The 72,089-nt window shown below is 36.2% G+C and overlaps 1 protein-coding gene and 1 long non-coding RNA gene across 2 annotated transcripts; both read right to left on the reverse strand.

The window, feature by feature from the left end:
* Positions 1–17,268: 17,268 nt before the first annotated feature.
* LOC113319154 lies at positions 17,269–20,137 on the reverse strand. The gene is made up of 3 exons (XR_003345172.1): positions 18,559–20,137; positions 17,973–18,052; positions 17,269–17,444 (listed from the first exon to the last, which is right to left on the reverse strand). It is a non-coding gene; the product is annotated as an uncharacterized LOC113319154 (long non-coding RNA).
* A 48,304-nt stretch (positions 20,138–68,441) lies between these two features.
* LOC113315668 lies at positions 68,442–69,851 on the reverse strand. The gene has a single exon (XM_026563928.1). The coding sequence runs from the start codon at positions 69,849–69,851 to the stop codon at positions 68,442–68,444; it is 1,410 nt and encodes a 469-aa protein (XP_026419713.1).
* Between the last annotated feature and the right edge of the window lie 2,238 nt (positions 69,852–72,089).

Raw genomic sequence — 72,089 nt, forward strand, 5'->3', positions numbered from 1 at the left:
GAACTAAGTCTGCGAACTTAAGTTGGTTATATCTAAAAACGATTGTTTGTGAAATTATTCATATTAACTAAGGAATGCTAAATGCAAACTGTGGCTACAAATTTCATGAACCGATTCGACTGAATCAAATCGTTTTTGCTTCGATTGTGTCTTGTGTAGTTACATAAGATTTCCTTGCAATTGGACAACTCTCTAACTGGTTCATTTGAGTCATTTGAACTTAGTTATGGTGAAGAAGAATATGGTTGATATGAAATTGCTCATATGGCCAACTATTTGGTTAACTATTGTTGAACCAACAAATGTACATGTTTGGGTATGGTTACACAAACCTAAAATCATGCATTTCATTTGTGTGTAACAAGCTAAGTTTTCGATCCAACGGTTGAAAGATATTAGCTTGAATCTAATCAGGTTTTCATCTAATGTTGAATATTGAATGCTTTGTTACCAAGCTAACATTGATTGTAAACCCTGATTTGAAAGACTATATAAAGGAGAACTCTAGAAATTGGGAAACCTAATCCCCACACCTCCTGTGTGATACTAGTTGTATTAGCTAGAGTCGATTCTCCTTTACCCTTAGGTTTCTTCTTGTAAACCAGGTTAACGACTTAAAGAGTTCATTGGGATTGTGAAGCCAGACCGATAATACTTTCTCGTAGTTGTGTGATCTGATCTTGAATCTTCTATCGTTTCGAGTACAATCGTAATGATTGGCTTGAGATTTATATCTCCGATAGGCAAGATATAAAAGTAATCACAAACATCTTCGTCTCATCGTTTGTGATTCCACAATATCTTCTTTTGCCACGTCGATTAAGATTATTGTGAGGTGATTGATAATACTAGGCTGTTCTTCGGGAATATAAGTCCGGTTTATCAATTGGTTCCTGTTCACCTTGATTTATCAAAAGACGGAACAAAAACTTGTAGGTATTTCTGTGGGAGACAAATTTATCTATTCCTCTAGACTTTTCCGTGTGATACATATTTGTTTATTAAAGTCTTCGACTTTGGGTCGTAGCAACTCTTAGTTGTGGGTGAGATCGGCTAAGGGAATCAAGTGCGTAGTATGCTGCTGGGATCAGAGACGTAGGAGCATAACTGTACCTTGGATCAGTGTAAGATTGATTGGGATTCAACTACAGTCCAGACTGATGTTAGTTTGTAGTAGGCTAGTGTCTGTAGTGGCTTAATACAGTGTGTGTTCAATCTGGACTAGGTCCCGGGGTTTTTCTGCATTTGCAGTTTCCTCGTTAACAAAATTCCGGTGTTTGTGTTATTTCTATTCCGCATTATATTTTGTTATATAATTGAAATATCACAGGTCATGCGTTTGAATCAATCAATTGTAAATCCGACCTTTGGTTGTTGATTTATATTGATTGATACTTGAACATTTGTCTTTGGTACCGTTCAAGTGATTTCTCATGTATTCAATTAGACTCGCAGATTTCTATTTGCTTGAGAAAGAATTGAATCAATAAAGAGAGATATAAATCTTTGATATACTTTATTAAGATTGAGTCTAGTTGATTCTCTTGAAAATATATTGGAGTTCGTCTATACAGATTGCTAAGCAAAATATTGGGTGTGGTTGTTGTACCCCCGCTTTTTCAATTGGTATCAGAGCAGGCAAACACATTTAAAGACCTTACAAGTCTGTGTTTGTGGCAATCTGAGTCTGACTACAAAATCTCTTCTCTAGCGTTTACGCATACCAAGATGTCTCCTAAAGCTTTTGATTATGCCAAGTGTCTTGGAAATACCTCAAAGGATTACTCCTTAGTTGATTCTTCCGAATCCCGAGGTAGAAAAGTTGTTTCATTAGATGTTGATATCTCTCCCTCCCATGAGGCATGTGACACTATGGCAAAAGCTGAAATGGAGCTCACCAGAATCTCAAAAAATTCCACTGAGGCTATTGATTTTCAGGATCATGCTGAGCTTATTGATGAATTTGAAAAATCTCTTGATCGAGAACGTGAACTCTATAACATCATTGTGTCCTTCTCTAACAATATTGAAAAACTTCTCCAAGAAACTACTCTACAGCGTGAAAAGATTAGTGTTCTTGAGGATATTGTCAAGGAAGACTCAATTAGAGAAAAACGGATGATCGAGACGCATTCATCATATTTAAACAAACTTCGTGTCGAAAAAGAGAAACTAGGTGCATCTCTTGTTCTAGCCCATGAACAATGTAGATCCTTGGAAAAGGAAAACTCTATCTTAAGGAGAAATTATTTTGTACCAACTGATTCTCATGAATTACAACGTATGAAGAAATGTTCTCCAGAAGAAGGTTGTGTCAAGAAGGACTCACGTGACTTAAATCCTCTCATTGGCTATGAATTTAAAATAGGTGCCAGTTATTGCTTCTCCTACACGAACCTGTACATTCTATGGGGAAAAGAATCACTATGCTATCCATTGCCTGGCCAGAAGGAAACAAATCTCGAATCTTCATAATTTGCTTCTTTCCACTATCAATGGAGTAAATAGTCTGTAGACTTCTGCAGTGAATCTCGTGCCCATAGAAAACCAGAAACCTTATAAAAATGATCTCTATTCTAGAAATCATCACAGGGAACAAGTTCATCTCAATGGTATAAACTCTCGTGCCACCAATGAACACATTCCTTGTGCCTATAAGGATGATTCTGGTAAATCTAAGTCTAGAAAATGGATTCCTCTCTATTCTGATCCTCTTGAACCAATTGCAAGAGGTCCTAGACTTAGTCCTCAGAGAAAGCATTCTGACGGATATGTTGAACAAGCTGTGTCTTACCATTTTGAGATGAGTGTCAACCGAAGAAAGGCAAAGAACACAAAGATCAAGCTGTCAGATGATGTGTACAACTCCTTTCTCAATAGTGAGATTATCTCTCACTCTACCACCTGATGTCAGGTACTCTTCTCCTTGTGTCTAGCTCGAGAGGTGCAGGGATAATGGTTGAGAAATGCTCAAGTATGTTGTATATTATTTTCTGTCTATGTTTTTTTTTGTCATGCTAACCGGTCCTCAAACGTTCGCGTCCTCTTCTTGAGTTCATAGGTTTTCCAAAACAAGAGTTTCCTTCTTTGTTTACACACACATATATACCTATATTGTGTCTTTCCATCCCTAACAAAAAATTATATGAAGAACTCTGCAAAATCTCAAGAGATTGTGCATCTTGATATGGAGGAAGACGCTCAAGGACGTGAATCAATTCAAGAGCTGGTTCTTAAGAAGATGCTTGAAAGAAAGGATCAGAACTCTTGGATTGATGATTCCGTCAAGGATTTATCTCGTTTTCAGAACGATTCAAAGGTCGAGTTTGCAAATCTTCAACTGCAAATAAACCAACTCCTAGATGGTCAGACCAGAATCCTTGGTAATCAGAATATTCTGATACGGAATCAAAAGAAGCTCATCATGGATTGTGTCAAAGCTAGACAGCTTGCTAGGGTTGTTGATCGTAAAGTTGGTGTTCTAACTCACGAACATGGTGTATCTATGGTCAAAAGGGTAAAGGAAACCAGTGACACCTTCTTTGATGGATGCATTGAATGATATGAGGTTCTCAATAAACTCTGATTTTCTTTTATATGCCTAGTAAATCTTCTATTTTTCTTGTTTTGATTAGAAGAATAACTAGAGTTTGGAATAGCCATTATTGTGATTACACATAGATATGTCCAACGTTTTCATCTTCATGTTTTAGGTTTATTGGTTTAAATTCTAAAATTGTTTGGAAGATGATTTTTGCAGTATTAATCTTTATGGTTGTATATATTGCAATTTGTTATGGGATATGTGTGTTTGCGTCCGTGAACTGTGATTGTCTCATACCTTGTCAAAAGTTAAGTCCTTTATATGTCGATATGCATGTGTTGATAAAAGAAGGAATGAACTTTTGACAAATACAAAAGTTAAGCCTATTATGTCAATTTTTGATGGAAAATAGGTTAAAATCTTTTGTTCACAAGGATTATGTCTATTGTATGTCATTGTGCAAATGGTGATGGAAAATAGAGTGAATCCTTGCTTATTCCACAGTATTTGGTCGACCTCCGGTCTATAATTTTTTTGCATATACTGTGTTGTTCCATAAAGTGTCTTATGTTGAACACAATCGAATGAGTTATTCTTAGTTGTTGATCCGTGAGGTATTTTATGTCGAGCATGTTTAACTAAATTAATCATCCTCGTTTGGTTATTTAGTTGTTGCTCCGTAAGTTTTCTTATGTCGAGCATGACCAATTAAATTGATTACTCTTTGTGGTTAATTTGGTTGTGTATTCCGATTAGATTAATTATGGGTTCTCTTGTGATTAATATAATTGAGTATTTTTGATTCTCCATAAGATCACTTATGTTGAGCATTTCTGATTAAATTAATCATGGGTTCTCTTGTGGTTAATTTAATTGAGTATTTTGGATTCAAATTCATACTTGTATGTGATTTGTTATGTCCAAATAAATCTTTCTTTTCTTTTGAAATTAAGGTCGCTCTTGTTGTTCTTTCGGGAATGACATATTATGGGGGAGAGTTCTTATTTGAACTTGTGCTTAATTGCCAAATCTTTGTAGGGAGTGCGGCTGTGGAATATTATAGGGGTTATCTTGTATCTTTATAAACTCCCTGATGAATGCATTTCGCTTAGGCTTTATGATTGCATCTAAACAAGTTGATATATGCTTTCTTTTGGTCATGAAAAGTCTCTTTTGGAAATTTCATTAGGATCCCGTTTTCGTACCTTTTCCAATTTTATTGACAAAAAGGGGGAGAATTAATATGTAGTTCACACTACAAATACATATGGTTTTCGGATCATTATGTAAGGGGGAGTGGTTTCCATGTGAGATGGAGTATTGACTATGGGGGAGTGATACATATCACCATAGTATTGTTGTCGAAGTTGTGATACAATTGAACTTTGATACTATGACACTGTATAACAATGATTGAGGACTCTTGTTTTTTCTCGTTGTTATAGCTACGGATTTTCAACAACGATGATGTTGATCTTACAACCTTTGGGATCATTGGAGTACTTGGAAGTGAAAAAAGATTTCGAGTAATGTTGAAGATTAGGCATGTGGAATAGGAGCTACAAAAGTTAATTCATTTATTTTTGTATTCCATATGTATTGATAGTTTTGTCACTAAAATTGACAAAGGGGGAGATTTTTAGAGAACTGCTCGGTCGAACTCGCATGCGTTGCTATCTCAAGCATGTTTGTCAATGTTAGTGATCAAAACTATAAGTCTTGATTTCTATTCTACTATAGCTAAGTCTCGGACTAGGATAGAAAGTGTAGTTGAGCTCAAGAACTCCATGGCAATCATCATACAAGACGAAGAACTACTCAAGGAACTGGTGGAACTTCATCGACTAAAAGGTATGTGGATACTTGAACTTATCTATCACTCAAAAGTCTATCTACTTTATCTCTTATTTGGATACAAAAGTCGTTTTGCTATATAGACTTTGATTATAATATTTGCTATTTCGAGCCGAGTTTATCTCGCCTATCTATTTCTCGAAATATGTGTTGGTAAGCTTTCACTTTGGCCAAGTTCATCTTTACCTAGTGACGAAAGTCATGATATGTTTCAATCACTTTGAAAATTTCTTTGACGAAAAATGGTATGTGAATAACAACTATATAACATCCTCTAAGAATGTTTCAATGATTGAAATGAGAGTTTAGATTATATAACCAATGTTGGATATAAGCATTGTGTGGCAACACATATATGTATAAGTTCTTTTTTCCTTGAACCGAAGTTTGCGAACTTTGTTGATCAAGAGAAGCGGAACAAGAGACGTGAACTCAGTTCGCAAACTCAGTCTGCGAACTGGCGGAAGTTCTCGACCCGAGAATATCTGCTGGAGCTTGAGAACTCCTTCCGGGAACTTAAGTCCGCGAACTAAGTCCGCAAACTTAAGTTGGTTATATCTAAAAACGATTGTTTGTGAACTTATTCATATTAACTAAGGAATGCTAAATGCAAACCGTGGCTACGAAGTTCATGAACCGATTCGAGTGAATCAAATCGTTTTTGCTTCGATTGTGTCTTGTGTAGTTACATAAGATTTCCTTGCAATTGAACAACTCTCTAACTAGTTCATTTGAGTCATTTGAACTAGTTTTGGTGAAGAAGAATATGGTTGATATGAAAGTGCTCATATGGCTAACCATTTGGTTAACTGTTGTTGAACCAACAAATGTACATGTTTGGGTACGGTTACACAAACCTAAAATCGTGCATTTCATTTGTGTGTAACAAGCTAAGTTTTCGATCCAGCAGTTGAAAGATATTAGCTTGAATCTAATCAGGTTTTCATCTGATGGTGAATATTGAATGCTTTGTTACGAAGCTAACATTGATTGCAAACCCTGATTTGAAAGACTATATAAGGGAGAACTCTAGCAACTGGGAAACCTAATCCCCACACCTCATGTGTGATACTAGTTGTATTATCTAGAGTCGATTCCCCTTTAACCTTAAGTTTCTTCTTGTAAACCAGGTTAACGACTTAAAGACTTCATTGGGATTGTGAAACCAGACCGATACTACTTTCTTGTAGTTGTGTGATCTGATCTTGCATCTTCTATCGTTTTGAGTACAATCGTAAAGATTGGATTGAGATTTATATCTCCGATAGGCAAGATATAAAAGTAATCACAAACATCTTCGTCTCATCGTTTGTGATTCCACAATATCTTCTTTCGCCGCGTCGATTAAGATTATTGTGAGGTGATTGATAATACTAGGTTTTTCTTCGGGAATATAAGTCTGGTTTATCAATTGGTTCCTGTTCACCTTGATTTATCAAAAGACGGAACAAAAACTTGTAGGTATTTCTATGGGAGACAGATTTATCTATTCCTTTAGACTTTTCTGTGTGATACAGATTTGTTTATTAAAGTCTTCGACTTTGGGTCGTAGCAACTCTTAGTTGTGGGTGAGATCAACTAAGGGAATCAAGTGTATAGTATCCTACTGGGATCAGAGACGTAGGAGCATAATGTACCTTGGATCAGTGTGAGATGATGCAAAATAATTATAAAATAAGGAATAAGGAGGTGTGGGACCGCCGAGGCCAAGGCATGGTCGGCCGGTCATGACCACGGTCCCGTGGTGCCATTTTCCTTAATTTTATAATATTTTTGATGATTTTATGAAGAATTTTCATGAATTTTAAGAAATTTGATGAATTTAGGGAGTTTCCATGAATTGAAGGAGTTTTCATGAGTTCAAGGAAGCAAAAAAATATTAAAATAATAAAAAAACGGACGTGTTGGACCGTGGGGGCGTGGCCGGCCGGCTAGGGGCCCGGTCCCACGAGTTTTCATAATTTTTTATATTTTTTTAAGTATTTTTCATGATTTGAGGGAATTTTTCCTAATTTGAGAGAAATACCATGAAATCAAGGAATTTGATAAATTCAAGGAAAAATAAAATAAAATAATAAAACAAGGGGTGTGTGGGACCGCCTAGGGCATGGCCGTCCGGCTAGTGGCCCGGTCCCACAAGTTTTAATTTTATTTATTATTTGATGATTTGTGCAAAATACCATGAAATCAAGGAGTTTTTTCATGAAATTAGAGAAATAATAATAATAATAATAATAATAAAATAATGAGGAACCGTGAGGTGTGGGGGCGGCTGGGATCAAGGCATGGTCGGTTGGCCAACGGTCACGCCCCACACTTATTTCCTTAATTTAATATTATTTTTTACGAATTTATGAAAATACCATGAAACCGAGGAGCTTCCTCGAGACGAAGGAGATTTGATAAAATGAGAGAATTTTCATCAAATCATGGAAAATAATAAAAATGCATTATAAATATAAAAATGGCGTGGGATTGACCACGACACGGTCGGTCGGTCGTGTGTCCGTGCTCCCAGCACCCTGGTCAATATTTTTAATTATTTATTATTTTCTTCCCTATTTTGCATAGGTTCATCGTTTCGTTGTATTTTGAAATACTCGTTCGTGCGGTGACTGTTAGTGTATCGTCGTTGAATACACTTTCACCATTTGAATCGAGACTTACTTAGAGGTAGCTCAGATGCCTGGTTGTTGATTATTTATTATTAATTGTGGAATTTAGTGGAGAATAATTCACAAAACTGAGTAATAAGATGTTTATTATTAATTCATAGGATCAGCTGAGGATTCGACTACGAATTCCGAATAATAAAGTGAGCATTACCATTCCATGGGATCGTAGATTCGACCATAGAATCAGAGTAATTAAGTTTTATCTGTTACCATTTATGAGACCAGTTGTGGATTCGATCATGAAATCAGAGTAATGAGATAATATAGTTATTGCTATTCTATGAGATCAAGTTGTGGATTCGATCATAGAATCAGAACAATTGTTTATTGTCATTCCATGGGACCAGTCGTGGATTCGACCATGGAATATGAGCAATTTTTATTGCCATTCCATGGGACCAGTCGTGGATTCGACCATGGAATAGGAGCAATAATAGATTATTCTGGGAATTCAGTAGTGAATGTCACGGAAGAATTAATCTTAATTAGGAATAATTAACTTTGTGGCTCTATACTAGCAAAGCAAGCTGTCTAGGAGAATTAATTATCCCGATATGAGCTTGTCGGTAAGGCATATCCTTTATATAGTCAGGGTAAACTCGTTGTTTGTTCCTGAAGACGTTATCACTCTATACTAGCAGAGCAAGCTGTCTAGGAGCCGTCCATCTCGTCATACTATATAGAAATAATAACTGAAAGTGTTCAGTATTCATGAGATATGCCGTTGTCCAGTCGTGAGACTACATATCTACATGTACTCTGAGAGAAAGTGATCTCCGTTGAGAATTCGATGAGAGACCCATGTCTCAATACTCACGTCTGATTGCTGGATCAGAGCTTCGTATAATTATGAGTTTACGATTTTAGCCCTTGTCGAAAATCCACCATCTACATAACCAATGTTGGATATAAGCATTGTGTGGCAACACATATTTGTATAAGTCCTTTTTTCCTTGAACCGAAGTTTGCGAACTTTGTTGATCAAGAGAACCGGAACAAGATCCGGGAACTCAGTCCGCAAACCCAGTCCGCGAACTGGCGGAAGTTCTCGACCCGAGAATATCTGCTGGAGTTTGAGAACTGCTTTTGGGAACTTAAGTCCGCGAACTAAGTCTGCGAACTTAAGTTGGTTATATCTAAAAACGATTGTTTGTGAAATTATTCATATTAACTAAGGAATGCTAAATGCAAACTGTCGCTACAAATTTCATGAACCGATTCGACTGAATCAAATCGTTTTTGCTTCGATTGTGACTTGTGTAGTTACATAAGATTTTCTTGCAATTGGACAACTCTCTAACTAGTTCATTTGAGTCATTTGAACTTAGTTATGGTGAAGAAGAATATGGTTGATATGAAATTGCTCATACGGCCAACCATTTTGTTAACTATTGTTGAACCAACAAATGTACATGTTTGGGTATGGTTACACAAACCTAAAATCATGCATTTCATTTGTGTGTAACAAGCTAAGTTTTCGATCCAACGGTTGAAAGATATTAGCTTGAATCTAATCAGGTTTTCATCTAATGTTGAATATTGAATGCTTTGTTACCAAGATAACATTGATTGCAAACCCTGATTTGAAAGACTATATAAGGGAGAACTCTAGAAATTGGGAAACCTAATCCCCACACCTCCTGTGTGATACTAGTTGTATTAGCTAGAGTCGATTCTCCTTTACCCTTAGGTTTCTTCTTGTAAACCAGGTTAACGACTTAAAGAGTTCATTGGGATTGTGAAGCCAGACCGATACTACTTTCTCGTAGTTGTGTGATCTGATCTTGCATCTTCTATCGTTTTGAGTACAATCGTAATGATTGGTTTGAGATTTATATCTCCGATAGGCAAGATATAAAAGTAATCACAAACATCTTCGTCTCATCGTTTGTGATTCCACAATATCTTCTTTCGCCACGTCGATTAAGATTATTGTGAGGTGATTGATAATACTAGGCTGTTCTTCGGGAATATAAGTCCGGTTTATCAATTGGTTCCGGTTCACCTTGATTTATCAAAAGACGGAACAAAAACTTGTAGGTATTTCTGTGGGAGACAAATTTATCTATTCCTCTAGACTTTTCCGTGTGATACATATTTGTTTATTAAAGTCTTCGACTTTGGGTCGTAGCAACTCTTAGTTGTGGGTGAGATCAGTTAAGGGAATCAAGTGCCTACTATGCTGCTGGGATCATAGACGTAGGAGCATAACTGTACCTTGGATCAGTGCAAGATTGATTGGGATTCAACTACAGTCCAGACCGAAGTTAGTTTGTAGTAGGCTAGTGTCTGTAGTGGCTTAATACAGTGTGTGTTCAATCTGGACTAGGTCCCGGGGTTTTTCTGCATTTGCGGTTTCCTCGTTAACAAAATTCTGGTGTCTGTGTTATTTTTATTCCGCATTATATTTTGTTATATAATTGAAATATCACAGGTTATGGTTTGAATCAATCAATTGGAAATCCGACCTTTGGTTGTTGATTGAAATTGATTGATACTTGAACATTGGTCTTTGGTATCGTTCAAGTGATTTCTCATGTATTCAATTAGACTCGCAGATTTCTATTTTCTTGAGAAAGAATTGAATCAAGAAAGAGAGATATAACTCTTTGATATACTTTATTAAGATTGAGTCTAGTTGATTCTCTTGAAAGTATATTGGAGTTTGTCCATACAGATTGCTAAGAGAAATATTGGGTGTGGTAGTTGTACCCCCGCTTTTTCAGGTTGGAGAAAATAATTTATATCCCCAATTAGTTTAAGTATCCCCAATCACGCGTTTTTTCCTAATTATACTTATTTTCTCTTTTTCTTTTTGTGTTTGGTTTTTTAAAACTTTCCAGAGAAAGCTTTTATTACATTTTTAGGATGTTCCTTTATATACCCTGGAAACACTAACGGCACCCATTTTTCAGCATACCCTCCTAACTAATTTTCCTACCCATCAAAAACATATATCTTGCATACCCCCATAAACCAAGGATATTTATTCGTTCAGAAACATTTTATGCATCTTCTAAACTGTGTCGCTATTTTGGAGCAGACTCGAGAGAATCATCTGTCAACATCACAAAAAATGACTAATTTGTTTTATGCATGGTATCACTAATTTCCAGTGTTGCGAAACAGTGATAGTCTTCTCAATCGCTAAAGAAAAAGGAAACCAACTTTTCCGCCGCCCATGCCGCATACCTCGGGAATCTTCAAGAAATGATTTTGTTGTTACACCCAAACTCAAAGGAGAACCTTTTACGATCAGCTCTGATTACTTTGAAAATCCCAAGATTTCAAAGGTTACCTTAAGGAGGTACTTCAACTGGCTTATTTGATAGAAAATTGTTATCGGAAGCTGTAGCAGGTTGGCTGAAGTTTGTTTTGGGAGAGGAGAACAAGCTGCGCTTACTACCACAGCTTAACGAACATTGTGCATGACTAGCTCACTCGGTTCATTTTTTTTTCTTTTTTTGGCATTTGTTTCCTTTTGACCAGGTTGCTAGATATTTTTGTGAATATGTTTGAATAAGGTTATTGAAAAGGCGAGGGTACCCAAATATACCTCAATCTAAAAAATTTCCTACCTATAAGTCCTTTCTCCAAAAGTGATTGTCTATGGACTGAGTCGAGACAATACAACTAATCGGTTCACACTTTGTGTGATTGTCTATGGATACGAGATTGAGACAATACAACAACGAAGTGTGTTTACTTGATACAAAGGTTCGGACTTAACCAAACACAATAGGATTGCTTATCAAGTAAATAGGAATTAACGTTTGTGTAGTTTACTTTAATTATAATAAAACAATTATAATGCGGAAAATAAAAGTAAATGACACATCAAGATTTTGTTAACGAGGAAATCGCAAATGCAGAAAAACCCCGGGACCTAGTCCATAATTGAATACTCTCATGATTAAGCCACTACACAAAATTACACCTAACTTCGTATAGTTGAGACCAAGTAACTAACCCTATAGTTCACTTAGTTTCGTATGTATTCTCATGCCTCCGACCTATGAATAAGTCACGTACTTTGAACAATCCCTTTGGTTTGTAGTGTAGCGTCACCTAAGCTAGCAGCTGACTAATCCAAGAGATTAACTAAATAAAGAGGCACTAAGAATCTAAAACATAAACATAAACATTTAATTAAGAATCAGTTATAAAAACTTAACCCAAACTAGCCCCGCTCAGAAATATATATACAAGAACTCCTCTCGATTGATACATATACAATAGTCATTTGGTTTATAGATACAATATACAATATAATAAACACAGCAGAAGTTAACTAATGAAGCTTTCGCCGCACAACTCTGATCTGTCTCTGAAACTGAAAGTGGAAAAGGGTGAGCACAGAGTGCCCAGTAGGAATAACATTTAACTTTAAAGAAATCATGAGTAAGATTTGAGAAACAATTAATGTTTTCCCAAACATCAAAGTGACTAAGTCAATGGAATGCACAAACATGTATATGGACAAACTCCTTCGTCAAACAATGTATAATATGGTTGTGCAATTCCGAACTCGCAAATCCACACCTAATCGTACATATGGATGTCGACAATTCCGAACTCGCAAACTGTCAGACCGATATAAGCATAAAAGCTGAATTCATGTATATATAAATGTGAAAAAGCGTATCCTATATACCACATGTGGAAATTCTCTTTTACCATAACAATTCATAATGACATACCTTACAAGTCCTTTCCATTTCATGGAAAGATTCAAAGAATCGACAGAATTATCATAATGCAGTTTATATAAAGCATGGAATGCATGAAAGACAATGTATGAGTTGATAAACATAAACTTTTGTAAAAGAAAACAACAATGGTTTCAAAAGAGTTAAAGTATTCCCACCTCTTTTGATGCCAAGCCACGCCCTCGAGATCCACGATCCACTGGTTCGTCCTTTGAATCGATCGTTGTTAATAGACTAACTGATAACCATACAAGCACTCAAAAGGCTCACACAAGGCTCATAACATAATCTCAAACAATTCTCTAATTATAGGCTAAGTGAACTATCTAATGGTTCTAAGTCCATGTCCATTAAACAAGCCCGATAATCCAAGGCCTGGTCTAACTGTTCAACTAACGGTCTCTAACGGCCATCTAAGTCAACTAACAGTAAACATCAGTCAATGGTCACGGTAAAGTCAAAGTCCAGGGTCAATGGTCAAGTGATCAACGATTTGGTCACACGAGTCAACTCAGGTCAACACAGGGAACTCAGTGAGTCGACACGATTCAACTCAGTGAGAGCATCGAGTCAGCTAAACTAACTCAGTTAAACATCCGACTACAATAACTAGCAAGCCTAGATCTCAAGAACAAAAGTTCATACAGTTCCACTAACTCGGATTCTATCCAAATTGATCATTACATATATATCCATTCTAACAGAATTCAAGAATACAATATACAACTAGAATTTAAGCTTTACCTGCAAATGCAGTGCTAAGACATAACTTCTTCTCATTCAACTTCTCTTCATTACCAGTTGTAAGGAAACTCAAACAACACACAGTCAAACTCAAACTCAATAGCAATCAACGATAACAGTAACCAACAACACAAATTCAGACTCCCATACCTCGACTTTATTTCTGTTCCAACACCATTATCACAAGAGTCTGAGCAACACCACTATCTCAGCTCTGCCATCCATTTTACTTGCAACAGTTCATCCCTTAACTCATCCATATAAACGCTAATATAGGTAACCCTACATACTCGAACTGAATCTTTATCATCTCAACACAATACAAACTGCATCATAACTTCAACCTCAATTCAAACATCCATAGTTATCCAATCCCATATCTTGTGATTCATTCACAAACCCAGCTTTACAATTACGACTACACTCTCTATTACAGCGTCACTACCTTCTCGACCAAGTGTTGATTCACTGCCACCACCAGATGCAACAATTTCATCTATTTTCAAGACCTCATCCCTGTCCTGCAACAATTAGCACAACCAAAACCCAACATCTACAATTTATTCATCTATACCACCATAACTCAACCACAACGATAAGAATATCAACACCTTCCTTAACTCACATCATTCATAATTTAAACATCCTGGAATTATCAACATCCACAAGACCATACTTCAATTCAGAAGATAACAATTATAGAACCATCACCAATACACATATCCATTTCACTCTCATGTGCAATCACATACACTAACGATGGAAATTAATAACTTACTAAATTAACTAAGGTGAACAATTACCTCAGATACAAGACCAACTCCTTAAGACAAACCATCTCCTCTGCTACTTCAGTTCAATCCCAATCAACACCAAATACCCATCTGCTGCTTCCACAATCATCAACAACCCTCTTAATCTTCAACTATTGCAACTCAAAAGAGAACCCAAGCTCAGAAACCATAATTCATGAAAATCGAATCCACTAATCACCCAATTATAAACCTCAATTTAAACAAACTTATCTAGTCATCCAGTTTATTTCTTCGAACTGCAACTCAGACAAAACCTAGTTCTTCATCATCCACAATCCATCGATTTGTAATTTCAAAAGAACTTCAATTTACCAAATACCGAACCGTAACTTATAATCTCAATTAATTCTTCAGCCTAAACTTAATTCACGACAAACCCATCTCTAACCTATCTTCTAAAACTTCAATTACTTCTTCTAATTATCAATCTACAGCTCAATTCGCCCATGCATGAAACCCAACTCAAACCCTAACTTCCTGATTCTTCAACATAATCACTTTACTTCATCAATTAAACACTAACCCGTGGTTCTTTATCTAAATACAGCTCTATATCTTATCTTCATCTTCAGAAGAACAACCAAAGTCGCAACCCTAATTTCACTTATCCCCTTTTCATCTTCTTCCAGGAATTAATCGGCTTTCATAAACACCACCACCTTCACCAACTCAATACTTGACCAAGCTTCTGATGAATCACTCACAACTGAACATACAACTCTGGTTCCGAATCAAATAGAGAAGAGAAGAAGAAGAAAGGACGGACGGAAAGAAGCAAGAAGGAGAGAGAAGAAGAAAAAGAGAAAATGGTTCTCTTCGATTTGGTTGAGGGGATAAGGTCAAGTAAACTGATGAAGACACCCGTCACTTGGAAGGGCAGCCAGGTCGGTTCGAGTATAAAAAGACTAATTTACCCTCCTTATTAATCCGATGATATCTTCCTCGTGCGGCATCCGAATGACACGTTCGAGCAGTCCATTCTGCATAACTTTTTGAGACCTATCAGATGATACTAGCTTCGTATCTAGATACTTGTTAGATTAGTTATTATTAATTAACGTTCATGTTAAACTAATCGACTAATTAACGTCTAAGACGTCTCTTGACTAGTCTAATAGCGTTGACGAGCTTGCGGGTCTTTACATTCTCCTCACCTTATACATTTTCGTCCTCGAAAATCAAAGCATCCTTCTAGTCTTCAAAAACTCCCCACTTTGTAGAATAATCCCATCTCTTGTCTAAGCGCAAACAATAAGAAACAAAGCACAAACCTATATGGCTTTCTACAACTAAAATTTGTGGTTCTAAGTTCAATTACGCTTATTTAAATTCTATCAAATAGGGAAGTATAAGTTTCTTACACTAATCTTTATAATGGAAAACCATAAATTTTAGTCTTTAAGTTCCTTACGCTAATTTCAATTCTATAAAATATCTGACTCTAACTTCAAAGAAGAATCCTACGAATCTTTCTAAGTGAATTTATAATGATCGTTCTCTAAAAGATTCTAAATCATACAAAACGTCTATAATCGGTCACCTCTGAATGCAGTTTCCCTGTCAAGGTTGGCCAGTCCCGACAATGCCTTCCTACGAACAGAGAGAACACAACCTTTACTATTCCCCAGTGCTGGATTAACTAAGTTTTAATTTATTAAGATAGTTAGTCTTTAAACTTTTATTGAAACTGGTGTAAGTCTTATAAAATTTACTTCGTAAAATATGTAGATAGTTCACAGGATTTTGAAACAATTTTATTTATAATCATCGAAATTTATTTCATTTTGATTTATTATTTTTATATACTATTTATTTATTTTACTAATATAAGTAATCCCAATTCGATTTTGTTACGTCAATATATGATATCTGATATTTTTAACTTCTCTGTAATACCATATATAAATTTTCCAAATTGTCTACTATAGATTATTATTAACTTAATTACTCAAATACTATTATTACTACTTCGTGTATATTTGTTTCATTTTAAAGATTCATCGAGTAATTTGTTAAATTAAAGTAATTTCGGTACAAGATTACTAACAAGTTGAGTCTTTTTATTTTATATATTACATCCTTGCTTCCTTAAGTCTAACGCCTAATAAGCATTATATTAACTATTTAGTTTAAACACAAAACATATATTTCTACTTTGCCATTAGTTTAATTTACAAAGTTTAATTGTAGATAAGCGCTATTAATTTTTTCTATAACTATTTAATCATAATTATTATTTTTATCCGTTAGATATCCTTGTTGAAATTTTAGTTAACTTAAGTTCAATATGTAACTAATCGAGAATGCTAACACTACTTTATTAAAATTATTATCATTTATAACTATTATTATCATATTTTTATTATTAACAACGATGGTTGAACTATTATTCTAACTATTCTGACAAATATTATTAAGTCCCAACAATATTATTAACATTTATGTGATCATAAATTGTTGACCCTATGTATAAGTCAAGGTGCGCAATAAACTTCTATATGACTTTCAAGATTTATCAATGGTATTAATCTCACTATTTTTTTTAGTATTGGATTACGTACGTGTTCATACTTCTTAGTCTGATTATTCCCTAACCTTTATTAGCTAAAGTTACTGGTGTACCCTACAATTTTTAATTCATTACATACACAAACAGATCAATCAATCAAATAAGTTTTTTAATTATTGACAGCTTTTAGTGATTAAGATTTATCTCACAACCCAACCCAAGTCTAAACTAATATAGTTCACTAACTAGCACTAGATATTCCTATTGTTTCCCATATAAGATCTAATAGTGAGCTCTGATACCAACATTGTAGCGCCCCATAAGCTAGCAGCTGACTAATCCAAGAGATTAACTAAATAAAGAGGCACTAAGAATCTAAAACATAAACATAAACATAAACATTTAATTAAGAATCAGTTATAAAAACTTAACCCAAACTAGCCTCGCTCAGAAATATATATACAAGAACTCCTCTCGAGTGATACATATACAATAGTCATTTGATTTACAGATACAATATACAATATAATAAACACAATAAGAGTTAACTAACTAACGAAGCTTTCGCCGCGCAACTCTGATCTGTCTCTGAAACTGAATGTGGAAAAGGGTGAGCACAGAGTGCCCAGTAGGAATAACATTTAACTTTAAAGAAATCATGAGCAAGATTTGGAAAAAAATTAATTTTTCCCAAACATCAAAGTAAGTCGCTGGAATGCACAAACATGTATATGGACAAACTCCTTCGTCAAACAATGTATAATATGGTTGTGCAATTCCGAACTCGCAAATCCACACCTAATCGTACATATGGATGTCGACAATTCCGAACTCGCAAACTGCCGACCGATATAAGCATAAAAGCTGAATTCATGTAGATATAAATGTGAAGGAGCGTATCCTATATACCACATGTGGAAATTCTCTTTTCCCATAACAATTCATAATGACATACCTTACAAGTCCTTTCCATTTCATGAAAAGATTCAAAGAATCGACAGAATTATCATAATGCAGTTTATATAAAGCATGGAATGCATGACAGACAATGTATGAGTTGATAAACATAAACTTTTGCAAAAGAAAACAACAATGGTTTCAAAAGAGTTAAAGTATTCCCACCTCTTTTGATGCCAAGCCACGCCCTCGAGATCCACGATCCACTGGTTCGTCCTTTGAATCGATCGTTGTTAATAGACTAACTGATAACCATACAAGCACTCAAAAGGCTCACACAAGGCTCATAACATAATCTCAAACAATTCTCTAATTATAGGCTAAGTGAACTATCTATTGTTTCTAAGTCCATGTCCACTAAACAAGCCCAATAATCCAAGGCCTGGTCTAACTGTTCAACTAACGGTCTCTAACGGCCATCTAAGTCAACTAACAGTAAACGTCAGTCAATGGTCACGGTAAAGTCAAAGTCCAGGGTCAATGGTCAAGTGGTCAACGATTTGGTCACACTGGTCAACTCAGGTCAACACAGGGAACTCAGTGAGTCGACACGATTCAACTAAGTCAGAGCACCGAGTCAGCTAAACTAACTCAGTTAGACATCTGACTACGATAACGAGCAAGCCTAGATCTCAAGAACAAAAGTTCATACAGTTTCACTAACTCGGATTCTATCCAAATTGATCATTACATATATATCCATTCTAACAGAATTCAAGAATACAATATACAACTAGAATTTAAGCTTTACCTGCAAATGCAGTGCTAAGCCATAACTTCTTCTCATTCAACTTCTCTTCATTACCAGTTGTAAGGAAACTCAAACAACACACAGTCAAACTCAAACTCAATAGCAATCAACGATAACAGTAACCAACAACACAAATTCAGACTCCCATACCTCGACTCTATTTCTGTTCCAACACCATTATCACAAGAGTCTGAGCAACACCACTATCTCAGCTCTGCCATCCATTTTACTTGCAACAGTTCATCCCTTAACTCATCCATATAAACGCTAATATAGGTAACCCTGCATACTCGAACTGAATCTTTATCATCTCAACACAATACAAACTGCATCATAACTTCAACCTCAATTCAAACATCCATAGTTATCCAATCCCATATCTTGTGATTCATTCACAAACCCAGCTTTACAGTTACGGCTACACTCTCTACTCCAGCGTCACTACCTTCTCGACTAAGTGCTGATTCATTGCCACCACCATATGCAACAATTTCATCTATTTTCAAGACCTCATTCCTGTCCTGCAACAATTAGCACAACCAAAACCCAACATCTGCAGTTTATTCATCTACACCACCATTACTCAACCACAACGACAATAATATCAACACCTTCCTTAACTCACTTCATTCATAATGTAAACATCCTGGAATTATCAACATCCACAGGACCATACTTCAATTCAGAAGTAAGACAACAATTATAGAACCATCACCAATACACATATCCATTTCACTCTCATGTACAATCACATACACTAACGATGGAAAATAATAACTTACTAAATTAACTAAGGAGAACAATTGCCTCAGATACAAGACCAACTCCTTAAGACTAACCATCTCCTCTGCTACTTCAGTTCAATCCCAATCAACACCAAATACCCATCTGCTGCTTCCACAATCATCAACAACCCTCTTAATCTTCAACTATTGCAACTCAAAAGAGAACCCAAGCTCAGAAACCATAATTCATGAAAATCGAATCCACTAATCACCAAATTATAAACCTCAATTTAAACAAACTTATCTAGTCATCCAGTTTATTTCTTCGAACTGCAACTCAGACAAAACCTAGTTCTTCATCATCCACAATCCATCGATTTGTAATTTCAAAAGAACTTCAATTTATCAAATACCGAACCGTAACTTATAATCTCAATTAATTCTTCAGCCTAAACTTAATTCACGACAAACCCATCTATAACCTATCTTCTAAAACTTCAATTACTTCTTCTAATTAACCCGTGGTTCATTATCTAATCACAACTCTATATCTTATCTTCATCCTCAGAAGAACAACCAAAGTCACAACCCTAATTTCACTTATCCCCTTTTCATCTTCTTCCAGGAATTAATCGGCTTTCATAAACACCACCACCTTCGCCAACTCAATACTTGACCAAGCTTCTGATGAATCACTCACAACTGAACATACAACTCTGGTTCCGAATCAAATAGAGAAGAGAAGAAGAAGAAAGTACGGACGGAAAGAAGCAAGAAGAAGAGAGAAGAAGAAAAAGAGAAAATGGTTCTCTTCGATTTGGTTGAGGGGATAAGGTCAAGTAAACTGATGAAGATACCCGTCACTTGGAAGGGCAGCCAGGTCGTTTCGAGTATAAAAAGACTAACTTTCCCTCCTTATTAATCCGATGATATCTTCCTCGTGCGGCATCCGAATGACACTTTCGAGCAGTCCATAATGCATAACTTTTCGAGACCTATCAGATGATACTAGTTTCGTATCTAGATCGTTGTTAGATTAGTTCTTATTAATTAACGTTCATGTTAAACTAATCGAGTAATTAACGGCTAAGATGTATCTTGACTGGTCTAATAGCGTTGACGAGCTTGCGGGTCTTTACACGTATTCCAAACAGTAAAGGAACAAGAAATCTGTTTGGTATCAACTCTATTCAACCAAGTGATATGAGTCGTACAAAGGCTCCTCCGTTTATCATAACATAAACTCCTTCGTCGGGTATAGATCTATCTTATGTTTAATCACCCTAAGATAATCGTTTAAGATTAAGCCAACAACACCTTTAATCCGAAGACCGTATTGATGCCGATCTACTCAATTAATCAATCAAATCTACCACAAGGATAAACCGATTATTAATTGGATCCTCTTTTACCGAAACAAGTATTGTGCACACCAAAGATTATAAAACCCAAGTCAGATCTTCAATATCTTCTTTGTCTTCAAATCTTCTTAAATCTTCATTAAAAACCTGCACACAATCACTTGAATCTCTTGTGATCAATCACGCACAGAATGGAGTCTGTTAACAATGGATTATCACAAGATCGTCTTTAGAACTAACAACAGTCTAAAGATCCCTGTTGAAACTCTGAACTAGTTTGAGTGAATCTTATATCAGAAGAGAAGATTCTCAAGAATAAAAAAACTAGGTGCAATCAGATTTCAACCACCGTTAGTCAATCAAATCAATCGAAAACAAAGATAAACCACAATTATCTAGTTTCCCACCAACGGGTCGCGATAGAGCTTCTCAATCCCAAAGAAGACTTTAAAACAAGCGGCCAAAAGAGATTTCACCTAATTAGATTACTCTCCTCTCCGATAGGCGGCTACACCAGTAACAAAGACAAAAGAGGAAGTCTGTTGTTACGAAGGATTAGTTTGCTAGAAAGGCAAACTTCGTGTATTTATAGACAAGGAAGTTTGGACACCAAGGAATTTCCAAAACCGAAAATATTCTCAAGATATTCATAAATGCACAGATTCGGTTTTCATAATTCCTGGAAATGCTATGTCCAAAAATAACAATCGAAATCTCTTGGAAAATATAATTAGTAAATCCACATTACTAATTCTGTAATTTCCATACAAATGAAATTAATAACCTTAATTAAAAGATTCTTAAATTATTTGTGTTTCGATCCTGGGATTCTCTTCCCTTAGCCGTTAAGGAATATCTTTGAACAATTATAGAAATAAACATTCTCAGCACGTGTTCAAAGTTTGTCGACATCTTAACTTTGTAAGTTCTCTTTCACACTTACAACCTTGAAACCGATTTGCCACACTTCCAAACAAGTTTAGAACTGGTTCATCTGACTTTCAAGAACTTTGTGATTGATCAAACCAACATTCAATCACAATCATGGGTTTACGGTTCTACCAAAACAAGTTCCGGTTCTACCTCCATGTGAGTACTACGCATAGTCACACTAGCTTCCCAAAAGATTTGGTTGACTAGGTACTAGGATCGGTTCCCCACATTTGCACATGTTCACAGGATCGGTTCCCCTTTCTGCTGTAAACCTTGTTGCACCCCATACAAGGATCGGTTCCCCTTGATGTACCGCAACCCTTAAAAGGATCGGTTCCCCCTTTCCCATACTAGGATCGGTTCCCTTTCCCCAAGGTAGACATAATCCGATCATACCAAGGTCATTACTTAAGATTGGTTTTACTAATAAAAGTTATACCAATACAAAAGTCAGGCCTTTGTGAATAGTTCTACCAAAAACACAACAAGTTGTGAGCGGTTCTACTTTATCACACATATTGGTTGCTCATAAGATATGCAGTGAATAACAAAACCAATAACACTTGGAAATTTCCTTTTCGGTTCACAAAACAAGTTTATGAACTTACTTCCTTAGAACACATGTAAACATTGTTCCCTAGGATGAAATCCTTACCTCATACTCATACATAATCACGATAACATTCAAATGATTATGGCGATGTCTTATCTACAAAGTTTAATGGTTAAGCAATAAACCTCGTATTGTATTCCTTAATACTATGTCTATCTAGAGTTCAAATATGCTTCGCAGTTATGTTTTCAATATGCACGACTTGAAAGATACGTTAGGGAATGAAACAGTTCAAGTCAAATATCACTAACCTCAAGTAGAAGGATGATTGTTGTCGTTGTAGCTCCTTGCTTCTTCACATCTTCAAGTCTTCGCAATACTTGTAATGTCTCATATCCTAATACTTTCAAGCTAACTCATACGAAGTTTAACTCTAGTACATAATCAAGCGACTCTTAACATGAGTTTTGATTCACTAAAATATGACAACCAAACTTGACATACCAACGTTTGGTGGGTTCAACCGAGCCGTGCTCTAACAATCTCCCCCTTTGTCAATTTTAGTGACAAAACTCTTACATCATATGGATAAACAAATTACAATAATTCATTACAATCCGCTTGATTCCCGATTCAACAGCACAGTGAAACTGCTTACATTTAATCCTTGAAAATGTCGTTGTTGACATTATAATAACAAAGAAAATACTCCTCCTAAGGAAGATAAGTAGATATTCAATCCACACGTCTTTGTTATACCAATCTATATGGCATGTTACTCCCCCTTAGTCTATGCTTTCACTCTTTCGTTAGATAAAACATTCAAGTACCAATGTTCTTTTCCTTAGTGATACCAATTAATATAAAATCAATGCCAGTATCACTTGTTTATTCCATATATTTCTCCCCCTTTTTGTCACAAAAATGACAAAGAAACGAAAAAATAAAGGACAACACTAAAAGAATCTTACAAATCTCAGAATAGACTTGCAAACCTGTAGAGTTAGGCACGAGGGTTCCACACATCATGTTCTGATAACCAATATCAAAACCGAAACTACAAGTAGTCTTATTTTGATATGTTACCAAGGAAACAATTGCCCGAAATAATTTTTCCCATTTAGTTTAGCAAACCAAAAACGACTAATCACATTAGTTCCTTTGCTAAACCGATGGTTCAAAAACAATCGCTTAATTCGATAAGACCAAAATAAAGAATAAACTCCATTTTTATCATCAGGTTCTAATTATCCATAAACTTATACCTTTCAATTTTAAACAAACCAAATACTAGGTTAGTTAACTAGTATTTCTTTGTTTAGGCATTTGATTAGACTTGAATAACCGAAACCTCACTTTGATAAGACAAACTAAGATCAGAATTAACTTAGTTTCTTATCCGGAATCGAAATGGACTAAAAAACTTATCCCGTACACATATTATTTCGTTAAGCCATAAATAATTCATACAAACCAAAATAAATCAACTTGCATAATTAGTCACCTCAACCGGAAGTAATTGAAACAATAATAGACATTATAAGTACCGCAATTGCACCGTAATTTTGTAAGCCTAAACGATTGATACCATACAAAATCAAGATAAAAATAGTTTTTCTTAACCGAAACCAATTGAATCACACACACATCAATTGTACCGAAATTTTGTAAGCCTAAACGATTGATATCACCCAATAAAGAAAGATAACAATAGTTTTTCTTAACATGAACCAATTGAAACACACATCCACACACACATCATGGAATAAATATCAATTGAACCTAAATTTCGTTAAGCAAAAGCAACAATATATATAATATAAACTCAGGCTTTTCTTAAACAGGAAAACAATAACTAACAAGATTGTTACCTCAAATTTCGCATCCACTTCTCCAATATGATTGCATCTTCGTCCAGGGAGAATTGATATCAAAATATCACCACGTTGTCATCCTTATGCGTGAACAAAAGAATAACAACATACCTCAACCTTTACCAGAGAAAGGTTGAAAACCGGTTTTAACTATTGCAAGCAAAAGTTAAAAACCGTCGAAACACATATGCTTTTATGCTAAACCAAACTGATTCAACATATTGTGACCTTTTCACATACCGTTTCTATTAGAACCCCTCATAATCCTTTGATAAAGCCTACCTACTAGGGATAGAACTTAATCCCGCTAAATCAAAAAGTCACCCAAACCATGAGGGTTCACAATATATGAGATCGAATATTAAGGTAGTAAAACCGAAATCAAACATCCCATAAACCAATTTGCAATACACCATAAATATTCAACATAAAATCAAGTATTGCAATTGCTTCAATCTTGTAGGAAATTGAATTGCGAAAACAACTGTAGGATCAGAATCTCGCAGCAATAATGCCTCAGAGAAATTATTAACAACACAACACAGCAGTGTCGCAGAACAACTTCAGAAACGAAATAATAAACGACGTCAGCTAAATCATGAGAAAAATGTGATGGTCCTGCGAAAATTAGAGAGTTTGCGAGATTAACATTTGTAAGGATGCGATAATGTCGCAAGTCATATCCGAAAATAAAGGACAGATTAGCTGTCATCCACTATGTAATTCCCTATAAATAGTCGCTCAGTTGTAAAGGAAAGGAGAGATCTTTTCTGAGTGAGAAGCAAGTAAATAGGAGAGAGAAAATCTAGAGCAGTGGTATTCTTGATTCCTTTATCTTTTCTTGTAAGATTGTTCAAAGATTCATCAATAAAATTAAGATTGTTAATCTAAAATGAGTTGAGTGTTAATGAAATCTTGTGAGGGGCGTAGTGTAGGATTTCCTGCAACTACATAATGGCGCTAGAAACAGGGGGGAGATTAAAGATTATTCTAGAAAAAATTGAAGATTAATATTGAGATTTGTGAAGATTTGGAGTAATTGGTTAAGAATTTTACACAATATCTTGCAATTCATTAATATTGAAGAAATGGCTAGAAGAAGAAATACATCAGAACAACCAACTACTGTTAGAAGAAGCAAGAGACTTACTGGAAGGGAAAGAAGTGAAATGGGAGAATCTACTAGAATGAGAAATAATGGAGAAAATCAAATTCAACCACCAATTCAACAAACACTAGTACAAGGAAGGTATACAGATTATGATAGGGTGACTATACACACTTGGCAATCAAATTCAGCAGAAGAAGTAGATGAAGAGCAGCAAACCAGAAATAATAGACATGTAGAGAGAAATCAAGAAGCAGATGAAGGAATAATTCATGGAGATGAGGAAATTGGAGCGTTAGAAACGTTGAGATGAATAATACATGAAGAAAGAAGAGCTGAGGCAGAAGAACGTGCAAATCTAACAAGGCAAAATCACGAATTGAGGATGGAAAATATGAGACTACATAGTAGAAGATCGAGAAGTGCTACAAAATCATATGCAAGATCGACTAGAAGAGAGATGAGGCGAAACTCACCCACAATTAATGCTGGAAATAATATTCGAGAAGAAATATCAAATCCTAATGAAGAACATCGCGAAGATAGAGAAAGGACTGATGACCGTTACGTTCCACAAAATGAAAATTTTTATGATAGGCAAAATGATAGAAATCAAGAGAATGGACAACGTCAGAGACGAAATAATCAAGATGGCGAAGGGAATCAAGAGGAAGGAAGGAGAATTTTACATGAGAGAGAAGCTCAAAGAAATCAACAAACGATTGAAGAAGAAATTGAAAGACATTATGTTGAACAAGCACGTTTAATTTGCGAACGTGAAAGATTGAGAGCGAAAATGGAAGAACAAGAGCTTCAGGAAACAATTCGCCAGAACAATCACGACAATCGAGAAAGAAGACGAACACAAAACCGGAATAACGGTAATATCAATGAAGAGTATGATAGAGTACAGAGGATGGCTGAAAGACAGTGAATGGAGTTGATGAGAAATGAACAAAATCATGGAGGGAAAATGAGAGACATCATCATATGCGAATTCAAGATAGAGATGAGGAACAGAATCGCAGAAGAAGACGAGATGAGGATGATGAAGAAGAAATGCAAAATTTCGCGAGAGAAGAAAGACATGAACGCAGAAGAAGGGAGGCGAAATTAAAAAGACCAATGGATCAAAATTCAGGTGTAAATAAACAAATCTTAAAAGAATTAGAAGAGATGAGAGGAATGCTAAATAATAGAGGAGAAGTAGGCAGAAGACAATTAGATGAAGCTATAGAAGAAGCTGCGAAAACTCCATTTACAAGGGAAGTACAACTAGGAGGAATACCTCCGAAATGCAATTTGCCCGCATTAACCAGCATTTTTGATGGAACAACTTGTGCAATTCAACACATTAAAGCCTACGTGAGGTGCATGTTGTAATGGGAAAATCATGATGTCGTATTATGCAAGTATTTTGCATCCAGCTTAACAGGGGAGGCTTTAAAATGGTTCGAAGGTCTACCAAAGAATACAATAACATCCTTCAATCATTTGCAGACTACATTCCTGGGGGCATATATAAGTAACAATTCTTCGCGACCTGGTATTGAAGACGTGTTTGGATTAAAACAAAGGATTGGCGAAAGTTTGAAGCACCTAACTGAAAGATGGAGGACTATGTGTAGCGAAATAGTTGGCCGTGTGGATGAGACATATCTTATATTATCATTTATCAATGCTATGTTTGCAACCAATCTATTGTATATCCAAATTTTCATAGTCAAGAATACGATCACAATGACTGAATTGCGAGAACTTCAGGAAGAATATATTGCTCTAGAGGAAAGGCAAAATGAAATGGAATCATACCCGATTGCGAACACCAGTTCACAAACAGCGAATGCAAGCTTATTACCCAAACTAATAAACACAGTGGCGAGCACTTCACAAGTACAACAAGAAAAGGTGACGGGTAACAATCAACAGAAACTGGTGGCAATGGGAAGCCGAGATCAAGAGGAATATGAAAGAGAAAGAAATTTCTACAATTGTGGTGGAAATAACAAGATTCAAAGACTCGATCAACCGCAAGAAACTTATGAAGGTCAAAGACAAAACTATAATAGAGGACAAGGAGGTCACAAGGTAGTATGGGAAGAAATCAAGATGCCACCTCTAAATGCAAGTGTGGAGAAAATATGGGAAGCTATAATTTTGATGGAGAATATACCAACACCATGGAACATGGGAACGGAACCACCTCCAAACCACAAAAGTCATGAGTTTTGTTCTTATCATCATTTTCATGGACATACTACAAATGATTGCAGAAATGTAGAAAGAATTATTCTGAGAATGATAGATCAAGGAAAACTAAACCACTTTTTGGTAGGGCACCCACAATCTCAACCATTTCCACCACCACCAGAGCATCACAAAGTAAACACGATGAAAAAGAAGGAAACATTCTTCATAGAAGTTGGTGCAAAAGCAAAGAATCTATTCTGTCACTCTATCATACATTCATACAAGACAATTGAAGATTTTCATGACAATGTTTTGAGTAGAGTGTTTGCAAGAGATAATGATGGAAGAGAAATTATGAATATTGCGAAAATCTCGCCACTAGAGGAATGGCAGAAACAAATTATTTCTTTTACCGCAGAAGAAATCCCTGAAGGTGAAGAGGTACATGATAATCCATTGGTAGTAAAATTGGAAATTAATCCAAAACCGAAAGAAGATGAGGATGATGAAACTGAAGATTCATGGGCAATTAATAGGATTCTAATCGATACTGGAAGCTCTGTGAACATCTTATTTTATCATACTTATAAAACTATGGGAGGAAGAGATGATAATCTTATACCATCAACATATAAGATATATGGTTTTAATGGTACTGCCAACAAGCCTAAAGGGGAGGTTACTATGCGAATTCCATTGAAGGGAATATCTTCTGAAATCCTGTTCTGTGTCGTTGACGTAGAATCACCCTACAATGCATTAATTGGTCGACCTTGGCTACATGGGATTCTAGGTGTAGCTTCAACTTTCCATCAGTGCATCAAATTCCCTCACCCCAGTGGTATAGGAATCATAAAGGGAGATTGGGTTGAAGGAAAGAGGTGTTACGAAACTGAGGTAGAATCCTGCGAAGGAAGAGCAAACAAGAAGGAAAGTTGGCGACACAAAATCAAAGAGACACAAAGAAGTGAGAGATTGATTGTGGATGCAATCGAATGAAAAGAAGAAGAGATGTTGCGAAACTAATGCTAGCTCAGAATAAAAAATGGTGAACATACCACTACTAAGGAAGCAGTAGCAGAAAATAACAAAGAAGCAGAGAATGGCAAAGGTAATAAAAATAAGAAACGTATGAATGATTGATTTGTTGCGACACTCTCGCAATAAATAAAATTCTCAAAAATACATTTTATTGAATGACAAAATTGAGATTGCGAAATGCAAATACGATATGATGATGTGCGAGAATCTCGCAGAGATAATGAATTCCACAAAAGATAATCAGAGAACAATGACAAAAGAGAAAGGGGCGAACCTTTATGGCGTACACCCTAGTTCGTGAATACAATTTCGCAAGAGGAAAATGTAAGACCTAAAGTACGTCATATAAGGGGGTACCTGTTGCATGGCTCAGGGAAAGGCTACACCGCCACCGGAACCTGAGTCATGGAGATTTTGGGTCAATAAAGCCCATTCGAGAGAGGCACCTTGGATTCTCAGCTTAAGCATATGACTTAGGTTGGGCGACTAAGGTAATAAGGACTCTCCCAAGGAGTGCAGAATCTGACCAAGGCGTCGAGGTACACGGTTGAGTCAAGAGTGCCAGGGGCGTCTGGAGCGTACCTTGCCATTCTTGACAAGTCTTGGATTATACTGCACTCGGCCCGAAGAAAACCCCACTTAGGGTGCAGTCTCGTAACCATAAGCCCTATAGGTAAAAGGGATAAGAGGCTGCGAAAACAACTGGTTGTTGTTAAGACCGGATGGGAGGAGCCAACCTTGTATGGTAGAGGTACGCCTCCTTGAAGAGGCGACCAGGGGATGATAAGGGAGGCACCCTCCATTAGGAAGCTGATAAGTGTGTTAAGATGCAAATGTTATGAGGCTTTTTACTCGCAAGGGTATTAAGGATTGTCATATTTGTGCGACAATCCCGAAGAGGCAATAATACAAAAGAAAAAGATAAGACGAGATCAATGGTTTTTCGCATGAAAGTGCAAAGACGTCCTGCGATTTCGTCGCAAGACAACAATGTAATGGGGATTTATTTTCGCAAGAATATTTAGGCCTGTCATATTTGGCAACATTCCTGAAGAGGCCATAATACAAAAGAAAAAGTTAAGGCAAGATCAATGGGTTTTTGCATGAAAGTGCAAGGACGTCCTGCGATTTTGTCGCAATGAAAAGAGGTGGCATAATAAGACCTTTAACTATGAAGGAAAAATAAGACCACACAAGGATCAGATTTTGAAAAGAATCAAAATTCACTTCGCATATGATTGCGAAATTATACATAAACAACTGCGAAGTTGAGGCACAAAATAAGAAAAATCTGCAAAATCTCTCATTTGGATACAAATAACAGAGGCAAGTATGGGAATGCATGAAATTAGAAAATGTTATTTGTCTCCACATGATAGATTTACGCAAAAATTAAAAAATTAATGATTATGTTGATTAACCGTATTGCAAGGAAGAATTGTTTTAATGAATGCAAGTCAAAATGAAAGAAACTCATATATTAAGGAATATGGAGAACCAAAAGAATTCGCAAATATACAGAAAGAAGGAATAAATGTACAAGTATTACAGAAGATCAAAGAAAGAAACAAAGACTACTTATTAGTTGATCCTTCATCATCTTCATAAGACTTGTTCCCTTCTTCGTCTGCATCATAACTTTTATCTCCATCAGAACTTTTATCACCATCAGATTCTTCATCATCAGCTTCACTATCAGAGATGGTCAGACTAGGAATGTTCTTTGGGATCTCCTCCAAGAGACAAGGATAATCAGAGTGAGGAATACTATGGTCATCACAAACCATTTGAATAGTTTGATTGCGAAAATGCAGAGCATCGTTCTTAAAGTTCGCAACAGTGATCTTGGTTTGATTCTTTAATCTAGAATACTTATCGTTGCGAGAAGAAAGATTCTTTGCGAGTTCCTCTTTTTCAGCTTCAAGTTCCTCAATTCTTTCGCGATATCTACTTTCAGAATTTGCGAGCAAAAGGAAATCAATTAATAACTTGATGAAAATTCATAAGAAACAAAAGATTAGTGAAGAAGAACATTTAATAACCTTCTCTGTTAGATATCATATCTCTAATCAAGGCTATATGCTCAACTTGGAGACTAACATTTACACCTAAATCTTTTCTGGCATCGTCTAAGATTTTCGCAGCCCAAGCGAATTCATCCTCATTATTTATAAGAAGACGATAACGAATTTGGTTTTCTCTCTCGTTAAGCACGGCATTTTGGCGGTTAGCTTCATCCCGTTCAAGTTGAACTTCAAGAAGAATTTCTTGGAATTTCTCCAAAGTCTCAGCACCTTGGATAGAAATGTGATCCTTATCATCTATGAGACCACTAATTTTGGTTCTTAGCTCATTGATTTTCTCTTTAGAATTAAGAAAAAAATGCTTAAATTGGTTGGCTAAGCCCAAACTAGATCTATGGTCAATCTCTACGAGGCGAAATTTGGATCTCAGTTCATTCAGAGAAAGAGATGAAATTTTATCATTTGAGAAACTATTTAAAGATTTGTTAAGATGCTCAAGGAGGGTGTGATTATCCAAGGCATTAGGAAATGAACGAAGAATGGTAGCTTCATCAGAAAGACCATAAATGTCTGCAAAAAGGATCAATCAAATAAGATAAAATAACAGGATGAATGAATGAAGGGAAAGGAGAAAAGTAACATACCATAGAGTTGATTATTAGCTTGCTGAAGACTAGAGATTTTATTCTTGTGTGAAGAAGAATCAATTTCTAGTTGTTTGTTCTTCTCGCGAAGACATTTGACTTCAAATTCCAGTTCCTCATTCTTTGTACGAAATTGAAGATTCTTCTTTTCAAGAATTTCGTGTCTTTTCTCCAGATCTGAGGCAACAGCGAAAGAAGCTTTTCCATCCTGCGAGAAAATGTAAAAAGTATTAAAATAGAAAGAGATTTTGAGTTATAATAATGAAGAAGTAAAATGACGAAAGCATACCAGACTATTAAGAGAATGCAGGAAGTTGGGAGTCACCGATCTAGAAACTCCACGAAGAGAATTATCACCATCCAATAAAGGAACATCGCAAATCGTAGCGAGAACTTTGCAGGTATTAGCAAATTGATTATTTCTCATTCCTTGCCAAGAATCAGAAAAGAGGCCAGAGAGCTTAGCCATAGAAGATTCAGATGGAGAATCTTCATTTGCAGTAAGGTCATCATTATCCTCATCATCCTCATCACTCTCAGAGTTTTCATGAGAAGGAATATTTGAAGGAGAGGAAGAACAGATTTTTCTCTTCTTTGAAGGGGGAGCAGTTGGTTTTTCCCTGCGAAGAGCACCTTTGCCTTTATCACCAGTCTTCGCAACATTGGCAGGCTCTTCTATTTCATCAATAATCTTCACACACAGATATAAATAAGAAATAGAGGAAACCGTATACTGTTTAAAATCATAAGAGAATATTTCTTACCTCATCTGTGTATGAGCAAAGAGCTAACAAGGTACTAGTCTTCCCAGTCATGTGATACTTATCTTTCAGTTTCTGGATCTGTAGAATGTCGCAAGAATCAGCGAACAAAAGAATAAAGACAAATAAAAAAATATAAAGTGGGTGAAAATGGAAGAGACATACCTCTTTCTCCTTCTCGGTCCAAGAGAATACCCAAGCTTGATAAGAAGCGAGATTCTCAGGAAGAACATTTGACCCAACAATGTAAGGTCCTTTCAGCATCAAGGGAAAAACACACCATTTATCATCTTTGGATTGGCGAGGAGTTGTGTTCTTACCAGAGTGCCAATCAATGTCTTGCATGAGTATTTTATCTTCATCAATATTATATTTCCTTTTCAAGCGAATACCCCAGCGAGTATTCTCTTTCTTCATGGATATTAATTCATAGTTTTCGAAGAAATTCGCTAATGTATATTTCTCAGCGACTATATCTAGATGTATGAATTTATGATCCCTAAGCTCTTTGGAATAAAGATATCCTTTACCAGCACCACGGTTAGCGAACTCCAGCATCAGACGGATGCAATCCCCACTCAATTGGAAGATAGCTCGCGAAAATCCCGAGTGAGCAAGAATTTCATAGAACAGAGGAATATCTGGGTCATAAAGAGGAATGGGGAGACCTGAGAGAATTTGACCTAGCGAAACTATGATTGATTGATCATCACAATTTTGATAAGAGAAAAGTTTGATAGAAAGAATCGACTTGGCACTTTCACCAGGAATGGTAGAAAGTGTGAAACCTTTCTCCGCAAGATCTTTTTGGACGTCTTTTAAGGTTTTCTCATGTTTTTGGCCACTTGGAGGCATATCTGAATATAAAGTATGGGAATGGATGAAAAGTAAGAATATTGAAGAGGGAAGAATTACAGTAGCAGAACTTACGGAAGAATAATAGAGTTGCAGAGATGAGAGAGTAAAAAGAGAAGAGAAAGTAAAAAGAAAATGAAAAGAGGAGTAAGAAGAATATATAAAGAAGATTTTTTTTACTCGAAGAAATAAACACCATTAATGCGAAAAGACATGAGCGGTTGAAAAGCAGCGGTTACAGAAGACGTGTCAAGAAATAGATGGAAGAAAGGATATGTGTGATAAATGCAGAATATGAAGAGATGGACAGCTGTGGCATTTCTCACATCATTCTCTACTTCGCATAGAAGATATGAGAAGAGGAAAGATGTAGGATCATAATCTCGCAGCAATAATGCCTCAGCGAAATTATTAACAACACAACAGTGTCGCAGAACAACTTCAGAAACGAAATAATAAACAACGTCAGCTAAATCATGAGAAAAATGTGATGGTCCTGCGAAAATTAGAGAGTTTGCGATATTAACATTTGTAAGGATACGAGAATGTCGCAAGTCATATCCGAAAATAAAGGACAGATTAGCTGTCATCCACTATGAAATTCCCTATAAATAGCCGCTCAGTTGTAAAGGAAATGAGGGATCTTTTCTGAGTGAGAAGCAAGTAAATAGGAAAGAGAAAATCTAGAGCAGTGGTATTCTTGATTCCTTTATCTTTTCTTGTAAGATTGTTCAAAGATTCATCAATAAAATTAAGATTGTTAATCTAAAATGAGTTGAATGTTAATGAAATCTTGTAAGGGGTGTAGTGTAGGATTTCCTGCAACTACAACAACGCAAAAAGAGTGAGGTCATTCCGAGTTCGGACGAAGAAATTATGTGCAAAACAGTTTTTACACTTCTTAGTAAGGGGACCTCTCACTAGGATCGGTTCCCTCACCATGACATAGTACTAGGATCGGTTCCCTAGGGGGTACTAGGATCGGTTCCCATGTGTTACTTGACAGATCACAACAGTAAACTGTTTTCGACATAACTTTTGCATACGATGTCCGAATTCAGTGATGTTTGGCTCGTTTTAACCGTAAAAACAAGCTACACATACAAGATTAGTAGATATCAACATCATAAACTCACAATTACTGATTCTATCAAAACCTCAAATAGAGATAAAGAGAGTATGAGTATAGAAGAAAAGAAATCTCCTAAAGGTGTTAATTAGTCATATAACAACCGAGAGATCATGTTCTCAGTTTTTCATGTGCTTCCTCACCTTTTAAAAAAATTGAGAACTAATGGTGAGCATGCACATTCTAACACAACTAGGTTGTGTTAAGTTGATCCTTGTCTTGTTCGTCACGAGTGACTAAGACCGATTCATCATTCTTGACCTATTCCTTGGCTTGTTTTCTCTTGTTCCATCTCTTGTTTTCTTCTTTGACTTGTGATGAAGAGTGTCATTATCACAAAATTTACTAGTACAAGATATTTCAGACATAATGTCTTTCTTTAGCCTTTCAAGAAGACTCTTATAATTATTGTCACCAACAATTAACATCTGAGAGTCATTCTTGTGACTAACTTTTGGTCCCTTCTTGGCTATGGAGGACTTAGGGACCCATTTAGAGTAGGGTTTCGCAGGTTCAACTTTCTCCTTCACAATACCATTAGAATCATCGCCCTTTTGAATATTTTGTGAAACACCCTTTCTCCAATTTGAAACATCAGATCTTGTCTTTGCATTGACAAAGTTATCTCTCTTTCAATATTCGGATCTTTTATGAGATGACCTTGTCGAGTGATATGAAAAATTTGAACTATCATTATAATAATTCTTCTGCCTAATCTCAAGACAATAACGATCTGAGTTCTTATGAGGAGAAAACTTAGCCAATTCGTTTGATACAATGGAAAGCACATCTTGCATCTTACGAACTTTGCATCCCCATTGAAAGTGTCCTTTATTACCACAATAATAACAATGCTTAGTATAAATATACGAAGTATGAGTTTTAGTGTTACCTTTTTGTGGATCCTCTTGCATTGAAGCTTGAAGAGTTTTCTTCTTCTTATCCTTGTTCAACGTTGTTGCCTTCTTGACAGACTTCTCTTCTTTACAAGAAATATGAGCATCTTTATCATCAGTGGAAGCCTCTGATTTAAAAGAATTTGTAGCTTTAACAAATTTTACCTCTTTGCTAATATTTGAAGCATCTATTCCCTTATAACCCAATCCTCGTGTATCATGATGATTTCTACTTGCTTCTAACATTGAGGTTAAATTGTTTGAGCTAGCATTGAACTTTTTAATGTCCAAATTTTCTTCTTCCAACATCTTGATTTTATCAAGAGCACTGGCTAGATCAGCCTCAAGGAGTTTTTCTTGTGAGAGATATACACCTTCTTTCTCTTCAAAACTCTTTTGTTGAGAGTTAATCCTTGCATTAGATTCAACAAGTTTCTCTTCCAACAAGTGCATTTTTTCAAGAGCAACATCACACTCTTTCTCTAACAATTTTGTTTGAGAGAGACTAGCACTGGCTTTTTCTTCAAGACCCTGTACGTACCTGTCGAGAAGTAAACATTGCTTCCGATTCAGCACGTTTCTTTCCCGACAAAAACAGTTCTCTTCGAAGATTTTCACATTCTAATTTCTTAGAATTTAGATCGTTTGTGCGATCTTTAAAAAGATAATCACAGTTTTGGAAACCAATATAATATCCTTGAAAAACCTTCTTCAACTTCTTGTTCTCACGAAAAAGAGGAGTTATAAAACCAAGTACATCCGAAGTTCTCAGCTTTTCATTTTTCAAAGGTTCCAACAGTTCAGAGTATTCTGATATGTCCTCTTCTACCTCTTGTTCAATCTGAGTCATCATCATCGGAAATTTCATATAATCTTTATTGTAGACGTATTTTCCAGTCGTCATCGGTTTCTACATTATTAACAAGATTAACTTGTCTAGTAGAATCTCTAGTGATGATATCTTGAGATGTTTATTCGTAGATGCCATCATCAAGTGTTAATTCAGAACTCTTGATGTCTTGCTTTATGTTAACTGAATCATTCATTAGATTCAATTCTTATAGGTTGGATCGCACCAAACACAGATTGTAAGATCTTTTCGTGTTTGCCTGTTCTGATACCAATTGAAAAGGCGAGGGTACCCAAATATACCTCAAGCTAAAACTTTTCCTACCTATAAGTCCTTTCTCCGAAAGTGATTGTCTATGGACTGAGTCGAGACAATACAACTAATCGGTTCACACTTCGTGTGATTGTCTATGGATACGAGATCGAGACAATACAACAACGAAGTGTGTTTACTTGATACAAAGGTTCGGACTTAACCAAACACAATAGGATTTCTTATCAAGTAAATAGGAAATAACGTTTGTGTAATTTACTTTAATTATAATAAAATAATTATAATGCGGAAAATAAAAATAAATGACACAGCAAGATTTTGTTAACGAGGAAATCGCCAATGCAGAAAAACCCCGTGACTTAGTCCACAATTGAATACTCTCAGGATTAAGCCGCTACACAAAATTACACCTAACTTCGTATAGTTGAGACCAAGTAATTAACCCTATAGTTCACTTAGTTCCGTCTGTATTCCCACGCCTCCGACCTATGAACAAGTCACGTACTTGGAACAATCCCTTTGGTTCGTATTCCAAACAGTAAAGGAACAAGAAATATGTTTGGTATCAACTCTATTCAACCAACTGATATGAGTCGTACAGATGCTCTTCCGTTTATCTTAACATAAACTCCTTCGTCGGGTCTAGATCTATCTTATGTTTAATCACCCTAAGGTAGTCGTTTAAGATTAAGCCAACAACACCTTTAATCCTAAGAACCGTGTTGATGCCGATCTACTCAACTAATCAATGCAATCTACCACAAGGATAAACCGATTATTAATTGGATCCTCTTTTACCGAAACAAGTATTGTGCACACCAAAGATTATAAAACCCAAGTCAGATCTTCAATATATTATTTGTCTACAAATCTTCTTAAATCTTCAATAAAAACCTGCACACAATCACTTGAATCTCTTGTGATCAATCACGCACAAAACGGAGTCTGTTAACAATGGATTATCACAAGATCGTCTTTAGAACTAACAACAGTCTAAAGATCCCTGTCAAAACTCTGAACTAGTTTGAGTGAATCTTATATCAGAAGAGAAGATTCTCAAAAATAAACAAACTAGGTGCAATCAGATTTCAACCACCGTTAGTCAATCAAATCAATCGAAAAAAAAAGATAAACCGCAATTATCTAGTTTCCCACCAACGGGTCGCGCTAGAGCTTCTCAATCCCAAAGAAGACTTTAAAACAAGCGGCCAAAAGAGATTTCACCTAATTAGATTACTCTCCTCTCCGATAGGCGGCTACACCAGTAACAAAGACAAAAGAGGAAGTCTGTTGTTATGAATGATTAGTTTGCTAGAAAGTCAAACTTCGTGTATTTATAGACAAGGAAGTTTGGACACCAAGGAATTTTCAAAACCGAAAATATTCTCAAGATATTCATAAATGCACAGATTCGGTTTTCATAATTCCTGGAAATGCTTTGTCCAAAACTAACAATCGAAATCTCTTGGAAAATATAATTAGTAAATGCACATTACTATATCTGTAATTTCCATACAAATGAAATTAATAACCTTAATTAAAAGATTCTTAACTTATTTGTGTTTCGATCCTGGGATTCTCTTCCCTTAGCCGTTAAGGAATATCTTTGAACAATTATAGAAATAAACATTCTCAGCACGTGTTCAAAGTTTGTCGACATCTTAACTTTGTAAGTTCTCTTTCACACTTACAACCTTGAAACCGATTTGCCACACTTCCAAACAAGTTTAGAATTGGTTCATCTGAATTTCAAGAACTATGTGATTGATCAAACCAACATTCAATCACAATCATGGGTTTACGGTTCTACCAAAACAAGTTTCGGTTATACCTCCATATGAGTACTATGCATAGTCACACTAGCTTCCCAAAAGATTCGGTTGACTATGTACTAGGATCGGTTCCCCACATATATATGGTATCTAACTTATATGTGTTGCACATGTTCACAGGATCGGTTACCCTTTCTGCTGTAAACCTTGTTGCACCCCATACAAGGAGCGGTTCCCCTTGATGTACTGCACCCCTTACAAGGATCGGTTCCCCCTTTCCCATACTAGGATCGGTTCCCTTTCCCCAAGGCAGACATAATCCGATCATACCAAGGTGATTACTTAAGATTGGTTTTACTAATAAAAGTTATACCAATACACAAGTCAGGCCTTTGTGAATAGTTCTACCAAAAACATAACAAGTTGTGAGCGGTTCTACTTTATCACACATATTGGTTGTTCATAGGATATGCAATGAATAACAAAACCAATAACACCTGGCAATTTCCTTTTGGGTTCACAAAACAAGTTTATGAACTTACTTCCTTAGAACACATGTAAACATTCTTCCCTAAGATGAAATCCTCACCTCATACTCATACATAAGCACAACAACATTCAAATGATTATGTCGATGTCTTATCTACAAAGTTTAATGGTTAAGCAATAAACCTCGTATTGTATTCCTTAATACTATGTCTATCTAGAGTTCAAATATGCTTCGCAGTTATGTTTTCAATATGCACGAATTGAAAGATACTTTAGGGAATGGAACAGTTCAAGTCAAATATCACTAACCTCAAGTGGAAGGATGATTATTGTCGTTGTAGCTCCTTGCTTCTTCACATCTTCAAGTCTTCGCAATACTTGTAATGTCTCATATCCTAATACTTTCAAGCTAACCTATACGAAGTTTAACTCTAGTACATAATCAAGCGACTCTTAACATGAGTTTTGATTCGCTAAAATATGACAACCAAACTTGACATACCAACGCTTGGTGGATTCAACCGACCCATGCTCTAACAGTTATCGGGTGAAAACTCTTTGATTGGTTAAATTCCTCATATGGTTTGTTTCATTCATTTGTCTGTGTATTATAACTATCTCCTAAATAGTGATCCATGTCCATGATAATAGGTTACGCAAGCTATTAAATTAGCCATTAAATTTTGCAGACATCTAGAAAAACTATGGAAGAAGGGTTCTCTAACAATTCATTAAAGAAACCGGCACACAATAAGTGATGTCTTTATACAGACAGAGTTTTGGTGAGACAGCTAATGACAGCTAAGAAATTACAGTCAGTTACAGTTATCTTTAACAGAAAACATCTGACTTTAAACTAACTGTTGTTAGTAGTGTAATTAGCCCCCCACAAGTTGAGCTGGGAAGACTTATGAACACTCAACTTGTCTCTTAGAAAATCAAATCTGGCAGAAGATAAACCCTTTGTGAAAATGTCTGCAACCTGTGAACTGGTAGAGATGCAGTAAAGCTTCAGAGTCTTTGAATTGACAAGTTCTCTGATGAAGTGAAAATCAACAACAATATGCTTCATTCTGCTGTGATTGACTGGGTTGGTGGCCAATGAAATAGAACTAATGTTGTCAGCACCAATTGTAGGAGTGATTGGCAGAAAGATGTGTAAATCCTTGAGAAGTTGACAGACCCAGACAACTTCAGCTGCAGTTTGTGCCAAAGATATGTATTATGCCTCTGTGGAAGATCTGGAGACAATTGTTTGTTTCTTAGAGCTCCAAGTTATTGGATTAATACCAAAAAATATGCAAAACCCACTGGTACTGCGCCTGTCATCTGGGTGACCAGCCCAGTCAACATCTGAATAAGCATCAAGAGCAACAAGTCCTTTCTTTAGAACAATCTCATGGTCTATAGTAAATTTCAAGTACCTCAGTATCCTTTTGGCAGCTATGAAGTGAATGTCAGTAGGGGATTACATGTGTTGGCAAACCTGATTGATAGAGTAAACAATTTCAGGCCTTGTCCAAGTAATGTACTGAAGAGCACTCACTAATTATCTATACTCAGTTGGACCTGAGAGAGGAACGCCCTCATTTTTACTCATTTTCACATCAGCAACAACTGGAGTATAGCAAGGTTTTGCTCCTAGTATGTTGGTCTTCTGAAGCAAGTCAAGAATGTATTTTGTTTGTGAAAGAAAAATGTCAGTATCATTTCTCTTCACCTCTAGACCAAGAAGTACTGAATTTCTCCCATATCCTTTATATGGAAATGTTGTTGAATGTCTGAGATAACACTATTGTAGAAAGAAGAAGATGATTCTGTCAATAGAATGTCATCCACATAAACCAGTAAAATGGTTATATGAGTACCAACTCTGTGAACAAACAGTGATGTATCTGCATAATACATGTGAAAACCAAGAGACAAAACAACTTCAACAAGCTTTTCATACGAAGCTCTTGGAGCTTGCTTCAACCCATAAATGGACTTGTTGAGTTTGCAGACATAGTCAGGATGATGTGGATCCACAAATCATGGTGGTTGAACCATATAAACCTCCTCTTTCAAATCTCCATGAAGAAAAGCATTGCTTACATCAAGCTGCTTTACTTTCCAATCAAACTGAACAACAAGAGAAAGAACTAATATTATAGTTGTTGGTTTTGATACTGGAATAAATGTCTCTGAATAATCTATTCCCTCTTGTTGATGAAATCCTTTGGCTACTAATCTTGCTTTGAACTTATCCAGAGAACCATCTGCATTTTGTTTAACCTTAAAAACCAATTTACAACCAACTGGATTTTGAGAGGGGTGTGGAGGTACCTTGGTCCAAGTGTCAGCTAGAACATGAGAATTGTATACATCATGAAGAGCCACTTTCCATTTAGGATGTTTGTTGGCCTGAGTAAAGCAGGTAGGAGGGGTAGAAGAATTCACATGTGCAATATAAACCTGTGGGAGAACATATTTTGTGGAAAGTTGAGCTTTTGGTTTGTAAATATTATTCTTAGCCCTAGTGAGCATATTATGAGTGTTGGATGAAGGAGCCACTAAAGGTAAGGGAATAATAGCAGAAGGAGAATGATGAACTGATGTTGTAGAAATATCATTAGGGGTAGTAATAGACTCCGTACTGGAAGAATGAACACCAGAAGTGGTGTCAGTAGAAGAAGGAACTGGAAAAACAGAATCCGTAGTAGAAATAGATGTAAAAGAAGGTAAGGTGGAGTGATTATCAACAATAGTAGGCTATACAAGAATATGATCAATAGTAGCAGGAGTAGAATTTGAAACAGACAATTTGTATTGAAGAGCAGGAAACACAGATTCATTAAAAGAAACATGTCTTGATATGTAAACCATTCTAGTTATGGGGTCAAGACATTTGTATCCTTTATGGGAATTAGAATATCCAATGAAAACGCACATTTTGATTCTAGGTTCAAGTTTAGTTGAAGTATAAGGTCTTAGCCATGGAAAACAGGCATAACCAAAGACTCTAAGAAAATGGTAATCTGGTTTGCAATGAAAAAGCTTTTCAAAAGGAGAAACAAAAGAGAGAGAAGCAGCAGGCAATCTATTGATCAAAAAATTTGCAGTTTGAAAAGCTTCTACCCAGAATTCATGAGATATATTAGATTGAATCAAAAGAGTCCTACCAAGTTCAACTAAATGTCTATGTTTAGATTCAGCTACCCCTGTTCAGGGGTATGAGGGAAACTGAATTGGTGAGATATACCAGATGAGGATAATAAAGTGTTAATCTCATTGTGTATAAACTCCCTCCTCCATCAGTCCTTATGCATTTGATAGACAAGTTAAAGAAATTTTCAACCATAAGTTTGAAAGTATTGAAAATGAGTTTGAAATCAGACTTTTTATTCATGGGATATATCCAACAATATTTTGTACAATCATCAATTATGTTACGACAATAGTTGTATCCACTAATAGATTGAACTGGACTAGGACCCCAGAGGTCCATATGAAGTAAAAGCAAAGGAATACTAGAGTGAGATGTTGAAACAGAGAATGGTTGTTTATGAGATCTACCAACATTACACACGGTACAAAAGAGATTTTTGGTAGATAATGAATAACCAGCAGAATGACATATTCTTTGTAAGGACTGAAAAGAGGGATATCCAAGTCTTTGATGGAGTTGAGTGGAGTTAATGGTGGTGCAAGACAAAGCATGATGAGTTGGAGAGGATGAAAAATGAATAGGATATAGTCCATGTCTAGCTGTCCCTTGGAAAATTGTCCTCTCTGAGTTGAGTTCCTTCACAGTGAAATCGTCAGATGTAAATGTGATACTACAGTTGTTATCATTTGTAAACTTGTGCACAGATACTAAATTTTGAGAAGAATTGGGCACTTGTAATATATTTGGCAAACATACTTTATTTCCATGTAAAAATCTAGAGGAATGAGCAATTCCATTAATTTGCATACCTTGACCATTAGGAGTGCTAATGTGATCTCCACCAGAGTAAGAGACAATATTGTCCAAACCAGAAGTAGTAGATGATATATGATGAGTAGCACCAGAGTCTAGAAACCATGGATTTTCTCCACCAATGTTAGCTGCAACAAGCATAACATGAAGATTTTGTGGAGGTTGTCTGCCTTCATAGGAAAAATTGAGCCTTTGATTGCACTCATAAGTTGTGTGACCATACTTGTTGCATATCTGGCATAAAGGTCTCTCAGGATTGAAAGATTGAGGTCTAGGTACTGATGTGAATGGAGGTGGTGGAGGTGCAGGTGGATTGAACTGAGGTTTGGATGAAGCGTATGAATTTGTTGAAGTACTAGCTTTGTAGTTGGGATTGAAAGGTTTCTTACCTTTATAATTAGCACTATGACCAGTAATACATTTAAAATGTGCAGGAAGAGACTTATGAGCATTACTATTATTAGTAGCATAAAAAGCTGTGGTAGGTGCTAAAATGATTTGATTGCAAGATATAACTACTTCCTCACTTATCAAAAAATTGTGTAACTCAATGCTTGAAACTGGAGGATTACGAATTCTTATGGATGAGCAAAAAGAAGAATATGTAGAATTCAAACCTCCTAAGATGATAACAACAAGCTCCTCATCTGAGATTTTAGATCTAGCAGCAGCTAACTCATTAGAGATTTTCTTGACATCATCCAAGAATACATATACGGATTTTGAACCTTGTTTAATACCTTGAAGTTGAGTCCTTAATTGTATGGTATGAGTTGTTGAGGTTCTTGCAAATCTTGACTTAATATTCTTCCATAGTTCATAAGATGAAACATCACCAGCATAATAAGGTATAACAACTTCAGAAATTATTGATTGGATCCATAGAGTTATGGTTTGATCATTGTCACACCAAGTAGCATATTGTGGATTTTCAACTTGAGTAGCACCTCAACCAGTGAATTGAGCAGGACATACATTAGTACCATCAAGAAAAGAAAGAATCTAAAACTTTCGAATTACCGGCATTAACAATGCTTTCCAGGTGATGAAATTATCATCTCTGAGCTTTAATTGAATCAAATTGGCGAGTTGATGTACTGGAATTGAAGTAATAAGAACTATTTGACATTGTGGACGATTCTGAATCTGTAAAGGTTTGAATCATGAAAAAGATGATATCGGAGAAGAAGAATCTAAAGATGAACTGAAAGAAAATCAAGAATAAACGTCAAAGAGACGATCTGAGTAAGAAAGTTTGATTGATTTAGCGGAAACGAGAAGGATCAAGAAAGAAAACCTAATGTTTTCTCTCTGATACCATATAAAACTATGGAATAAGAGTTCTCTAACAATTCATTAAAGAAACTGACACACAATAAGTGATGTCTTTATACAGACAGAGTTCTGGTGAGACAGCTAATGACAACTAAGAAATAACTGTCAGTTACAATTATCTTTAACGGAAAACATCTGACTTTAAACTAACTATTGTTAGTAGTGTTATTAACATCATCATCCGTATTATCCCTCTCTTCTTCTTCTATATCAGACAGAAAAAATGTCTACATCCATACCTGACCAAAAAGTCTAAGAAACAGTTGGGAAGCACCATCTACCTTTTTAATGGTTTAAGAAAGCAACTAGTTATTCAAAGTGTTAATTAATGGTTTAAGAAAGGAACTACTAGTTAGTAAAGTGTTAATTAATGGTTTAAGAGAGCAACTAGTTAGTTAAAGTGTTAATGATGCATTATGCAATAGCATTAGATACTGAACTAGGATTTTAACTCTTTTGGGTGTACGTTGTTGATTGGTTCTGTAAAAATGCTTAAAGTAACACTTTCAAGTTTCAATAGACTATATTGCTTAAACATAGCAGATCGATCTGTGGTTGATATTGAGATACAATGATTTATCCTTTGAGTACAATATTGTCTGAAATCCATTCCTTTGTGAAAAAAACCATCAACAGTGGGCTATAGAATGACAAATTACATAATTTGGATGGAAGTGCAAACATGGTGAATTCAAGTGGATTTTGAGATTTGATTGGAGAAGAAGATAAGATCGATTTCGATATAACTTATTTATTATGGAGACCCCAAACCTCAACACCCAACTACATTTTCTTGTTTATACCCCAATTTTGATCAATACACTCTCTATCTATTAAATTGTGTTAGAGCATGGCTAGGTTGAACCCACCAAGCGTTGGTATGTCAAGTTTGGTTGTGATATTTTAGTGAATCAAAACTCATGTTAAGAGTCGCTTGATTATGTACTAGAGTCAACTTCGTATAGGTTAGCTTGAAAGTATTAGGATATGAGACATTACAAATATTGCCAAGTCTTGATGATGTGAAGAAGCAAGGAGCATCCTTCCACTTGAGGTTAGTAATATTTGACTTGAGTGTTTCATTCCCTAACATATCTTTCAAGTCGTGAATACTGAAAACATAACTGCGAAGCATATTTGAACTCTGGATAGACATAGTATTAAGGAATACAATACGAGGTTTATTGCTTAACCATTAAACTTTGTAGATAAGACATCGTCATAATCATTTGAATGCTGTTATGATTATGTATGGGTATGAGGTGAGAATTTCATCCTAGGAAACAATGTTTACATGTGTTCTAAGGAAGTAAGTTCATAAACTTGTTTGTGAACCGAAAAGGAAATTGCCAGGTGTTATTGGTTTTTTTATTCATTGCATATCTTATGAACAACCAATATGTGTGATTGAGTATAACCCTCACAACTTGTTTGTGTTCTTGGTGGAACTATTCACAAAGGCCTGACTTATATATTGGTATGACTTTTATTAGTGAAACCGATCTTAAGTAATCACCTGAGATGGTATGATCGGGTTTGTGCTTTGTCTGACCAATTATGGGAAAGGGGAACCGATCCTACTAAGAGGTGCAGTACATCACAAAGGGGAACCGATCCTTGTATGGGGTGCATCAAGGTTTATAGCAGAAAGGAGAACCGATACTATGGACATGTGCAAAACATATAAGTTAGATACCATATATATGTGGAGAACCGATCCTAGTACCTAGTCAACCGAATTTTGGAAAGCTAGTGTGACTATGCACAATACTCACATGGAGGTAGAACCGAAACTTGTTTTGGTAGAACCATTAAACCCATAATTGTGATTGAATGTTGGTTTGATCAATCACATAGTTCTTGAAAGTTAGATAACCAATTCTAAACTTGTTTGGAAGTATGGCAAATCGGTTTCAAGGTTGTAAGTGTGAAAGAGAACTTACAATGTAAGGATGTCGACATACTTTGAACATGTGATGTGAATGTTTAGAAACCACTCATTCTTTGGGTGCTACTGTATTCAAAGTCTAATGATAAAAAGGTTTTACTAATGATTTTCCTATGAAGTCTAATGTTACTAATCTATTTCACAAGCTTTAAACCCACTGTGTTATACTAAAAATTTGGTTATCAATCAGATACTAATTTTCCTTTATATTCCCATTTGTTCCAAAAATCCTTACATTGGCTTTAATGTCAAATTACCTTACTGGGTGTTTTTCATTTATCATAAACTGATGCCGTGTTTCGATTTCAGAAATAAGACCTTGTCCTAAATTCTTGTTGTTGTTCTCTGTAAATTTCTGTTTGATGACTAAAAGACTCGACCCATTGAACTGTCTATGCTACTAACTAGATTTGCTCTATCCTCCGTGTTTGCGCAACTCAATTTAAACTCTATGATGCCTTACAAATTGAACTTGCTGCTTTACAGTTTCTTTTATGTTGAATCATTCTCTTAATCTGTTGTGAAATGATGTACTCTCATCAAGACTTTAAAAGACGATTTATGGTGTGCAGACAAATTGAATGATTTTTTTGCTGTTACGAAATGTAAACTTGCTGCAACTTTTATTGTGAGTTTTCTTTTTATGAACTAGCATAATGGGAAGCTAGATGACTCTACTATTAGGACCCTCAGGCCTTAATTGGCACCCCATCTACGGATGGCAACCCGGAAGACCGTTTGTTTGATAACGGTGGCTGGTACCGGACTACCCTGACAGTGGCGTTCGCCAAAGGAATAGTAGAGTAACTTATAATTGTTTGCAGCACCCGAAATTTTGTTATCGACTGCTTGCTCAAATTTTTACATTTTGTAAATTATTATAACTGCTGCTCTTGTCTATATTTGCATACTTTACGCCGACATTACGCACTAAACTGTTATATCCCCTACTGAGTTGTGGCTCACCCCGTTTTGGTTTTGTTTTCCCACAGATTACGAAGAAAGGTTGAGGCAGTAAGCTTGGAAAGAGCTTGCAGCTAGGTGCTTGAGAAAAAGTTGGTATTTTTGCTTGTGCTTTTAATATGTATATCACTGGGCTGCTGGTGTGGGTTGATTTTCACATTTCTATCTATTTTCTCATGTTTGTAAATACTTTCCAAGTTTTTTTCTTCTTTGTGTATGGGTATTTTCTTAAAATTTTCGACAAGAAAATCTGGCATGATTTTATTCATTGAAATATACTTGGGTTACACTTTGCAAATGAATTACATGTTTATGCCTTACATTTTTCCACAGTGTACATTACTTTTAGATTTTTTAAATCTAAACTAAATTTGTGTACACAAATTAACTGAGTGTTCCATTTATATTTCTAAGTATACTTGATGGTAAATAAGATGTTAGTCTGTCTATTAAGTGGGTTCCTTTAAAAATGGTACTTGATTTGGTTTTGGTATTGTTTGGTTTATGATAATTGTAGCGATATTCTTTGACTTCACGGGAATTACCAAAAATGAATTCCATTTCTTGTTTCTTTTTGTCTCTACCCTTAAATACGTTTCGTTGTTTTACATTTCTGAAATATATGGGGTATTTTTAATTAGCTTTCGAGTGGCACATCAGAGGATTTAGCCTTGCTAAATGGGTTCTAATCGACCCATTAGAAGGGAAATTATCTGGTCTGTCACAGTGGGTAATCAAAGCAAAGGTTCCGATTTACCGGGACTGTGTGTGGTTTTCTTACCTGCTGAAATGGTCGATATTTTAAGTAGTTATTTATTTTCGTACACTTTGTTTAAAAACTACAGTTTTATGTTGATGCATCGTATTTGAATCTGTTTCTGTTTACGAAGAACATTTCCATTCCTTCATGTTAACGTATCGTGTTTTGTTATGCAACTCTGAAATTGGGAATACGATGGTTAAAGCTTTTCCTGAAAATTTTGCTTTGAGTTTTGACAATTTTGTTGTTCGAAAGAGTCATGTTGATTTTGGGGATTGGGGAAAGCTAACCAGATGCCGTGATATACATTTTTTTAGGTGTGTTAGTAATGTACATTACTAACAAATTGTGAAACTGACTCATGCCATGTTTTGAAGATAGTATCATGTACGAAATATATGGCCTCACTCACAATACGTAAGAAAAAGGATCTCAGCAAGCGAATATAACACCTTTGGGAAAGATCTAGGTTAACTGGTGAGTCCGGGATGACTATTTCCAACATAGCTAAGGACCTAAAGCAGTCGAGTTCTGCTGTAGACTTGAAGGGACTCACGAAGGTTGTGGGAAACGATGGAAAGATCGGTGGAACAGATAATCCTATCTAAGCGGAGAACTAATGATGGGCATTGAGGAGTATAATGCTATGAAAGCACTAAAGGAGGAGAGGGTTTGGCTTGCGTTAAGGTAGAGGTTTTCTTTCCTTTGATGTTCCTGTTTTACCTGATTTTGGTGAACTAATTGATTTCGTTATTCCTTAATTTGTATGATTTCATGAATTTTACTTAAATGGGTATTTATGAATTATACTAGTGTTTGAGTTAAGCTGGAATTTGCTTATGAAAACCCTAAAACTTATCTGTTTGATCCTGTCATTGTTGCCAAGAGCGAAACAACTTGATTTTTCCTTATATTTGGATGATTTCTAACGAAGCTTGGGTTCTTGACAGTACGGTAAATTTCTTTGAAATACTTGATACACCTCATTCCTTCATAACTATGGTTTACTGAATTCGATGTTGTTTTAAGTCCATGAATTAATCCGTGATTACATTCAAATGATTGTGAAAATTCATCTCTCTATGTCCTGTGACTCCTGTCCTCCACCAAGATTATGCATCTTCATGCTAGTTATGTGCATGTTAATATTTTCTTTTCTTTCTAAACTGAAAATTCCTAACAAGTTGTTTCTGTCCTGTTTTGATGAGTCTTTTCGACATAGTTGTGGACCTTAGTGTATTTTCTTATAACTTTTATACGATAGAGTGAAATCTCAGCTTTCCGACAAGCCATAATTTGTTGAATTTCGTTGCCTAACGAATTTCGTATGAATTTTCGATTATAGACTATCGAAACTGTAATTTCTGAAAACGTGTTTTATGTCCTGTTTGGTAGAGACTTTTCAGTATGTCTATGAATTTCTTTACTCTTTCTTATCATTTTTCTCTTAAAGAGGGTTTCCTCAGCTTTCCAATGACACCAAATTCGTTAACTTTATTAGCCAATGAATTTTCTACGGATTTTCTATTTGAGACTTTCAAATCTGTAAACTCCTGAACTTGTGTTTCTGTCCCGTTTTGTGGACACTCTTATGCACAGCTATAAACCCTCCCTTTTTTTTTTTGTTAAAGATGACTCTTTCAGACATACAAAGAGACCGAAATTTCCAAATTCCGTTGTCTAATGAATTTTATACGGATTTTTGACTGTAGGCTACCGAAGCTGTAATTTTCTGACAGTGTGATTGCTGTCCTATTTTGCCAAAGCGTTTTTGCACATCTATGAACTTTATTACTCTTCACTAACATTTTTATGTTAAAGAGGGACCTCTAAGGTTTCCAAACAGACCAAATTTGCTTCATTTCGTTGTGCAATCAATTTTAAATGAATTTTGGAAGATGGGTATGCAAACTGAAAATTTCTTTGAATCTTCATTTTAAATTACGTGGCGTACCATTGTTATGCTTCTCTAGTTTTGTCGAGTCTCTTTTATGATTTCATGGACTTATGAATAGATTCTTTGTGCCGTTTTTGAATAAGTTTATAGTTGTTTTCATTGATGACGCTCTCAATTTATCCAATGACCAGAAGGACCTTGCCGTTATTGGGATTTCGTTTCTATGAACTTTGTGAGGATTTCGCCACTACACTAGCCGACCAACCAAGTCAGCTCGCTTTCTTTCAGTAAATCATTCTGACATCGTCACTCCTTGTGCAGCTTGTACTTCGGAGAAATTATCACGCTTCCTCAACCGGTTAGATCAAGATTTGTTGTTCATGTACAATTATTACCAGAGCTTCCAGCAAGCTGTGGGATCGAGCTAGATACGAGTACCAGTTTTCACCCTAAGTAGATATTCAGAACGAATTATTCCGGAGTAGAAAGATATGTTGCAGGCATACACCAACCCCTACAGAGATAATTTGATTGAGCACTTACAATTCCTCGAGTTCACATCTGACCACAATTTTCGGTTCGGTATTGGTGTAACAACGTGTGGATTTTTCGTGCGATAAACCATGAGTAGAAGTCATCGAAGGAAGAGTTATATGGTACTGAAATGATCCCAGGTACGATGAAGATGGCAAGAATCATCCCAGACCATTTGGGAAGATCTATGTGGACTCAAAGAGGGAAACAAAGTTCTGAGATGTAAATTAATTTCTGGAGTATGTCCAAGGCGGGTCATCAAGAGATCAGACAAGACTAATTAAATTGGCACTGCGCTATATTGAACCTTGTAAAAGTTCTTCAGCAAATTGGATAAGTCATTTTTGAACTAGCATTACAGACACAATGTGAAGGTGCTCTCGATGTGTTTCACATATTCAAGCTTCGACGACACAATGTTGGACCTTATCACGTGATTAGGTAACAAGACTTGCAAGTTGCAACCCCACGGAAGTGTGACTTATGATTAAACATCAGTATGCGTCATCAATTATAAAGACGAGTCCTTTGGCCTAAAACTATTAAGATGGTGGAAGAAGTGTGGCAGCATCGCTTTCTCTCGAAGAACATACCTAGATGATAAAGTCCGACATGCGAGACAAGTATCTGGAGCTACTTGAAGGTAACCTTCATAGCTCTCCAGTTTAATTTTGAATTGCGGGACACAATTCTTTTTTGTAGGAATTACCAATAGGTACCATTATAGTGTTCTTAGTTAGTGGCAGGTCCACCCATTAAAGCCCACTAATCAGAGGTCCATAATTAAGAGAAAACATGAAAATGGACCAAATTTTTTAAGCCCAGGTCCTGTACACGTGCGGGACAAATTGTACGAAATTTCTAAATACCTAAACTACCCTTCCAATCCTACATATATTAAAGCAGTCTATTTCAAAGTTTCTAAAAAAAAATTCAGCCGATTATTCTTGGGAAAATTCTGCTCTCTTTCTTCTTCTGGATTTGGGACTAGGGTTTCTGAAGATTTCTTCTGCGATTTTTAACAGGTATGTTGCTTAATTTTCGTTTTCTTCTTCTTCTGCTACAGTTTAATGGAGATAGGTGTGTTCTGTTTTTTTTTTATGATTCTTGTTCGTTTTTATTCAGTTATTTGGTTAGATTGTTAAGTTTTTAGTTTATTTTAGCTTTCGATTTGATTATCTTTCTGTTTTCTTTTCAAAATCAGTTTTGTTTTCACTTTCAGATCGTATTATCCAGCAGTACATATATGACATACTCATTGTTTCTGCTACAGTTTTTGAATCATTATAAGATTTGAATTTTGGATCATGGAGATCGGTTGTGTTCTGTTTGTTTTTTATGAATCTTGTTCGTATTTATTCAGTTATTTGGTTAGATTGTTAAGTTTTTAGCTTATTTTAGTTCGATTTGATTATATTTCTGTTTTCTTTTCAAAATCAGGTTTGTTTTCACTTTCAGATCGTATTATCCAGCAGTACATATATGACATACTCATTGTTTATGCTCTTGGATTCTGTTTCTTGCATAGATCTTTCACTTTTTTTAGTTTGACCCATCAGTACGTATGTGAAATACCGTATTACGTGCTTCGATTCTGCTGTTTCTCCTAGATTCTTAATTATTCTTTGTCATGCAGTTGATTTTGTAGTTCATGAATCTGCAGTACATATATGGCATACTCATAGAAACTGCTCTTAGAATCTGTTTCTTGCATAGATCATGGAGATCGGTTGTGTTCTGTTTGTTTTTTATGAATCTTGTTCGTATTTATTCAGTTATTTGGTTAGATGTTAAGTTTTTAGCTTATTTTAGTTCGATTTGATTATATTTCTGTTTTCTTTTCAAAATCAGGTTTGTTTTCACTTTCAGATCGTATTATCCAGCAGTACATATATGACATACTCATTGTTTATGCTCTTGGATTCTGTTTCTTGCATAGATCTTTCACTTTTTTTAGTTTGACCCATCAGTACGTATGTGAAATACCGTATTACGTGCTTCGATTCTGCTGTTTCTCCTAGATTCTTAATTATTCTTTGTCATGCAGTTGATTTTGTAGTTCATGAATCTGCAGTACATATATGGCATACTCATAGAAACTGCTCTTAGAATCTGTTTCTTGCATAGATCTCTCACTTTTTTTAGTTTGATCCATCAGTACGTATGTGAAATACTGTATTTTAATACTGTTACATCTTTGTGACATTTGCAGGTTCAAAACATGTCTGATGCAGAGTGTTCCAATCCAAATACCTACTGCTATGCATACATTTATTATAATCATCATCATTTTGCTGTCAAAGTGCCTGTGATTGCTGACTTTGCTGTGTTTTTGCTCCTTTTTTAGTCTTACCCTTCAGTACTTATGTGAAATACTGTAATATGTCTTTCGATTCTCTTATTTTTCATAGATCTGTCACCTGTTGTTGTCACACTATTGATTTGTAGTTCATGAATCTTCAGTACATACATCGCATACTGATAGAAAGTGCTCCTTGTTATGTTTAAGGAGAAGTGAAGTAGATGCAGGCATACAGTGGAGCTGCAATAATGGGTGCTGCTGTACAACAACCCAATCTTTTTACTAAAGGTTCTTCAACTTTTTTTCCCAAATTGGGTACTACTACTGCGGATAGATTACCTTCTCAAGTTAGGCAGACCCTGAAGTACGTTCAATAATTGATAGTGAGAAGAATCGTCAGTTTAACAGCTTGGAGCTCATTGCTTCAGAGAATTTTACATCTCGCGCAGTGAAGGAAGCTGTGGGTTCTTGTCTCACAAACAAGTATTCAGAAGGGCTTTCTGGTAAAAGGTAAAGATGGTGCTTAATGTTGTATTTTTTCCCTGTATTTGTATTGAAATGCATTTGATCATTTCATTCTGCAATGTAGGTATTATGGTGGCAATGAGTACATTGATGAGCTAGAGACACTTTGTCAACAAAGGGCTTTGTTCATGTAACTGGCACAAGGTCTGGATCTTCCTCATGGAGGTCACTTGTCACATGGATTTATGACTCCTAAAAGACGGGTATCTGGGACTTCGATTTATTTTGAATCGATGCCCTACCGTCTTGATGAATCAACAGGTGCTGCTCTGCATTCTTATATTGTGTAATGACTATGTGGTCTATTGTTGTTCATTTATAATTCGTTGATAATTTGCATTCATTACCAAATTCACTTGCAGGCCTTATTGATTATGATATGCTTGAGAAAACTGCCACCCTCTTTCGACCAAAACTCATCATTGTTGGTGCTAGTGCTTATCCTCGTGATTTCGATTATCCTCGAATGAGAAAGGTATACACATATATTTTGATTGTCAACAGTTGTTATTCTTAGTGATCAGAGAATCAGACTAGTTAACCCATTACGCACACCTAATTCCCTTTCCTGCTATGTTTCTTGAATATTGCAGATTCTGTTGGGGCTTTTCTCATGATGGATATGGCTCACATAAGTGGTCTCGTTACTGCATCTGTACTTGCCGACCCATTTGAATACTATGATGTTGTAACAACCACCACTCACAAGGTACACCTAGTCACATTCATGAAGTCTGCAAGACTGCAACTACTGACACCAACACAAGCAGCATTTGTTTTTATTGGTTTAGGTTCAAGGGTCATGTTGTTTACTATGTCTTCTGTTTCAATTTGCAGTCATTACGAGGTCCCAGAGGTGGCATGATTTTCTTCAAGAAAGATCCTGTTCTTTGGGTTGATATGGAATCTGCGATTAACAATGCTGTTTTCCCAGGGTTACAGGTAACTAAAACTGTAGCGGTTATTTGTGATTTATCATTGGTTCAACATTATAACATTTTTTAGGTTTGTTACAGTTGTTTTTCGTGTATGAATTGACAGTACATATATGGCGTACTGATACAAAACTCTTCTAATTTTGTTTTATTTGAAGTTTTTCCAATTTTTTTGGTTCGATCCATGAGTATGTATGTATAATACTGATAGGAAGTGCTATTTGCTGTGTTTTTGCTCCTTTTTTAGTCTTACCCTTCAGTACTTATGTGAAATACTGTAATATGTCTTTCGATTCTCTTATTTTTCATAGATCTGTCACCTGTTGTTGTCATACTGTTGATTTGTAGTTCATGAATCTTCAGTACATATATCGCATACTGATAGGAAATGCTCCTTGTTATGTTTGATTCAGTACGTATATGAAATACTGAAATAGATGCTCTTTGTTACGTTTGATTCAGTACTGGAATTGGATATGGAGATGATCTGGAGCTGCAATTCAGAACTTACTGCAAGAAATGACAGATTTTGAATGATAGGAACAGGAGTTGTTGTTGGTTCAGATTTGCAAGCTTGTGAAATTGGTGGTGGTCTTGATGAAGTTACAAATTGGTTGTGACGTGTGTTTGAAAGAAGGTGTGCTGCAAATGGATTTGGAGGAACATAGAAGGTTGGGTTGCTACATTGTATGATCCTACAATGTATGTGATGTAATACGTTTTCTAATTTATTTATCATTGATTCTTACAGATTTGTACTCTACCTGGAAGCAGTGCAGCAAATATGTACTCGAATTTGTAAGCATTCAGATATATAATCGGATTTGTAAGCAGTACGACAGATATGTATTCAAATTTGTAAGCAGTGTAGCAAATATGTACTCGAATTTTTAAGCAGTGTACCAGATATGTACTCAAATTTGTAAGCAGTGTAGACACACACGTTTGGTAGTAATGGGCATTATGAACATTTCCATGTTTTAATTAATTTTGGACCTCCGGATAAAAAAAATTCCGGTTGGACCCTATTATAAATAACTATATGGGCCTAGGACCAAACAAGAAATTTTCCTTCTTTTTTTTTTTTGGAGGTAATGGTGTGACACTCAGTAAAATTTTCTCGTGGGCTTTAAGCCAGAGCCCAACCATTTGGCTAGAGTTTGTGCAGTGTGCACATGTGATCCTAGTATTGGATGCCTATAACCATGGGGAGTGCGCCTTGAACCCAGTATGGGTGTTTTTAGCTAAGTGGTCATCCCTTAGCAGCATTAGTGAACATAAGTAGTAAATTCTAGGAAGAAACTAGACACCTTGAGCATGTACTACACGTGTGTGTCATGAGCAGCAGGGGCATAATTGCTTTTTCTTTTTCTACTTTACCAACTCGTATTTTATTTGTGTTCTTTGTTCTATTAACCCAAGTTCCTTCCCTCACTCTTCTATAAACATTTCTTACTCTAAACATTCCCTAGAAATTTAAAAGAAAATTTTTTTAGGACTTCAAATTCAAATTTGAGTTCAAGCCATAGTCTGTTTCCGGCTGAATTGCTCTTCTGCAAAGGTAGGGGTTTTTTCCTCTTCTATTACAAACTGATTTCGTATAGATTGATTAAGTTTGATATCATATGTTGGTACTTGGTTTGAAATCCCATATTTCCAATGTGTTAATCCTTCCATGTTGGACTCGGTTTAATTTTGATTCTTATTAATGGGTTTATGAAGACTAAGCATGTTTGCAGCCTTTGAGTTTGATTCCCTGTCCCAAATCAAGTCTTGATTTAAATTTTGAACTAAGATATTAGCTATTTGTAAAAATGACCAAGTGAATCACTCTTTCGTTTTTATCATGCATATGTCCCGACCATGATCTTAACTCCTAATTCACACCTAGTGATTTCTTTTTTTGAAGGAAATTAATCCCAATTGATCCACTAGTTTATTTCTTAAAAGAATGGTTGGAATTAACATTTTTGTTTTTTTAACTCGGTGGGCATCAGTTGTTTGTGAAAGGGTTTAGAAACCACTCATTCTTTGGGTGCTACTGTATTCAAAGTCTAATGATAAAAAGGTTTTACTAATGATTTTCCTATGAAGTCTAATGTTACTAATCTATTTCACAAGCTTTAAATCCACTGTGTTATACTAAAAATTTGGTTATCAATCTGATACTAATTTTCCTTTATATTCCCATTTGTTCCCAAAATCCTTACATTGGCTTTAATGTCAAATTACCCTACTGGGTGTTTTTCATTTATCATAAACTGATGCCGTGCTTCGATTTCAGAAATAAGACCTTGTCCTAAATTCTTGTTGTTGTTCTCTGTAAATTTCTGTTTGATGACTAAAAAACTCAACCAATTGAACTGCCTATGCTACCAACTAGATTTGCTCTATCCTCCGTGTTTGCGCAACTCAATTTAAACTCTATGATGCCTTACAAATTGAACTTGCTGCTTTACAGTTTCTTTTATGTTGAATCATTCTCTTAATCTGTTGTGAAATGATGTACTCTCATCAAGACTTTAAAAGACGATTTATGGTGTGCAGACAAATTGAATGATTTTTCTGCTGTTACGAAATGTAAACTTGCTGCAACTTTTATTGTGAGTTTTCTTTTTATGAACTAGCATAATGGGAAGCTAGATGACTCCACTATTAAGACCGTCAGGCCTTAATTGGCACCCCATCTATGGATGGAAACCCGGAAGACCGTTTGTTTGATAACGGTGGCTGGTATCGGACTACCCTGACAGTGGCGTTCGCCAAAGGAATAGTAGAGTAACTTATATTTGTTTGCAGCACCCGAAATTTTGTTATCGACTGCTTGGTTAAATTTTTACATTTTGTAAATTATTATAACTGCTGCTCTTGTCTATATTTGCATACTTTACGCCGACATTACGCACTAAACTGTTATATCCCCTACTGAGTTGTGGCTCATCCCGTTTTGGTTTTGTTTTCCCACAGATTACGAAGAAAGGTTGAGGCAGTAAGCTTGGAAAGAGCTTGCAGCTCGGTGCTTGAGCAAAAGTTGGTATTTTTGCTTGTGGTTTTATTATGTATATCACTGGGCTGCTGGTGTGGGTTAATTTTCACATGTCTTATCTATTTTCTCATGTTTGTAAATACTTTCCAAGTTTTTTTTTTTTTTTTTTTTCTTCTTCTTCTTCTCTTCTTCTTCGTGTATGGGTATTTTCTTAAAATTTGCGACAAGAAAATCTGGCATGATTTTATTCGTTGAAATATACTTGGCTTAGGCTTTGCAAATGAATTACATGTTTATGCCTTACATTTTTCCACAGTGTACATTACTTTTAGATTTTTTAAATCTAAACTAAATTTGTGTACACAAATGAACTGAGTGTTCCATTTATATTTCTAAGTATACTTCAATGGTAAATAAGATGTTAGCCTTTCTATTAAGTGGGCTACTTTAAATCATGGCACTTGATTTGGTTTTGGTATTGTTTGGTTTATGATAATTGTAGCGATGTTCTTTGACTTCACGGGAATTACCAAAAATGAATTCCATTTCTTGTTTCTTTTTGTCTCTATCCTTAAATACGTTTCAGATGGGGTATTTTTAATTAGCTTTCGAGTGGCACATCAGAGGATTTAGCCTTGCTAAATGGGTTCTAATCGACCCATTAGAAGGGAAATTTTCTGGTCAATCAGTGGTTATTACATGTAGTGATACATCTGTAGGGCTACAGAGGGTGAGAGTCTCTTTCAAAATGAAAGAGTTGATAAAATTTGACCAAATTAGATCCTATTATGGGTAGAGGGAAACCCCCTTTCACCCCAAACTCAATCACCCCCTTTCACCCCAAACTCAATCACCTTCTCTTTCGATCGAAAGAATGTATGAAAGTCTTCTCTGCACGGCTAACGTATCTGTTAAGTCTTGTATCTTAAGTTCAAGTTTAGCAAGCTTGTCCTCATCTGTTAGTTTCCTCTCGTCTTCTTTACTTCCCATCTTGATTCTAATACTTCCTCTAGGTTTTTTTTTCTTTTCCCTTGATCGCGTACACTGAATTCTTACTGAGTCCATGCACCACAACTAACCCTAGAAGTCAGAACGTGGCTCTGATACCATTTGATACGTAATCGATCAAGGGTACCTAGAGTCAGTGTTGTTTAATAGGAAGTTAGGAAGAACGCAAAAAAAAGATAATAAAATACAAAGAAAAGAACACAATTGATTCTTCTAACTTCTTCTTTATAACTGTGAAAGAAAAAACTCTATTACAAATCAAAACTATGGCTGCACTCTTTCTCGAGTTTCTCTCCACATGCTAACTTCTTCTTTTTAATTGCTTGAAAGAAAACTCTATTACAGTCAATAACTGACTGCTCTCTCTCTCGTTTTCTCTAACTTTCTAGCCTACAAATCTCCTCCTTTTATAGGAGTGTAAACTTGCTGAAAAAGAAAATAAAGCTATGAGTTTTAGAACTCATCTAAAGTAGGAAACCTCAAAAGCTATGAGTTTTAGAACTCATCTAAACTAGGATTCTTAATCTAAGTAAGGAAACCTCAAGTCTTGTTGATCAAACAAACTGGTCGACCAACATCTAGTATCTTCTAGACACTCTCTAGCCATAGTATGGCTCAACTAAACCTAGGCTAATGGTTAGCCTCATCTGGCAACTTTAGTTGTCCCTCTGCTTATGTTATTTGCTTGTGTGAATATAATCTTCACATTACTTAAGTTCTGTGCATATAATCTGCACATTCAACTATCTAGCCGTTGATACAGCTCTGTGAAGATAATCTTCACGTCACTCTTCTAGCCTTAATATGGCTCAACTTCTGCTACGATATTCCTGTATCACTTATTTATTATGGAGACCCCAAAGCTCAACACCCAACTATATTTTCTTGTCTATACCCCATTTTGACCAATACACTCTAGCTATTAAATTGTACGCGACTTCATTAGTCAATTTGCATCGTCTATCTTCTTTTCCATGTGTATAAATAGAGTTCAAAATCACACTCATTTCCTCATCCTTCTCTACACCAATACAAATATTCCATAATCTAAAGGGAGAGAGTATTTTGTAGAGTGCATTACTAGCTAGAGAGTATTTAGCAAAAATGGGTACCGAAAACAATGCCAGGATTTTTTTTTGTTGGGTCTTTTGTTTGCTGTTGTGACACTAATCTCTTCTGAGGTTTCAGCTGCTAAGGATTTGGCTGCAAAAACAAGTAAGTAACGACAATTATGAAATCTTAGTATAAATTTCTGTGCATTTCTTTTCATATGGATGGTTGGCATCTTATTCCGATATTAATTGTATAGTACTATCGTTGTGTATTGCACCAAAAGATGAGACAGCAAAGAAAAGTGGTCTGCAAGATGCCAAGTACGGAAGAAACGGTGGTTAAGTAACGGTGATTACGGATCCCCTGGTGGCGGTGAATACGGATCTCCTGGTGGCGGTGGATACGGATCCCCTGGTAATGGAGGGGGTACCGTTATGAAGGTGGGCGTGGTGGTGGAGCTAGAGGAGGTGGTTACAGATGCCGACATGGCTGTTGTGACGGCCGTGGGTACTACAGAGGACATTGCTACAACTGTTGCTATTCTGCTGCTCAAGCCAAAGCCTTCGCTGCTGAAACTACCGCGACCCCCAATAATCTCAAGCCTTAGAAATCTAGCATACTATATGTATAGCTACTTTGAAAGCTGCTATACTTATAAAAAATGAAATATTATATTTTAGCAACTCGTACCCGTTTATGTATTTGTAAGAACAGTTTCGTCCCAAATGTTTTCCTGAAATATTTTTTTTTTCGTTTTTATATACCACCCAAATAAACCTAGCATTTTGAGGGGCCACTCAAAAGAAATTAGGGGCCAACAATAAGGCAAAATAGGGTCACTCAAACCTAAATGAAAGCTAGCCCTCATCTCGCATATTTCGTAATGGCAAAATTGCTCTTCCACAATCGGTAGTTAATATTACAATCGGTAGTTTAATTACAATCGGTAGTAAAGTGTGTTATTTTAACCTCTGAATATACTTAATTTTCGAATTTTAGTACTACTATAATCGGTAGTAAATTTAACTTCCGAATGTATATTGGCCCCAAAATGAGATTTTGCCAAAATTCTAAGATTTTCAAACTTTGGTACTACCATAATCGGTAGTAAAGTGTATTACCTTGACCTCCGAATATACTCAATTTTCGAATTTTAGTACTACCATAATCGGTAGTTAATTTAACTTCCGAATGTATATTGTCCCCAAAAAGAGATTTCGCCAAAATCCTAAAATTTTCAAACTTTGGTACTATCATAATCGGTAGTAAAGTGTATTTCTTTAACCTCCGAATATACTCAATTTTCGAATTTTGGTACTACCATAATCGGTAATAAATTTAACTTCCGAATGTATGTTGGCCCCAAAATGAGATTTTGCCAAAATTCTAAAATTTTCAAACTTTGGTACTATCATAATCGGTAGTAAAGTGTATTACTTTAACCTCCGAATGTACTCAATTTTCGAATTTTGGTACTACCATAATCGGTAGTAAATTTAACTTCCGAATATATATTGGCCCTAAAATGTGATTTTGCCAAAATCCTAAAATTTTCGAACTACCATAATCGGTAGTAAAGTGTGTTACTTTAACCTCCGAATATACTCAATTTTCGAATTTTGGTATTATCATAATCCTTAGTAAATTGTGTTAATAAGTGATGCTTATTATCTACCGATTGTGTTCATGGCCTAAAATTCAAATTTTCAAAACTTAATAAAATTTCGAAACTATCTACTTTCACAATCGGTAGTTAATGGTGTTCATTAGCTACCGGTTGTGCGTAACTTTTAGTACATGGAAATTAAATTTTTTGAATCAGGAATAATCGGTAGATAATGATAAATTTACCTACCGATTTTGGTTGATGTTCTTAAGAAATGAAGAACATCAACCATAATCGGTAGGTAAAGTAGATCATTATCTACCGATTATGTTTCTGCTACTGCAAATCCAAGAACATCAACCATAATAGACTGTAGTCTAGCGAACTATTGTAGTAAAAATGGAATCAGTTTCAACTGAAATAGACTGTAGTCTCGCGAACAATAAAATCAAAAGACAGCTCTACATATAGAATTTTGTGAGGATTGGTAACAGAAGAATATCAGGGCTCAATTGGGGGCCCTGGAAAATAATTGGGGCTCCTAGCTACAAGACAAAAAAGGTCATGAAATAGTAATTGGAATTATTCCTTACCTCATTTTTTTTAAATGGCTAAACTACTCTCAAATCATTAGTGTTAATTGAGTTGATTAGTTGTTAATCTTACTTAATTTGATTTTAACCTATTTTTTTTCAAATTTTTTGTTTGCAATTTCTTTCTTTCTTTTTTGTTTTTTTTTAAAATTTTTTTTCCCAGATTTGTATGAAAAATCGTCATGGAGATGAAGTGTTTCATTGACGACCCTCGAGATTCGTTACTATTTAAAAACGACCCCTAAGAGTCGTTGTTTCATTGACGACCCTCAAGAGTCGTTATGCTTCAAAAACGACCCTCAAGAGTCGTCATTGAAACAACGACGACTCTAAACGGTCGTTAACGCATATAAAAGGGTCGTTATTATTTTCGGGGAGTTATTAATGGCGGAAATATATTAAAGGGTCGTCCTCCACTTTCACCAAAAAAAGTTCCCTCTCAAATTTTTTTTCCATCTTTCTACTCTCATCTCATTCACCCAAATACAAATACAAATACACACTAATTATTTAACAAATACTTAAGATTTTTACTAATTATTATTAACCCTTAAACCTGATTAGTGAGGGGTAGATTAGGATTTAAAAAAGATAAACTACTTACAAGCCTCTCAACTGTCCATAGAGGAGATCGGTTCTGGGCAATATAAATTTCTTTCTGGTAACGCACGTAAACCCTCACCCCTTTTTTATTACTCTGAGCCTAGCCTTTATAGCAAAAGTTGTTCTTTGATGAATATTCGTGAACTGTTGTGTGTAATTTTCGAATATGCGTTTCCAAATCGTATTAGACGGAACCATGTGATGGTCAACCTCGGGAAGGGTAACTGAAAAAATGGGGGTACAACAACCACACCCAATATTTCGCTTAACAATCTGTATGGACAAACTCCAATATACTTTTTAGAGAATCAACTAGACAGTCAGACTCAATCTAGATAGAACGTATATCAAAGAGTTTATATCTCAATCTCTCGATTTGATATATACTCAAGCAAATAGAAATCTGCGAGTCTTTATTAAATACTAGAGAGATAACTTGGATGGTACCAAATACCATTATCCAAGTATCAATCAATTTAAATCAACAACCAAAAGGTCGGATATTCTAATTGATTGAACAACGCACAACCTGTGATATTTCAATTATATAACAAAATATAATGCGGAAAAGAAATAACACAGATACCAGAATTTTGTTAACGAGGAAACCGCAAATGCAGAAAAATCCCGGGACCTAGTCCAGATTGAACACACACTGTATTAAGCCGCTACAGACACTAGCCTACTCCAAATTAACTTCGGTCTGGATTGTAGTTGAACCGCAATCAATCTCACACTGATCCAAGGTACAGTTATGCTCCTACGTATTTGATCCCAACAGGATACTACGTACTTGATTCCCTTAGCTGATCTCACCCACAACTAAGAGTTTCTACGACCCAAAGTCGAAGACTTTAATAAACAAATTTGTATCACACAGAAAAGTCTACGGTAATAGATAAATCCGTCTCCCACAAATATACCTACGAGTTTTGTTCCGTCTTTTGATAAATCAAGGTGAACATGAACCAATTGATAAACCGGACTTATATTCCCGAAGAACAACCTAGTATTATCAGTCACCTCACAATAATCTTAATCGACGCAGTGAAAAAAGATATTGCGGAATCACAAAGGATGAGATGAAGTGTTTGTGATTTCTTTTATATCTTGCCTATTGGAGATATCGATCTCAAGCCAATTATTACAATTGTACTCGTACGATAGAAACAACAAGATCAGATCACACAACTACAAGAAAGTAGTATCGGTCTGGCTTCACAATCCCAATGAAGTCTTTAAGTCGTTAACATGGTTTAGAAGAAGAAACCAAAGTTTAAAGGAGAATTGACTCTAGCTTAGCACAACTAGTATCACACAGAAGGTGTAGGGATTAGGTTTCCCAGTTGCTAGAGTTCTCCCTTATATAGTCTTTCAAATCAGGGTTTGCAATCAATGTTAGCTTGGTAACAAAGCATTCAATATTCACCATTAGATGAAAACCTGATTAGATTCAAGCTAATATCTTTCAACCGTTAGATCGAAAACTAGTTTGTTATACACAAATGAAATGCACGTTTCTAGGCTTGTGTAATCGTACCCAAACTTGTACATTTGTTGGTCCAATAATAGTCAACCAAATGGTTAGCCATATGATCACTTTCATATCAACCATATTCTTCTTCACCATAACTAGTTCAAGTGACTCAAATGAACTAGTTAGAGAGTTGTTCAATTGCAAGGAAATCTTATGTAACTACACAAGACACAATTGAAGCAAAAACGATTTGATTCATTCGAATCAGTTCATGAACTATATATCCACGGTTTGCAATTTGCATTCCTTAGTTTATATAAGAATAAGTTCACTAACATCGTTTTTAGATATAACCTACTCAAGTTCGCGGACTGGGTTCGCAGACTTAAGTTCCCGGACGGAGTTCACAAACTCCAGCAGAATTTATCGGGTCGAGAACTTCCGCCAGTTCGCGGACTGAGTTCACGGACTTGGCTCACGCCACTATTCCGGTTCTCTTGATCAACTAAGTTCGCAAACTCCGGTTCAAGGAATAAGGACTTATACATATATGTTTTTCCACAACAATGCTTATATCCTCCAATGTTTATATAATCTAAACTCTCATTTCAATCACTGAAACATTCTTAGAGGACGTTGATATTCTATAGTTGTTATTCACAAACTATTTTTCGTCAACGTAAGCAATTTTCAAAGTGATTGAAACTTGTCATGACTTTCGCCACTAGGTAAAGATGAACTTGGCTAAATCGAAAGCTTACCAACACACATTTCGATAAATAGATATGCGAGATAAACTCGGCTCGAAATAGCAAATGTGTATAATCTAAGCCTATATAGCAAAACGACTTTTCTCTCAAGATAGGAGATAAATAGACTTTTGAGTGATAGATAAGTTCAAGTCTCCACATACCTTTTATTCGATGAAGATCCACCGGTTCCTTGAGTAGTCTTTCGTCTTGTATGATGATTGCCATGGAGTTCTTGAGCTCAACTACACTTTCTATCCTAATCCGAGACCTTAGCTATAGTAGACTAGAAATCAAGACTTACAGTTTTGATCACTAACATTGACAAACATGCTTGAGATAGCAACGCATGCGAGTTCGAGCGAGCAATGATCTAACAATAACAACACTTTCCCACGTATTTGTGATTGAAACATCCTCTCTGACGGTATACCGAGCCATTATAAGTGTGTTTTTGTTGCCGGATAAAAGGTACGAGAAGAAACAATATTCCCGGAGAAGATGTAACTGGATGGATCTGAATATCTTATGTTTTGCAATATAATTTTGGTTGACGAACAAGTGATTTTATAGAGGACCTTCTGTAGCGATGATGTGTAAGGCTTATCTTGTTTTTCAAGTGGGTTGGGAAACCCGATAAAAAACACCGACATGTCAGACACTTTAATAGGATAGTAAGGGATGAGTCCTCCCTTCAACACACTCTAAAATAATGTGTGTTAACCGAAAAGTATGACACTGTTATAGACACAGGTTCCAAAATTTCAGACCGGATGTAATAATGCAACATGGTAGGGGGTGTCGGTGATAGGTCTATCCCCATCATCCAAGGGGTGTTTAAAACAGTAAAGGGTGTTTATGAACAGTAAGGGACGAGTTTAAATTTTTTTTCTCACACGGTGATGTAAGTTGGAACCTATAAATGGCAGGGTTACCCCAAGGTATTTCACACTTCAAATTTGGTGCTTTCCTTTAGCCCCTCAGATCATAAGCAACAATGACTGAATTTGATTCCACTGGAGATATTTTAATAATAAAAGCATGGGTGGAACAATTTAACAGTGAAGCCTATAGACGAGGAAGCGTAAGTGAAGATTTTTTTTTTTTGGTTTTGCGTATTTCACGTAAGCCTATAGACGAGGAAGCGTAAGAGAAGTATGGAACAGAAAGGAGAAGAACATTAAAACACATAAAGGATAGGTGCAGATTAATCAAATCTAAACTTTCTAGCCTTCGTTTCCAACAGGAACAAGCATTCAATAACCACCCTAATCCCAAGGAGATCACCCAATCGACCCTGGTAAATGTTTTCACCATTTTTTATAGTGATTTAAACTTGACCAAAAATGAATTAATAGATTATATTTCAATGTTGCAGGAGTTACTGGCAAAAGAGGGTTACCGCCGAGATAATGGGGTGGATTTTCCTCACAATGAAGTTTTTGAATTTATGAAAACCAAATATCGGGTGGACCTTCTAACAGAACTCAAAAGTAATCTTAATGGACCTTCGGTTGAGCATTCCAATATAGCTTAAATATTCGTTTACAATACCAAGATGGTAATGGAGTCTCATTTAAACCTAATCACGTCTGACAGTAACACCACATCAATGTTTATTGAACCCAAACACCACATACATTCATAAATGATAAAACAATTACATGACGGAAACATTATAAATCTATGTCATTGTCGTCTGGCTCGCGATTACACTTAGCCAGTGTAACAAGCCTTTTGAGCTTGTGCTAATGTTCGGCATCATTTCAGGGGGATTAACATTTTCCGGTTCCATGAACTCCGGATCAAATTCCTCTGGAAATGCATCTTCAAAACCTGAAATACCTCTTCATGTCTCCATACCTTCCTAAAAAGTCTGTCTTCTTCATATTTAGCCTCACCTTCTCGGTACTTCATTCAAATACAAAAATAATGTTAGCGGTGGGTTATTGTTAATAAAATGGCCAAAATAATTGTCAGAAATATACTAACTGTTGTTTCCAAGTTGTATCCTCCCTCTACCATACCCCTACAATAAGGCCTAACATGTAAAACATATTTTTTAACCTCCTTTTTCAAATAAGTAACTCTGTTCCGCAACAACGTCGTAGATCTTAACAGAAACCCTCTCCTTGCCGCAGTATGTTCCGCATGTATTTTCTCCCACAATATCCCTGACTCCTCAGACCTTGGCATGAGAGGATCACTCATAACCGAACAAAAAACACTGATAAGAGAGACATCTTCAACTCTATCATTTTTTTTTAACTCTGGCCAGGTCATTATGAAACCACGACCCGGAGATTGTATTGTTGTGTCTCAGTTTGTAAGCTGCCATACTCAATTTATAGAGTATGTGAAAAAGGTTTGGTTTGTTGAAATAACCGTTGAAGCCACGATTTAAAAATTAGAAACCGTCTAATGATACACACCATCGGATTCTGCCAACCGTTGGTGATCTAATGGTACAATATTGTACGCGGATTCAAACGGCGTGCCGCGCCGTTTCAATCACCGTACGTATTTATAACCTTTGGATCACCAACGGAACAATCGATCCGATGGTCGGTATCATAAGACCGTTAATGAATCCTAACGTTCGTATTTTGTACACGCTATAAATAAAATTTGGTTTCAGCCAAACCAAACACACCATAAACATTTGTAGTTCCCATTAGTTCTTCTACATTTCTATCTCTCGCTCAAACACTCCTTCTCCATCAGTTCTTCTACATTTCTATCTCTCGCTCAAACACTCCTTCTCCATTATCATACATGGCCAAATTTACTAGAAGTGAAGATGTGGCAATAATAGGTGCTTGGTGTGCGATAACAAGTGACCCAGTTACAGGTAGGGAACAAGAGTCTAGAGAGTTCTAGTCCCATATTGTAGTTGAATACAACGCACGATGGCAGGGTGACAATAATAGAACTACCAAGTCCCTCCAAACAAGAGTAGGCACTTTGAAAAAAGAGGTCAAAAGGTATGTTGGTCATGTGAGACAAGTTTTCAGGAATAACCCAAGTGGAAGCAACCCGGAAACTATGGTGAGTTTGATAACATTATTATGTGATATATAATACTTTAGCACGACTTAGCACTAATACCCTTTTGTGAAATTTAATGCATTACCGGGATGGCGAGGTATTGTACGAGGAAGATCTGATAGACCCAAAACGTTGGAGACATCAGCTGGTTTTTGAAATTTTGAAGCTGCACTTTCCCATAGAATATGATCTGTCGATCTTAGTTCCTCAAACTTCAAACCAAGCCTCCCAACAAAGCCAACCTATGAGCGGGATGGAGAACACTGATGAAACGTTTGATGATTCACAAACCACCACCGGTGAATCCTCAGACCAATCTCGAAGAAACACATTTTTCCGAATCAGGGTCCCAGACGTGGCCCTAGTAGAGATAAGGAAAAACGAAGTAAACTGGAAGAGAGAAGAGTATCTGAAGGAGTGAACCAGACATTAGAATATTCTAAACAAAGGGATATAAAAATGTTTGCATGGGACCAACAAGAAGCTCAGGAAAGGATGAATTTTCTCCGAACAGACGACGGTGGTCCATCTATTAAAAATTTAGCGGCCAGCAACGAGTTGTTATCAAGGAACAACCAGCGTGAGACTGACATGGAGATAATGAAAATTGATCTGGGGCAAATAATTGACGAGATGCAAAGGGAGTATTTTGTCGGATTGAAAAATGAGATTATGATTCGACATGGGTCAAGTCGCCGTTATACCTAATGTCGAACAGTTGGTTGCATTTAACTCTTGTTATGAATTTAAGTATTTAATTATTCGCGTGGCATTATGTAATTTGGTTTTATCTTATCACGTTGTAGTATTTAATTTCCCTCTTGAATTAATTTCCAATGTTGCAGTTACTTAGTATCTTGTACCCCTTAATCTTCTTTAAACTTTCAATTTGAATGAAACCACTTTAAACCTAATTGCATTAGAAATAACACGATATTTTTTATTAGGATTCCATTACAAGTATATAATCATTCCACATTGTATGCCGGCACAACATCCTTTAGGAGCTCGTACAGATCATCATACATGAAAGGCCTCTTTGAATCCGCACGATATCGATCTTGGCTCTTGTTTTCTGTAAAAGTTAATAAAATATAAATAAAGTAATTCGTCATTCATATTTATTATAAGAGTGCTAACACTCGGTATTTATGGAAGGATATGTTTACAAACCCGAGCTTCGTATGATAGCGTAGGATGACTTATGTTTACATGAAGCAGACATGCAACAAAAGCATCAACATCCGTGGTTACTAGAATAAAACTTTTTTTTACTGAGGCTTTAGTTCTGGCGTTGTCGTTTCCGGTAAGATCTTCAAAGTTTTGAAAAACACGGTTCCAGAAAACTTTTGGATCATCTTCAACCCCCCCCCCCCCCCCCCCGGTGGACCTTGATTTGTTACCGAAATCCATGCTCCCACAACTCCTACATCTTCTTCACTACTGAAGCGCATTGCATAAATAATTCAAATTATGTAATAATTTGTCTGACACGTTAGATTAGTGGACTGGTTTATGTGGAAGACCTTAAACTTTGGAAACAATTTGTTTTCACTTGCGATTATAACTCATTGCAGAGGATTGTGTGTCAAACCAGATTTTTTTAAGAGATGTAAGATACTTTGTGGGTGTGATATTGAAAGGTAACCTTACCGACGTTTTTATAGTGTTAGTCAGATGCAAAAGGGACGCTTATGAACAACAAAGGACGTTTATAAAAAGTTTATATAACTTGTGAGGCAAAAACGAGTCATTTGTAAATAGTGAAAATACTCTTTCCAAAAAGTTTTGATCGTTTACTGTTAACGTGTATGTTGATTACTAGCTATACATAGGCTCTATCATCACAATTGAATATGGTGAATGATAAAGGGATGTTTGTAGTCTTCTTCAAAGAAATGTGAACGTCTAACCAACATTTATAATAAAAATACTAATGTAATCCAAAATGAATTTTACTCGATATTTAAAGTGAAATTCATTCCAAAATTAAAATCTTAAAATGTCATAGGAAATAATTAAAAAAAAAATACACAACAAGTCTTAAGAAACAAGTGCATAAAAAGTCTTAGGAAATGAAACAAGTGCAGAAAAAGTCTTAGGATAGTAAAATAAGTGCATTCTACTCTCCGTTCTCATAAAAGTTATCATCATTAGTTGGGTAAACATCTGCATTTTCATCCACATCGGTAGTACCCTCATCGAAAGTAGGGAGGGCATCCTGGACCTCAGCGGGTCCGACTTCACCGTCTCGCAATCCTAGCACGTGACGATGCCAAATGTGCTCGGTTATATCTGCTTGTAAGAATCTCCACCGGGCATGGATCTTATAATACGCATGCGCTTCTCTCACGTTACCTTGTACTGGAGGTGTTTCTTCTCGTCCATCGTAGCTCGCCCATTCCATATCATGATACTCAAAATCCACACACATGTTATGCATTATTAAACACGCTCTCATAATTGTTTGTACGTCACGATGAGACCAATAGTGACAAGGATTCCTAATTATACCCCATTTGGACTTCAGACCACCAAAAGCACGCTCCACGTCCTTCCTCTTTGCGGAGTGGTATTCATTAAATTTCTTATGGATCGTCGGCATTGTCTCGCGTCTCTTATACCCATGGACCACCCCCGACATTTCATTATAGATGCCGTCGACTAAATAATATCCATGCTTGTACTCGTGACCGTTGATGCGGAAATTGCAAGTAGGGGCTAACGCGTCCTTCGCTCTATCTAATAATCCCGACTGCGCCAACACATTCAAGTCGTTGTTAGCCCCGGCCTCGCCAAAATAACAGTGCCAGAACCATCTATCGTATGATGCCACTTCCTGTAAAACAAGATTTGATTTCTTAATGTGTCCCACGTGTCGGTCGGATTCTTTAGTAGGACATAACCTCCACTCCCAATGGGTGCAACCGAGGCTTCCAAGCATTCCAGGAAAACCACGAGCTTCGTTCTGAGCCAATAACCTCTTAGTATCTTTGGTTGTTGGTTGCCTCATGTAGCGGTCGTTAAAAACCCAAAGTAGTGCATCCATAAACTTTTTAACATACATGTATATTGTTGCCGTAACCATCTGAGTGTAATCGTCAAGGCTATCTGCAGCTACCCCCTTTGCCAGGTGTTTCATGACGGCGAACATTTTCATATGAGGAGAGTGACCCGGGATGTTACAAACATCTCTTCGCTGTAAAAAATCACGATCTCGACCGCAAATTTCAGGCAATATTTTAAAGAAAAGTTCTAGGGGCAAACCGTGACGTCCCTTAAACCTCTCAGGTTCGTATCTGCAACCGGGGTTGAAGTAGTCCTGCATCATCTTGGCATCTGCATCCACACGACATCTGTTAATGGTTCTTCTGCTCAAAACCTCTACCGGTTCGGGTTGGTGCAAATCGGGCGCCTCCTGCAAAATTTCCTGATACATGATTGCGTAATCTCCATGGCTATCATCGTGGTACCGTTTAGGGTATGTCGCATCTCTCCGTCGTCGCATATATCTAACGAAAACTGACTCCATTTTACAACTAAAATAAAATTTTATCAGTCACGCCATGGATGTAAAACGGTATATTGTTTCGTAAATGTCATTGAAAAAAATATAAAAGGTACATAAACATGAAATATCAAGAACATATAATATGGATAATACGGTGTCCAACATATATTAGGAGAAACTAAACATATCATACAAGAACAAAATAACAAACATCTACTACACCCTCGCTAATCAACACCATTATAACCAGTTTTACTAGACTAAGGGAAAAAACTGACTTTCTGGCAAAACTTCCGTATCAGCACCATCATCACCTCTCTTACCACTACCATGAACACTACCCTTCCAACTACCACCCAAGCTCATCCCTAAAAACTCAACAGAGTTTGGTAAATCACTATAGATTGGCGAGGCATGCTCCATTGACGGGTTGGGCTCTACAGGAATGTTACTCTCAACACCATAAGGGACGTAATAAGCATTCGATGCGGAGGGGTCTGCTGCCGGACGCTTGCGACGGTGTTGGGTTTCCGACAAAGATACACCTGCATTATAAGTGCTGGCAAATGTTTGTTCTTCCTGACTTGAATTGAAGAGACCGTCGGATGTTTCGGAACTACGATGCGTTGTGGGGGTGTCATACAGAGCTCGACGACGAGACTCATCGTAGATTCCCTGTCTGGTAGATTGGATCAGCCAGTAAGCCTCCCCCGCAAACTGGCGTAACTCTTTCTAAAAAATTAAAATAATTTTTTTAACATACTTATTTAACAATAAATAATCTCCAAATGAAAATGAGATATAAAGAACTAACCTTCGAGGCGTTGATAACAGAAAAATTGTACGGTTGGGTGGTTGCCTGGGGACTGCAACTAGATCTTCATTTCTATCTTTGTAGAAAGGCATGTCCCATTGTAGGTTCGGAAGTTGCGTCATGGACTGTCAGGCTTGGTCGTATGTGTATATGTCTGGGATGACATGGTAGGAGGTGGGTGTTGGGGCATGAAACTCCGGGTTACACCGTTGTGACCAACTCTGATATCATCACGTGTGTTTATGTGAGTTGTTTTAGTCCTAAGAGCTCCCACGCTATGAGTTCTCCAAAACCGGGAATACACTTCTTCCGGGACAGGGAGGAAGTGGTCAGGGATATCAAGCACTTTCCTATAAGATACGTCCTCCAATCTAAGGGGTTGCATGGGATAACTATCGCACCTAACACCTGCCTCATACACCTCTCGGCCAGATAAGCAGAAACTCTTGTTCCCTTACTAACATCCTTGAAAAGATATCTCCTCTTAGACATCTCAACTGTTGTTTGGAATACTTCAGTCTCTTGGTGTACACTATCCCGGAACCAAGGGTCCCAAATAACCGCATCTCCCATCCTCATGTCTATCTGAGCGCGTGCATCAGACACATAGTGTTTGTGAAGATCTACATGTCCCATATCCCGAAGGTTCGAATCACAAAATAGAAGAATAACAGGGTGTAGATCAAGTTCATCATCTCTTAGTCTTTCCTTCAAATCTGGTTGACAATTACGGAAATAAAAATAATACCAGAATTCTAAGATCATCAACATGCCACCCATCTCCTTCTGTTTGCACGAACTCCAGTCATCTAGATGTTTATACAAAACATCCAAAGCGGGAGTACCCCAATCATAACACCCAACAACATCCAAATTATCCAACATTATACACCATCGTTTTATCTACTCTAAGACTACAGTCTGCAAACAAAAAAGCACCAATACACCAAAGCAAGAAGATTCTAGTCAATTCATCGGCAATGTCGGTGTTGTCAGCCGGATATGCCCTACTTAAAATGTAGTTATCCAAGTGAGAATTTCGTATCGTACATGCCTTGGAATCATAATCTCCATTTTTCAGACCCTGATCTTTTCTTTGTCCCATAATATCTAACACACCCCGGAAATACTTATCATTCATAGATTCAATTTCTTGCGGCGCCATTGTTTCCTTAGGTAATTCTGGGATTGACTTACCTCCTCCAATTGGAATACCAGTCAACCGGAAGAAATCTAGAGGGGTCAAACCTATCTCAAACTTAGGGAAGTGGAAAGTTTTAGTCTTCTTCCACCACATCTCACATAAAGCTTCGGTTAATCCCTTATCCGCATACTTAAATTTAAATTGGAATACTGACTCAAAACCACACATATGAAGAATTAGCAGTGCACGAGGGTTGTTATGAACCACTATCTCGTAAAATTTATTTGCGTTAGTCCAAGAA

The sequence above is a fragment of the Papaver somniferum genome, chromosome 10 (genome assembly GCF_003573695.1).
Source record: "Papaver somniferum cultivar HN1 chromosome 10, ASM357369v1, whole genome shotgun sequence".
Lineage (NCBI taxonomy): Eukaryota > Viridiplantae > Streptophyta > Magnoliopsida > Ranunculales > Papaveraceae > Papaver > Papaver somniferum.

Coding starts and splice junctions, on each gene's coding strand:
- LOC113315668 (XM_026563928.1), bottom strand. CDS start 69,851: ATGGAGTCAGTTTTCGTTAGATATATGCGACGACGGAGAGATGCGACA.